Consider the following 72,089-nt stretch of genomic DNA (forward strand, 5'->3'; position numbering starts at 1 on the left):
CCCAACAGTGGGCTCACAGTCTAGAAGCGGGAGACAGAGAACAAAACCAAACATATTAACAAAATAAAATAAATAGAATAGATAAGTACAAGTAAAATAAATAAATAAATAGAGTAATAAATACCTTCAAACATATATACATACATACAGGTGCTGTGGGTAAGGGAAGGAGGTAAGATGGGGGGATGGAGACGGGGAGGAAGGAGGGGGCTCAGTCTGGGAAGGCCTCCTGGAGGAGGTGAGCTCTCATTAGGGCCTTGAAGGGAGGAAGAGAGCCCCACATGGGGCAACCTGATCATCTTGTATCCCCCAGCACTTAAAACAGTGCTTCACTGTAGTAAGCACTTAACAAATACCACCTTTATTATTATTATTATTATGTCCCTGGAGGTCCCATGACAATTCAATACTTCAGGTAGTAAGCCCTTAACAAATACCACCTTTATTACTGTTATTATTATGTCCCTGGAGGTCCCACGACAATGTTAGCTCTGGGACCTGCTTTTGTTTGCAGCAGCCTCTTAACACTAAGCATTTCAGCCACAATTCCTCACAGGAGGAACCAGGGGCCAGAATAAAGCAGCTTTTCAAGCTATCAGAACACAGGGAGGCCACAGCACTTTGGAAGCAAAGTCTGTGGCTGAGGGATATCTATTTTTCCCTTTGTTTCCAATTCTCCTGCTTTTAAAAGCTCCTTTTGTCTGCATAGGATTCATTTTTTTCATCTCTCTCCTCCTTCATCTAGATTGTAAACCCAGTGTAGGACAGGGGCTGTGGGTAAACTGTTGGTCTTCTATTCACCCCAGTGCCCTGCTTGGCACATAGGAGGAGCTTCAATAAACATTGTAACTAAATAATTGTTTTTGGAGATTGTCAAAAGAACACAGTGACAATAAGGTTTCAAGCCTCAGATCAGAATAATTTTCAACGCCCCACCTCCTTCCCCTCCCCACAGCACCTGTATTTGTTTGTACAGATTTATTACTCTATTTATTTTACTTGTACATATTTACTATTCCATTTATTTTGTTAATTATGTGCATATAGATTTACTTCTATTTATTCTGATGACCTGACACCTGTCCACGTGTTTTGTTTTGTTGTCTGTCTCCCCCTTCTAGACTGTGTGCCCATAGTTGGGTAGGGACCTTCTCTATATGTTGCCAACTTGTATTTTCCAAGCGCTTAGTACAGTGTTCTGCACATAGTAAGCACTCAATAAATATGATTGAATAAATGAATGAATTTGTACCCAATCTTCTATATGACAAGAGCTATGGGGTTCTGCCATAAAAATCACATCAAACTTCTTGCACAGTTTTATCAAAGTTCTCTATTTGTCAAACCAAATATCAAATGACAACACAGGATCTGTAAAATGTGATCCTGCAGCATAATAATACCCGTTGTTTGGTAGGGACCGTCTCTATATGTTGCCAACTTGTACTTCCCAAGTGCTTAGTACAGTGCTCTGCACACAGTAAGCACTCAATAAATATGATTGAATGAATGAATAATAATAATAATCAGGATGATGGTATTTGTTAAGCAATTTCTATGTGCCAAGCACTGTTTTAAATAATACTAAGAAAGTACTGCTTTGCTGGATGCGTGTGACAGGGCATGGCAGGGGCTGGTTGGGCCAACCTTTGACCTCAGCTGAATCTCATTCTTCATTCTAATTGCATTCAGCGGGGCTGGGCTGAAGAAAGCTGTTTCAAATAGAGAGATCATGTCCCTAATGTCTGTTGAAACAGAGCATATAAATGTGAACAGAAAGGAGGACGTTAGAAACATGGAGCCCTTAACTGAAGCTAAAGCAAGGCAGAAGAATCAGCACACAGAAAAAACAGGAATGGGAAGAAGTATCTATTGAAAGGAGCCTGTTTTGAAACTTTAACTTTCACTTTGGAAGCTTGGAAGATGATCTCTAATGAGAAGTGAGTTTGAGGGTGTGAGGTCTGTAAGCTTTAGAGATATGAGGGGGATGAGAAAATGGGCTCTCATAAGTAGAGGAAGAGGTTCAAAAAAAATAAGCCTCTTTCTCTCTCTCTTTTTTTTTTTTAACTTCAAAGCAATACTTTCACCTGTCCTCAGAGGCTCATGAGAGGAATGGGTGGAAGAGAGAATTCTTAATTCTGTTAGAAAACATCTCAGATATTCAATTCTCTTTTCAATCTAAATTGTTGAATATCTACTCTAAACCTGGCTGGGATGTATACTAATTCATGGATATCTAATAAATGATAGAAGAATACTCAGTTCCAAGAGAGGGGGTGGGCCAACTTTGGACTTGGGACATAAGGCTTCTATTGCTTTGGGCCCAGACTCTGCTTGTTTGACCCTGGATTTCCAGAAAGGTAGGGTTAGTAATGCTGCATGAAGTGTAAGTAAGTGGTCTTTAGAAATGAGTTTGCTCCATTTTTGGAACACAACACTGTAGCACCTCCATGGTACTTTGATGAGTGTGTGTATAAGAGAATGAGATGAACACTTGATAGTCTGGAATGCTTGACTGATTTCCTCTCACTACTGGCTTAAGAGGACAAAGATTTAGTGCCCAGATCATTTAATTGAATAGTTGGTGCTGCATAGTTGTTTGTATTTAGTTACCTTGCATTCATGCCCAAAAGACATTTGTATAACCAGGAACTGTTTCCAAACTGGAAAATGGGGAAAAAAAAAAATTAGGATCCACTGTATTAAAAAAAATACAAGCTTTACTTTACAAAGTGTTCATTCAGTTGAGGTTTTAGTGTTTGGATATCATTTCTAACTGTTGACTAACACGTTCAATGAAGTATATAAAATCAGAAATTACATGCCTTTAATCAACAACTTTCTATTTTGCTTTATTGTGATTGGGCAAAGCTGTGTTCCTTTATTTTATATTATCAGAAGTGACTTAAGCCTTTCTAATGAGTAAGCTATTTCCAATCTATTTTCCTGTCCAGGCCTTAGTCTCTACTTCTATTTTTTAGAGTGTAACTACGGTTGTGTTTCAATTTCAATGATTTAGCCAGAGATAGTTTACAATCAGGAACTGCAAGGAGAAATGCTAAGTTTGTCTTATTGTTAGTTTACCATTGTTTTTTACTCCGATATTACTGTTGGATTAATTTTACCTGATCTTCTGTATTTGAAATCACACCGTTCATTGGCATAAATAGATACAATGCATATCAGCATTTAATTCTTGTGCTCGCTCATCTTCTTCTCATTAATGTTCAACACATTCAGAGTGTTCTAATTAACATAATTCAACATAATTGCAGTTACAGATCTGACACAAGTTACATTCCAGGTTATTTTATTCATAACATATCAAAGGAATCATAAAATAATGTCATGTCTCAATATTACTGCTTATCCTAGTCATTAGCAAAAACACTGCTTTGCACTTTCATTTCTGAGGAGGGTTACCCACATTAATGAATCCTCACATCTCCTTGGCAATCAGTGAAGGGTTGTTCTCCCATTTTCCAGAGAAGCAAACTATGATCAATTGGCATGAAGAAAGAGAGCTTCTGATTCCTACTAAGTGCTCACTGTCTCAGATAAATCAAGGAACATGTACTTCCTATTGTTGATTTGCATTGTGTCTTGAGAATCATAGCCGAACCACATAGGATGGCATTCCATCATTTCATTCATTCATTTATTCAATCGTATTGAGTGCTTACTGTGTGCAGACCACTGAACTAAGCGCTTGCGAAGTATAAGTTGAACTTACCAACTTCTTAAATTATCATCATAATTTGGCATTGGATAAGGTGAGACCACTGTTTCTTGGGCCAGATTGCTTATGTTGTTCAGAATATCAGATTCAGTCAGGGCAGAAGACACTGAAATGGAAGGGTGAGGACTATCTTTTTACATATTAGCATGTTGTGCACTGAGTTGGTGCCCAGTAACTATTATTGACAATTATTATTAATCATACTTACTGTGTGCAAAGCACTGTACTAAGCACTTGGGAGAATACAATAAATCAGACACATTGTCTGCTCACAACAAGCTCACATTCTAGAGGGACAGTGATAGTAATCTAGATTTAGACTACACTTGAACACTAACAGTTTGGGAGAAATGTCTGGAGTTCTTAGAATTAAAAAAAAAACTTTCACCTCTTAAAACATTTGATTTCTATATATGCTTATGTCACATATGTTATAAAGCACCAATAGAACATAAAATCTGTAAAATCTGTTAAGGTTCACCTGCCAAATTGCAATTAAATCTGCCTACATGCCTCCTCCTCTACTACTGCAGCTGATAATGTTTTATTTATTTGACTTGCTGCCAGGTTTTCTCAATGATTTTTTTGTTTGTTTAGTGGCCTTTTCCTCAAAAGGACCAGCATTGAATGTTAATCATACTTATTGAGCACTTGTGTGTAGAGCAGTGTACTAAGCACTTGAGAGAATACAATATAGCAGACATTCCCTGTCCACGAGAGAAATCAGGGAAATGTCAATGGATTAACTGTAAAGATTGTCTTTCTTTAGCATATAAGGGAATGAGAATAGTTCTTTCAAATGACAGGTCTTAAATTCTTATTTTTGTCTTTTAAAAATACTGTCTGCTAATTCAGCCCATATTCATGAGGTCAGACTTGAATGAAAGCATTTTGGAGGGGTTTTTTGCATAATGGTGTAGCTGACTTTCCCATTGGAATTTTCAGTTCGATTATACTTTGATAATTGTTTTCATATAATATTCCTGATCTTTATTTTTTAGTATTATAAGTATTTTGCATCTTATTGCCTCAATTTATCCTACTGCCAAAAAAAATAGTTATACAAGTGTTTATGGTAACACTGCTTTGCTCAATACTACTTGCACGCTATCATCTCTGGTCATGTGCCCACAGGGATATTTATTTATGATGAATATTTACTTACAATATCAATCATATTTAAAGCATTAAATTATTTATATAAATTTCTCCTTCTCTAAACTGCAAGCTCCATATGGGCAGGAACATGTCTACCAGCATGAGAAGTAGTGTAGCTCAGTGGAAAAAGCTTGGGCTTTAGAGTCAGAGGGCATGGGTTCAAATCCCGGCTCTGCCTACTGTCAGCTTTGTGACTTTGGGCAAGTTGCGTCACTTCTCTGGCCTCAGTTACCTCATCGGCAAAATGGGGATTGACTGTGAACCCCACCATGGGGCAACCTGATCACCTTGTAACCTTCCCAGTACTTAGAACAGTGCTTTGCACATAGTAAGCACTTAGTAAATACCATCATCATTATTATTATTATTATTATTACAAACACTGTTATACTCAACAACTTAGTAAATTGCTCTGAACCAAATAAATGCTCAATATTGATCTAATGAAGGCCTTTTCTCTGAGTAAATATATTGTGTACTTTTTGAAAAATAATTTTAAGTATAGCTTTTGTATTATCACTATAACAACACAGTTCAAATGCTTAATGCTTAGCTATTGTATAAAACTACCTTTTGTCATTTTTCATATTTGCCTTAAAGAAGTTCTGACCTACAATCCACGGAAATGGAATATCTGTTGAACATGCACCTCCTCTTTATCTCAGTGGTTTGGCCTGAAAGTTCTTCCTCACTGGGGTTTAACTCTGACAAAATGGCACTACTGGATGGCTAGCTTTGTAACTTGGCACCCTAGGGAAACTGCAAATTTAATAACTTGGGTTTATCATGACTGGAATTCCCAAATCATGTGGCACTTAACAAATACCAGAATTACTATTTTTATTGTTACTAGCTCAATTCCAAGGCTAAAGCCGTGCCACTGAGGTGGAACTGGAAAAGTCTAGATCACAGAAATATCACTGAGCTTCAATTCCCCATCAACATCTGGCCCCGTTCTTACCTCTCCATTGTTGGAAGGTGAAGGTAAAGTGGCAACTCACTTTCCAAACATTTAGGCTGTTGTTCCTGTTTTGACTGAACTATAAACAGCTATGCCAGGGTACTGAGGGACATGAGTTGGCAGCTTTAGCTACAATTTTCTGTAACTCCTGTAGTATTCTGTTTCATGTTTTGTTATGTTGGTCTCCCACGCTTGCTCTATTATTCTTAGATTCTTTTAGAACGAGTTCTCATCTGGACTATAAGCTCATTGTGGGTAGAGAACATATCTATCAACTCTGTTATTTCTGTACTCTCTCAAGTTCTTAGAACAGTGCTCTGCACATAGTAAGCACTCAACAAATATGATTAAGCATAGTACACTGCTTAGCACACAGTAGTCATCACTAGCTGGTCATATAGGTGTTTTTCTGCCAGACCTATTCAGGGATAGTATATGCTTCCATAAGACACTCTCAGCTAGGCCAGGGAGCAACAGGATAGGCCAGGTGGAGGGAGACCACATGAAGATTGCTTTAGGCTCCTTCTTCTCAGGTTCAGCAGCCCAAGTCCGACAATCTCAGGTCTGCCAGGTACAGGATTTGTATTGCTGCTGCTGAGCACAGAAATCAAACCTGACTGGCACAAAACTGTGCCCCCTGCAGAGACTAGAGCTCATTATGCTCATCACTGAATAATAATCTGAGATCACGTCTCGATTTTTGAAGAGCATTTGCATTTGGCTTTGTGAGGTTATAGAGGGAGATGTGTTAAATTGAATATTCCAGTTTGCCTTTGCTCCCACCATCCCCCGACTTAGAAATTATTTGCTTGTTGCACTCACTGTTCCAGTGGGTGAATGACCAACAGAGATGATAGAGTGCAAGGGGTGTTGTGCAAACCAATAACACCATAATTTCAGTATAACTGTTTCTTGAGGCAGTAGGGTAAATTGAGACAATGGGATATGGAAGCACTTAGTACAGTGCTCTGTATACAGTAAGCACTCAATAATTACAATTGAGGGAATGAAAGATCCTAAATATCACTGGATAATAATAATAATAATGGTATTAAGAGTTTATGATGTGCAAAGCACTGTTCTAAGCACTGGGTGATCAGGTTGTCCCACGTGGGGCTCACAATCTTAATCCCCATTTTACAGATGAGGTAACTAAGGCACAGAGAAGTTAAGTGGCTTGCCCAAAGTCACACAGCCAATTAGTGGTGGAACTAGGATTAGAACCCATGACCTCTGACTCCCAAGCGCCCATGCTCTTTCCCCTGAGCCACGCTGCTTCTTTAATGCAATGTTAATCTCTGGATGATTAACAGAAGTTCCAAGTGGAGTTTAAGGTGTCATAGGAGGAGCAGTGTGGCCTAGTGGAAAGTACACGGTACTCTGGAGTCAGAGGATTTGAGTTCTACTCCAACTTGGCCATTTCCCTGCTGTGTTACCTGGGGAAGTCACTTAACTTTGCTGTGCCTCAGTTCTCCCAACTGTCAAATAGGGATTCAATGTATTTTCTTTCTCCTGCTTAGACTGTGAGCCCTATGTGGGAGCTGTTTATCTTGTATGATAGTAATTGCTGTATTTGTTAAGCACTTATAATGTTCCAGGCACTGTACTAAGTGATGGGGTGGATCTGAGCTCACATCCTCCAAGAGGCCTTCCCAGACTGAGCCCCATTTTTCCTCTCCTCCCATATGTTTGTACAGATTTATTACTCTATTTTACTTGTACATATTTACTATTCATTTTGTTAATGATGTGCATTTAGCTTTAATTCTTTGTCTGATGACCTGACACCTGTCTACATGTTTTGTTGTCTGTCTCCCCCTTCTAGACTGTGAGCCTGTTGTTAGGTAGGGACCATCTCTATATGTTGCCGACTTGCACTTCCCGAGCACTTAGTAGAAGCAGAGAAGCAGTGTGGCTCAGTGGAAAGAGCCCGGGCTTTGGAGTCAGAGGTCATGGGTTCAAATCCTAGCTCTGTCAATTGTCAGCTGTGTGACTTTGGGCAAGTCACTTAACTTCTCTGGGCCTCAGTTACCTCATCTGTAAAATGGGGGTTAAGAATGTGAGCCCCCTGTGGGACAACCTGATTGCCTTGTACCCTCCCCAGCGCTTAGAACAGTGCTCTGCACATAGTAAGCGCTTAATAAATGCCATTATTATTAGTAGTAGTAGTAGTACAGTGCTCTGCACACAGTAAGTGCTCAGTAAATACGATTGAATGAATGAATCTAACTAAATCAGGTGGGACAGAGTCCCTGTCCCATATGGGGCTCACAGTCTTAATCCCCATTTTCCAGGGAAGTGAAGTGACTTGCCCAATGTCACACTGCAGATATGTGGCAGAGCTGGGATTAAAACCCAGGTTCTTCTGACTTACAGGCCTGAGCTCTATTCACTTATTCTCACCACCTCTCACTACTTCTCTTGTATCTATCCCAGTTCTTAGTGTAGCATTTGACACATTATGAGTGCTCAACAAATACTATTATTATAATTGTTATTACTACAAGCCTTAAAAGTTTGAGATTCCAAAAATATCAGCGTAGCATACTGACACAAACATCACTGAAAGGCCACTGGAAAGTCCTTGTGGTGAGTTCAGCAGGAGAGAAGTTAAACTATGACTTATGAGAAATAGATCAAATGTCTAAATAGTTAAAGGTTATAGAGAAGATGAAAGGTGGTTGGGTTACTGTCAAAAGCTTTCAAAAACTAAGACCAGTTACCTCTTTTGAGGCAGAGTGGGAAATAAACGGAGTATGAATAACTGAAAGATGAAGTCAAATATCAGTGAAATAGGTTTCAGGGTGTCATTTTTCCCCCTCAGAAAGGATTGAATACATTAAAAAAAACCTATTTAAGATGGCAGCAAACTACAGGGCTACCTTTAAAGAAGATCAGTATCACTGAACTAATATCCTGACCACTCAAGCATTACATTGGACATTAATAGCCATTGGTGGAATACTATCTCTCATAGAATACCAACACCATAGGCATGCTGTCTGTTCTGCACACAGTAAGTGCTCAATAAATACAATTGAACCTGTAGAAAAATCAATGATCTCTCTTCGTTTGGGCTGAAACAGGATTTGTTATTCAATGACACACTGAAAAACTTTGCAGTCTCAAAGTTATAGCTCACGGAATATTTGTGGGAAAGCTTTTGATTTGTTTTTTTCTGATTGGTCTCTTTTTGATTCATATCATTTCCTGAGTTTTTATTTTTTCTAAGTGGAACTTGATACCCAGAAAGAATTTCTGGGTATTAGCCTGAGCCCTTGCTGCCTATCACAGTAGAGGAGCAGAGGTTTCTGTCTAGCTGCCCTCTTTGATCTAGACATAAGCATTGTAGATATGAATACAGCTGGTTCTTTTGAAATACTGTGACCAGCCCTGTCTCCCATAGGGAAAAAAAGTCACTTTTGTGATGGGCAAAAAGTTCTGTCACTCTTTGTTTCCTTTTAGGGGAAGAGATTCTTAGGTGAACCTTCTGAACTAGACCTTGCAGTATTACAGCTCAATCCACTGCTATTATGTTGCTTAGCTGGCTGAAGCCAAAGCTCTAAGCAGCATTAGAGTTTACCCCACTGTCACACTGGAATACATTTTAAAGTTAGACCATTTTTATAGTGGCTTTAATTGTGTTAATACTCAAGGAACACTTCCCCCTTGTTACTCTGATTTTTGTAATTAGGCAAGTATACAACAGATGCAGCCCCTTATCCCTCTGTAATAATAATTTGGTATTTGTTAAGCATTTACTATGTGCACAGCACTGTTCTAAGTACTGAGGAGGATACAAGGTGATCAGGTTGTCCCATGTGGGGCTCACAATCTTAATGCCCATTTTACAGATGAGGTAACTGAGGCCCAGAGAAGTGAAGTGACTTGCCCAAAGTCACACAGCTGACAAGCAGAGGAGTGGGGATTTGAACCCATGACCTCTGACTCCCAAGCCCGGGCTCTTTCCACTGAGCCACGCTGCTTCTTCTGTATACTGAATGAGGAAAAAACTGGAGTGGAGCATTTTGTAAGTCTCCTTACCTTTAGCTTCTTCTGGTTAAAGGAATTCTCTGTTGAACAGATTGTAAATCTGCCTTCAGATAAGATTTAATCACTACATGGCCCTCCCCTTCTCCCTCACCAATTTACTTCACACCCATAATATCACAATAATAATAATTGTGGTATAAAGTGTGTTAAAGAGCAGGAGTTGATTCAAGATATATTGGACACCATCCCTGTCCCACAGTCTAAATAGGAGGGAGAATGGCATTTAATCTGCAGATGAGGAAGCTGAAACACAGGGAAGTGACTTGTCCAAGGTCACACAGCAGGCAAATGGCAGAGCCACAATTAGAACCCAGATCCCCTCTCTCCCTAAGCCATATCCCTTCCCTAACTATTAGATCACAGAATATCAACTTCAATCAGGTCCTCTTAATTTCAACTCTAAGCCAATATCAAAAAAGCTTAAATACCAATTTTAGGTCAATTGTCCCTTAAGAGATACAGTCTTAGAGAAAAGAGCAGAATACTTAAACGTAACTAAAAATCACCACCTCTTCAAAGACCAGCTAAACTATTTGTTCCCAGAATGCCTGCTAGATGCTTCATGAATTCTCATGCTTCAAATACAATATTGGATAAATTATTAAATGTATATTTGCCTGTTTTCCTTGTTAGAAACAAAAATGGCATTTATAGCTTCTCCTTACCCTGTTCCTAAATGAAATGATAAAATTCAATTTCAAGGCAAGAGCTTGTTCTGTTCTCACAAGACTGACCTATCAATAGTGGAAGTCATTAAAAATACACAGCATCTATATGGTGATTCACTTGAACATTTGTGGTTTAAAATTTTAAAGGTTAATACTGATGATAAAGGTAATGGCTATATTGGATGGAAGTCTTAGAAAGCATCCAGCTCTCAAGGGGAATGCCAAAGAGAAAGTTGTCATTATTCCTTTCTCATTAGAAATCTTAAAGGGGTGTATAACACACAAGCTGTGCTGTTCACTTGCAAGAATATTGATGCTGTTTTTCGTCAGATAACCTATCATTTTTTTCTGTTTAATGAAAGAAGCAGAAAGGTAATGGTAGACTCTTATTTGTGTTTATGCTTCTAAAAACAGCTACAGGGAATAATGAGTTTAGCACAGTGCTCTGCACATTGCAAGTGCTTGAAGTGATTGCTAATAGTTTATGAAAAAAAATGAAGAATTGGGATTTACAGTAACAAACACTTCATGCTGAAGTGTTTGGCAAAGTCCACATGATTATTTGAGTGAATTGGCATTTCTATAGAAAAATTCTGTTACAGAATGAATAATTACCCTTATTTCCATATTTTTCCAATATCAATTTCCCTTGGCCTACGTATGCATTTTTTTCCCTAAAGTTTAAGCTCCTCAGTAGAAGCCATAGATATGTTTCTGGAAGTTGTGACATAGCTAGGTGTCGTGTGACCTTGAAAACATAGTATGGTTTCTTGCTGTATGATATAGGATGGTTAAGGGCAGAAAATCGGATTCACTCTGACCAGATGTGACTTGACTTGTATTTTGAAATGTCTATTAGAAGAAAACCTGGACATGAACACAGAACCTGCCTATTGTTGTAAAGCACGTTTACAACATGGCCGAGTTTATGTAGTTAGAATCAACTGTGAAATGAGCCAAAAACTAGGCAGTAGAAAAAAGCATATTGACGTTTGCCTCGAATAGTTTCATATGCTATCTGAATGCCATATTGAGATGCCATATGTGTGACATTCAACTTTGTGTCCTCTTATACCATTCACAATACTAATCAAAATATCAGAATTATGTAAAGGGCTGTCAGCTGTGGGAAACCACGTTTCTGCTGTATTCATATTCCCTTAGGGAAAAAATAATCCTGAGGCACATTCTACATAGTTGTAGCCAAAGTTGATGTTGAGGATCAGTAAAGATTATTTAATAAATTAGTTGGATAATAGTGAGGAATGAAGGATGACAGGGACACAAAGCTGAGTAGGAAGCCAAATGACATCACTTATTTGATAGGATTTTTTTTTATATGAAGATATATTTTACTTTTATCAGGAACCAAAACCTGAAAAATTTGGACATATCCTACAATTTCCAGAATCTGGTTGAGTGTTGGTTGTTTCTCTTTTTTTTTTTTTTGAAGTTTCCCATATAAGCTTCCTTTGTTCTTTGAAAGCTATACATTACTTTGCTTCTTGAACACTAAGGTTGTAACTTCTCTTTAACCCTGCTCCTTCAAACCCTGTCAAGATTTTGCTGACGGTTTTTTCTAAAGTTTGACTTGAGAGTTGAGGAGCCTAAAACTTGGTTGCACTAACTACAGTGCTCTATTCTCATGTATTTTCTCCTGTATTGTTTTTGTGTCTTCATTGTTCCATATGTACCTGTTGTCAACTCCATCCCCCACACTATTTTATATTCTGAGCTCTATGGAGACCAGAAACTGTGTCTAATTCTTATCTGCAATTTTTTTTTCAAGAGTTAATTGCTTTGCACACAGTAGGTTCTTAATCAAAATGATTAAAAATATTACTTTTCCTCCATAGTGGACATTTAATAAACAGTGAGGAAGTAGTAAGTCCTCACTCTATGTAAGTAGTAGGTCCTCTTCACCCTGCTCAGTTGTAAATTGTAGTAAAGCAATTCCTACATTCTATGGATCAAGTGGAAAGGGAAACACTGCAACTTGACAGAAAATGTTGTCCTACTGTTTTAAATCAGCAGTGAAATAAATAACAGGTGCTGTTAATTTGGTTTCATTTTTCATTACTAAGAATAAAAGTAATCTAAAATTTTTGAAAGTAAATTAGATGAAATCAAAATAAATCATTTTTTTTCCTTAAGTACAAAAACAAATTGCACTCAGATAACACTTCAGAAGTAGTGGTGATGGTAATTGAGTCTCCAACAGACAATTCCTCTCCCTCTGTCAAAGCCTTATTAAAGGCACATCCCCTCCAAAATGCCTTCCCTGACTAAGCCCTCCTTTCTCTTCTCCCATTCCCTTCTGTGTTGCCATTACTTGCTCCCTTTATTCATTCTCCCACCCCCCTCCCACCAGCCCCACAGCACTTATCTACATATCTGTTATTTATTTATATTAATGTCTGCCTCCCCCTCTAGACTGTAAGATCATTGTGGGCAGGGACTGTGCCTGTTAGAAATTTGTGCTGTACTCTCCCGAGCATTTAATACAGCACCCTGCACACAGTAAGCACTAAATGAATTTGTTTGAATATAACTAGACAATGGGAAATTAGGCCCTTTCATTCTTTTGTCACCCTTATGAAGGACACAATTCGTCCAGGTTAATGAGTTTTATCAAGAGGCAACCTGGCACGTTCCTGCCTATTCTGCTTATTTATATTTAAATCAGACCTCTGGGCCCTCCAACTAATGGACCCCTGGCTCCTCATTTAAGAAGACATTTGGTGAATTAGGACCACAAGATCAGCTTCTACCAGTGGGGTTCTATCAGGAGCAATTAGAAACAATTAGATTGTAGGCATTAGTGATAATCTGGCTAATAATCTCCACACCCTCTCTGTTGTTCCAGTCTTCTGGCTCCAGTACTGCCTTCTTACAGAATTTGGCCTTAAGCAAGTGATGCAGGAATTTGATTTTTTCAGTTCAGGCTTTCTCTCTAATCTCTATGCCTTTTTGACCAGCAAGCTTAGAGAATCTCACAAGAAGTATTCCAAGTTAGAGTTGATGATGGTCATTTGTTGGTAAGCAAGATCTGGCCATAGAAGAATGGGAGAGGGAGTCAAACACTTGGGGGGGAAAAGTGATGCAGGGATCGAGGGAGATGAGGGAGTGGTTTTCAAAGCTTTTAGAAGTGTCTTACATTGAGATTCCATACATAGAGACATTCCTTGACGTGGTTGTGACTTCCCCAAGATCATCTGCCCAGCCCACACTGCATGCCAGGAATAATTATCCTTTGCCATATTGATATTTGTCACTGGTGACACTTACATTGACACCTATCTGATGTCACAGATGTTGACTAGGTACCTTCCATTGAGAGGAATGATATAAATATGATGGATTTATTTCAGAGAATTTAGGCTGATACTCCTTTACTACCACCTTCTTGCTACACATCTATTGTTCCTTCAAGGATTTAGCCATCACCTCCTTGAAATATTGTCATGTAAGCCAGCTGAACTTTTCCTTGTTTAGTTTAAGAAATAGGTGTCTCTTCATTGTTCATGTGAATTCAGCAAGAGATTTTCCTTTTCAAAATAAGCAGGGTAATTTGAATCTGAATGACACACGTAGAAAAGACTGTTTATTAGATGGAAATAGGAAAAGTAGTTTGGTATCCTACAGAGGTTGATCTATTTGGAGGAAATTTCAAACATATTCTGTTAGACTTGCTAAGAGTTATAATTGTCTCATTATTCAGATAAACAATAGGACAGCTCTTTGAAAACCCAGATGAAGTTTCGGAAACATCCCTCAATAAAGACATGCTGTACTAATAGCTGTAAAAAGCCCACCATGCTACATCTTTTGAAATGATGCTGGTTTGCACCCCCTCAGGAGTCACATTGATATTACCCAGACTGCCAATGTGCACAATGTTGTTCAATATATTGATTTTTTTATTTTTTGCTTAGGAAAAAAAGTATCAATTTTCCAGCTGAGGATCAAGATGAAAATCACTCCAAGAGAGATTGGATGATAGAGAAGGTAAGACCTTCCCCTGTTGACAGTCTTCTGTCTGCCTGATTTTATTTCAGCATTTAATAGCAGGAAAATCCAGTAAAGTGTGACAGCCATAAACTAAGCTAATTAAATGGTTTAATCTAAGGTCCGGGAAAGTCAATATTGAGGAAATGTTAGATTATATTTGAAAAATGCATTCATAAGGTCAAGCTATAGGTTTCTCAAATTCTATTAATTGGTTTTTCGTGTTTTCAGAAGGGAACGCAACATGCATTCTAATAAAATCAAAGTGTCTTTAAATATCACCAATGGTAAACAAACAATGAAATCATTTGGGGAAAAAACCCTTGATCACAAAGGATGAAATCTATTTCTTTTTTTTTGATATGGTGGCAATGAAGCAGTTTAAAAATGGCACTGGTTCAATTAATGTAAAAACTATTCTCAAATGTTTTAAGGGCCCTCAACACATATGTTGAAATATGAAACATGGCTGAATTCTTGTTTATATGTCACCTAGCAATACCCTTTCAGCCTGCTATTTAATTTTTCAGGCTCAGTTTTTTAAGGGCATTATCCTTCCTTCATTCATGAAAACTTTGAACATATTTTTTCCCTTGTTCAGTTTCCCACACAGATATACCTGTTACCCAAGGGAAAAAATCATTAGGTTTGTCATTCAAAACGATACCATATTTTTGTTTCACTCGAGAGACTAGTACCTCTGATGGGGCATGTGTCAAAATTCTAATTTAACAGCATAAGAGAACGAATGCTTTTTGTTTGTCAGTTCCAGCACTAAAGACAATCCTACTTTGATGCTCCAAATTGATTATATTCACCCTAAGGCAATTTACCAATAACCTGTTGCAGGTTGAATTCATTTAATCTATGTGTTTCTACTTTGTATTAATATAATTGACCTGATTACTGAATTAATCTACAATCTGGTTGTTTAAATGTTCATTACTAAATAACCCTTGTGTTATGAAAATAACATTTTTGTTGAAAGAAATGTTTGTTACTCTTTTACTCAAAGACATCTGGATTAGTTCAAACATGTTTAAATTTATTCTGCCACCAAAATTCAGAAGTCTTCAAATTTGCCACTTGGTTGCTTTTCCTAGCTCTAATGTGTTGTAGTCAGTGTAGTTGTCTCAATTAAATTTGCAATTATATAGTAGGTGAAAAGCTAAGCTTTTAAAGTGCTCAATTTCTAAAATTTGACATACTAAGGGTAAATTGCTTGGATACCATGTTGAACAATAAGCTTTTTGAACAACAACTATTCTTCTCCAACAATTTTCCAGTTGTGAAATGGGTTTGTGAAAACTTTGATTACAATATTTCAGAATATAAATTTATTTTTTATTACATTTTAATTACATTTATTTCAGTCACAGTATTTTGTGCCATGGCAATTATGAATAATTGCTGACATTCATCCATCAGCCCTTTGTACAGTTTGACAACACACTCTTAACTTTCGATTGCTTCTTCAAGAAAGCATCTTTCAATGTCATGTTCTATCTTCCTTTGTTCCTTTTTTTATGGTGTTTGTTAAACACTTACTTTGTGCCAGGCACTGAACTAAGCCCTGGGTTAGATACAAGAGTCTCAAGTTGGATGTAATCCACAGCCCACGCAGGGCTCACATTCTTAATTCCCATTTTACAGATGAGGTAATTGAGGCACAGAGAAGTTGCAAGAGCGTGGGCTTGGAAGTCAGAAGGTCATGGGTTCTAATCCCAGCTCTGCCACTTGTGTGCCGTGTGACCTTGGGCAAGACACTTCACTTCTCTGTGCCTCAGTTCCCTTATCTGTAAAATGGGGACTGAGACTGTGAGCCCCATGTGGGACAGACTGAGCCCCCTTTTTCCTCTCCTCCTCCCCATCCCCCCCGCCCTACCTCCTTCCCCTCCCCACGGCACCTGTATATATGTTTGTACATATTTATTACTCTATTTATTTTATTTTATTACTCTATTATTTTACTTGTACATATCTATTCTATTTTATTTTGTTAATATGTTTGGTTTTGTTGTCTGTCTCCCCCTTCTAGACTGTGAGCCCACTGTTGGGTAGGGACTGTCTCTATATGTTGCCAACTTGTACTTCCCAAGCGCTTAGTACAGTGCTCTGCACACAGTAAGTGCTCAATAAATACGATTGATTGATTGATAATATTATTATTATGTGACGTTAGTTGCCCAAAGTAACACAAGACAAGTGGCAGAGGCAGGATTAGAATCTGGGTTATTCTGGCTCACAGGCCCATTCTCTATCCTCTAGGCCCTGCTACTTCTGCTTCTTTTTTCAGTGTCACTGAACATATCTGTAATACATCTGTGATTTATTTATATTAATGTCTGTCTCCCCCCAACACACACACACCCCCCAGACTCAGCTCATTGTGGACAGGGAATGTGTTCATTTATTGTTGTACTCTCCCAAGTACTTACTACGGTGCCCTATACACAGTAAGAGCTCAATAAATGATTGAATGATGTGGCGCAGGCATTGGAGTCAGAAAGACCTGGGTTCTAATCCCACCTCTGCCACTTGTCTGCTGTGTGATGTTTGGCAACTCACTTCACTTGTCTGTGCCTCAGTTACCTCATCTGTAAAATGGGAATTAAGGCTGTAAGCCTCAGGTTGTACAAGGACTGTGTCCAACCTGATTAGCTTGGGGTTGTTAAACCCCAGCATTTAGTACAGTGCTTAGCATATAGTAAGCGCTTAGAAAATGCCATGAAAAGAAAAAGATAAGACAATGATTGTAAATTGTTCCATTGAGTAATCCTGGCATTAAGGGTGACAAACAGTGTGGGGTAGTGGAAAGAGCACAGGCCTGGGACTCAGTGGACTTTGGATCTAATCCTAGCTCTATGACTTAACCCCTCTGCGACCTTGGAAAAATCACTTAACGTCTTGTGCTTCAGTGTCTTCAAATGCAAAATGAGGATTCAATACCTGTTCTTACTTAGAATATGAGCTCCAGGAGGTAACGGGTCTATATCTAACCTGATTAAGTTGTATTTACCCCCTCACTTACAACAATGCCAGACATGAAGTAAGTTTAACATACCGTATTTACTATTAATAAGCCTGAAAAAATGCTAATTTATCAGCCCTCATAATAATAACCATAATAATAGTAATAATGGCATTTATTAAGTGCTTACTGTGTGCAAAGCACTGTTTTAAGTGCTGGGGAGGTTACAAGGTGATCAGGTTGTCCCAGTGATCAGGTTGTCACATGGGAGGCTCACAGTCTTAATCCCCGTTTTACAGATGAGGTAATTGAGGCACAGAGAAGTGAAGTGACTTGCCCAAACTCACACAGCTGACAATTGTCAGAGCTGGGATTTGAACGCATGACCTCTGACTCCAAAGCCTGGGCTCTTTCCACTGAGCCACACTGCTTCTCATAATAATGATGGCATTTGTTAAGCACTATGTGCCGAGCACCGTTCTAAGAACTGGGGAAGATACAAGGTAATCAGGTTGTCCCACGTGGGGCGCTCAGCCTTAATCCCTGTTTTACAGATGAGGTAACTGAGGCACAGAGAAGTCAAGTGACTTTCCCAAAGTCACACAGCTGATCAGTAGCAGAACTGAGATTAGAACCCACGACCTCTGACTCCCAAGTCCGTGCTCTTTCCACTAAGCCACACTGCACTTGACCGAATAATTCTGTAGGTAACACAGAGCTAAATGCTCACAGAATTCTGGCACCTAAGCAGTACAATGACCTGAAACTGAAGCAATAATCAAGGAAGCAAAAAACCCAATGAAGAAAGTCAATAGATCTTTTGGGAGATGGTCAAGACAGAGAGCTGGTAGCAAGGTATAATGGCCTGATTACCTTGTGCTTAGTACCAGTGCTTAGTACAGAGCTTGACACATAGTAAGAACTTCAATCAATCATATTTATTTAGTGCTTAATGCATGCAGAGCACTGTACTAAGCACTTGGGAGAGAAGAATAATAGAGTTGGTAGACATATCCCCTGCCCACAGTGAGCTTTGTCTAAACAGGAAGACTGACTTTAATATAAATATTGTTATAATTAATGTCGAGCTGTCCAACCTTCTCCATGGTTGAGACCTGGGCCCCACACAAATGCAACATTTGATTCCTTGATCGGTTCCATCAGCATTACTTAAGGGTTCAACATTGAAGTCCTACTATGAAGTGTTCTTAAGGATATTGTCCCTCTGATGCCATGGGCATTCTCTTTCACCACCATTGTCTCCCCGAGTGACTTGGGACCTGAACTTGATTTAGGACTCCCCCTCTCATAGCAGCGGCTGAAACCATCGGGAGAATGACTGATTAAATGTAATTCTTCTCTCTGTGGATCTTGAAAGGGAAATACTAAGAGTTGTACGGAAATTGACTCGTGCTGCAGTCAGCAGAATAAAGGATAAATGAAGGTAGAGTTGCAAATACAAGTATATGTTGCCCCTTGTTACCTTGATAGACCTAAGAAACTGGCCACATTGTTGTCTTAAAAACATTTGACAATTATACGTTTCATAACTGTACCCTGAGGATCAGGGAAGCCGGGCTTTGGTGGCAAAGAGTTTTGTGTTATTAAAGGACATTGACTTTGAAAACTAGGGTAAAGGTTGAGATTTCAAGCTTTGAACAACTTTGTACCCTTATGGGTATTTAAAAACACTATGCAAATGAGATATTTGGAATTTTTTCCCTCATATTCAGTTTGCTTTTTAGATTCCTAGGAGATAAAAAATTAGAGCAAAAGAATGTGCTGGTGCTTGGGTGAATGCTGTGCACTGTTTCAGGCTGTGCCTAATCTGTATCTGATTTTTCTATTTTCCAATTGCATTGGTCTGACAGCAGCATTGCCACTTATCTCAGTAAATTCAGAAGAAAACTATGTTAGGATTTAGTGTGGCAAGCGAGTCACGTTGGGTAGCCGGATATATTGGTCACTGTCTGGTACGGATTTCATTTCACTACATCACAACAAGCAGTATGCCTTAACTGCCCTACCTCCACAAACCACGCTAAAGCTACTTTTACAATCTTGTCATTTCAATTTTTCACACTTTTTTGTTGGTTTAGTATTTTGACAGTCCTGTCCCAGAACACATACAAATATGTAACACTGTATAAAACTAAAATCTTAACATCACAATTGTCAAAGCTCCTGTCACCTCTAGAATCATTTGAAATATGACCTTGAACACATTCCAAATATTACAGATGTTAGATTTCTCAAAAACTGTATAAAGACTAATTCACAATACCTTGTCCTGCTAGTTTCACTTAGGTATATATTACAAAAGGTAAGAATTAGAATTGTCTTAAAAATTCAAGGATGTTAAAAAAAGATGGTGGCCAACAGCTTTGAAACCAAAGACTGACTTTAAATGATTTTGGTGGCATATGATCTCATTTTAGTCTTCTTTCATATCTCTTGTTAAATCTTCCATTTGGTTGCAGGAGTCTAGCTTTTCTGTAGACTATTTGGCCAGTGTGTCTCCAGCCAAAGTGATCCAGACAGGGGAAATGGCTCAAACCATGGATTGAATGTGATAGATGGGTCGAAGGCATCAGGGTGGGTGGGTTGACTGCTGTGGAGAGGGATGGTTGGTTGATTTCTGTGAGGAGTAATGATGACAGTGATGTTTATTTCTCATTTAAGTTTGATTCATTTCAAAGAACCATAAGTGGAAAAACTGGTCCTATCTTGACATGTTTCGTAAGTGAAGAATTAGTCTGATAGCTTTAATTTTAATTTATCTTCCTATATCCTTTTTCCTTGGGATGTGATAAATAATGTTGCTTCATCCCTATTTTGTTTTTATCTCATTTTATCTTTGTTTTATGGGGAAAGTTTCTGCTTTAATTTATTGTTCTGGAATTTGGAGTACCTTTCCATGTAATAATAAATTGTTAGCTCCCTAAAGGCAGGTGAAATTTGTTACATTTTTCTCTGCAACCATATATTCTCCCCCAGACTTTCAAAGCCACTACTGTAACAGCATTGACTGTTGTTTTAAAATCTGTTCAGGTTGTCATTTTGGTTTTTATTAGATCTATTGCACAAGGCATCCATCTGCAATTTTCATTAACTATAGATTTCCTCTCTGGAGAATTACCTTGACAATGTCAATACTTACACAATTTTTTACTTATTGCCCTTAGGACTTCAATTAAAATTCAGAAGTATCCAGAGTAAATTCTTCACAGTATCTGCCAACTTTCTCCTCATAATGATAAGCACTGCTGTTATTAGTATTTATTGTAATTTCACAGTATTTGCTTAGTTCTAAAAATAACTTGGGAATAAGAATAAAGGTAGAGGGAAAGGCTTTGAGATGTTATTGAAACACGTTGGGTTGTGGAATTTTAGGAACAATGGCATGAAAAAACCAAGGTTGTTTTGATTTGTTTTTTCTAAGAAATAGGTGTTATCTAACCCAATTATATTTTACTTGAAGTAGCATAGGTCTGTACTAGGAGAGGTCAAAGTTGGGTGGAAAAATTCCATCTTTTATAACAATATCAAGACTTCTGTCAGTTAATAGCAAATAGTAGAATGAGGCTAGTTTTTCCACTTTTTAAAATAACTAGTTTCACAGTTGTGATTAAAGTTTGGAATCACGTTACCTCCAGGTGTGGGACTTCTCAAAAAGATGAATAAAACAATTGAGCTACTACGTCATGTAGCAGAAAATTTACTCTGAATTTATCATATTTTATCTCTGATAGATATTCTAACCAGAAGCTGGTATTTTGAAAAGGGTGAAACCAAATCTGCATATCACCGCTTTTCCCTTCCCCCTCAAAGCTATAGGGGGAGAAGTCGACTTGTCAACAAGGAGACAATTACTTCTGTTTCTCAGATGACTGTTTTTCTTTGTGATAAGATGAAGTGAGCTGTGTTCTCCCACATATAGAATTTATTGTATACTGAGTGGTATTGGAAGATGTTCTAAATGCCTACTAATGATTCCAGTACATTTAAAAGACATTTACCTTGCATGATAATTTGAGATACATTCAAGACCTTCAAAATGTCAATGGATAATTGAGCTTAATTGAATTTGTGAGGTTAAACCCACAATCATTTAGGATTTTGCAGAATATTAAATCACCCAATAATTAAGCAGTACCCACCTCAGATTTGGAAGTCCAGGCTTTGAGAGTGATGAAGAGCAACAGGACATATTCTGACCAATTTAGTCATGATGGTGTCAATTGCAGGACACTCGTATAGGTTTTTCCAGAAGTATTATCACTCGTATTATTTATGCCATTCCTGGCGAATGTGACCAGCATGAAAAGAAAACTGACCAGAAGTTGTCATGTGCAGAAGGTCATAGGAGGAAAGGTGGGACTTGATTTATAACCTTGCTTTGTACCTCCACTCTAACAAGAACATTTCTGAGTAGCAGAGAGGTGAGTGTGGAGGGGTGAAATTAGGGTTGGGTATTACCTTATTTCCAGACGGAGATAGTAGGAAGAATAGTCATGTCCATTTTACCTTTAAATTGTAAATCCTCTATCTTATCATGGAACCTCTCTGACTATATCCATTCATTATGCAGCTCTATGGTTCCACTTAAGTTGATTGAGAACCCACTGAGCAGCGTGGCTCAGTGGCAAGAGCCCGGGCTTTAGAGTCAGAGATCATGGGTTCAAATCCCAGTTCTGCCAATTGTCAGCTGTGTGACTTTGGGCAAGTCACTTAACTTCTCTGAGCCTCAGATACCTCATCTGTAAAATGGGGATTAAGACTGTGAGCCCCACGTGGGACAACCTGTTCACCTTGTAACCTCCCCAGTGCTTAGAACAGTGTTTTGCACATAGTGAGTGCATAATAAATGCTATTATTATTGACCTTGGTTCAGGAACTAATCCCCCATTTGTTGCATTGCTCCTGTGAGAAATTTAGTTCTGATACAAGATTTTGACACAAAACACAGTTTTGAAACAATTATTTTCTCAAGCTTGAGTACTTCCTATATACTCTTTTTTAAGAAAGATAATGCTTAAAGAAAAAGAATGTCAGAACAAGTAATTGGGAGTAGAATTTGTAAATACCCATATTTTTCTTCCTAGAGACAGTTAATTTGAGTTCAGAGCACTTTTCTAACTTTCAACCTTAGTTATCAAAGGTGTTTGTGACACTTGCACATTCTTATGTTCTATTGAGCCTGAAGATAGGTATCCTGATAATCTGTTTAGGCCTGTATCTCTATGAAAAAAGAGGTAATTTTAAAAAGGTGGGTTTTTTTTAAACAAAGCCTTCATTTGAAAATAGAAGTTAAGTACACTGAATTTTTTTATGCCTGCTTTCTCTTAACTGTAAAGACCTCTTCATCAATGTAGATAATCCAGACATATAAAATTGGATGGATTGAAAAAAGATCAGCATCTGGATTTTCTCCAAGCACTGTGAGGGGCTGAGATAGTCCCCAGGAAAAACTGTTTGAGTGGGCTAGGACTTTGAGGATGTATGTGTAATGAACTCATCTCTTCTTCAATGAGGTGGTCTCCTACAAGCCACTGCCTGTCTTCTCCAAGAAGCCAGGAGAAGCAGGGCTCCACAAAAATAACTATTGTTAGTGAGGGAGATAACAAGAAGGAAGTGGGGGAAGAAGGAGGAATATTGACCATTCATTCAATCGTACTTGTTGAGCGCTTACTGTGTGCAGAACACTGTACTAAGCGCTTGGGAAGTACAAGTTGGCAACATATAGAGATGGTCCCTACCCAACAGCATGCTCACAGTCTAGAAGCGGGAGACAGTCAACAAAACAAAACCTATTAACAAAATAAAATAAATAGAATAAATATGTACAAATAAAATAGAGTAATAAATATGTACAAACGTATATACAGGTGCTGTGGGGAGGGGAAGGAGGTAAGACGGGGGATGGGGAGGGGAAGAAGGGGGAGAGGAAGGAGGGGGCTCAGTCTGGGAAGGCCTCCTGGAGGAGGTGAGCTCTTAGTAGGGCTTTGAAGGGAGGAAGAGAGCTAACTTGGCGGATGTGCAGAGGGAGGGCATTCCAGGCCAGGGGGAGGACAGGGGCCGGGGGTCAACAGAGAGACAGGCGAGAACAAGGCATGGTGAGGAAATTAGCGGCAGAGGAGCGGAGGGTGTGGGGTGGGCTGTAGAAGGAGAGAAGGGAGGTGAGGTAGGAGGGGGCGAGGTGATGGAGAGCCTTGAAGCCGAGGGTGAGGAGTTTTTGCCTGATGAGCCGAGGGTGAGGACTTTTTTGCCTGACTACCCTTTGCTTCTACCAAATGAACATTGCTTCATCACCAACCTGGAACTTGAAGGCTAAATCTCAGCCGCAGGAGTGGCAGGGTCTCTGTGTGTCTATCTTCCTGTGTCTGTCTCTCCTTGACACATATCCTCAGCACACAGTCAAACAGCTGTGGCACCAGAAAGTAGAATAATTATTATGGTATTTAGAAAGAACAGTGGTTGCAGTCAGAGCTGCCATTATGTCATTTTTGGTAAAGTATGAAATTTATTTGGCAAAAACTACAGAAACCAGTAGAGGTTAGAGTTGCAGTCACAGTGGCTTTTTTGTCTTATGCTGTCAAGTCATTTCCAACCCATAGTGACTTCATGGATACATCTGTCTCAGAAAGCCCCACCTCTATCTGTAATTGTTCTGGTAGTGTATCTATAGAGTTTTCTTGGTAAAAATACATAAGTGGTTTACCAATGCCTTCTCCAAGCAGTAAACTTGAGTCTCCGTCCTCGACTCTCTCCCAACCTGCTCTTGGCCAGCACAGGTGAATTTTGACTTGTAACACTTGGTAGCCACTGCCCAAGCTAGGAATGGAATGGGTAGGCCTCTGCTGGACTCTCCCTTCCATAGCTGAGACTGATAGAGTACTGTGAAACTCTCCAGGTACAATCCTGAGAGGAGACAGTGGTTTTTACTTAATGATATTTCACCTACCTTCCCCTCCTCAGCAATGGGTTCTCCACAGCTGAGGTTTCTAAAGGTCACAGCAATCCTTGACCAGATTTTCTTTCTCTGAGAGTTAGGATTTAGGTCTGTGAAGTTGGGTGGATCTCTGCAGATGTGTGTTTCTAACTCTAGCAACACATTCCTTCCTTTCAGACTCAGGAAGCTCAAGTCTTTCTGTGACTAGAGTAGGACATAAAATGCAACAGCAACTGTTTTCTAGTGTAAAAATATGGAACATCATAGATCATCCTTCTTTCTCCATCTCAGCTATTATTAGGTTATTAAATCTATCCCCTCTCCAGGGCAAGATAGTTTAAATAGATAATTTGATTTCATTTTTTTCCTCGGTCTTTTTATAATCTAATGCCCCTAGCAGGAAGGATACATTCATGCAGTGGGCACATTATAAATGATTATATGCACTATAACCATTAAAAGCACTTAAATTATTTTTACATCCTAGTTCAAGTTCTGCTAGCCACTTGCTGAGTGACCTTAGGCAAATGGCTCAACCTTCCTGAGATTTAAAAAAAAAATTAAAATATTGGCAATATGAGTTTGGTAGAATGTTTTGACATGTAGAGATAGAAAAAAATAAATTCTATTGGTACTAAACTTAAACATCTACTATAGCTAGATTGTAGCCCAAAAGGAAACTATTAGAAGAGAGAAAATAATACATTTTTGTTTCAGTTTTTAAATTGAATCAATTTTAAAGTGATTGTAACAGTGGTAGAATCCTGCACTTGGAATTGAAACCTGCTATATTGTCCTGATTCACACTCCCTCATTTCCCCCTTCTCTCCCCACTACACACACATGCACATTTCTAGCATGTTCGCCAAACTACCCAACCTATGCAAGCTAAAGTTTCCTATTTAAAATATAACTAATGATTCATATCAGCTGAAGTCACGGCATCTCAAATTCAGAATTGCTTTTTGGTGGCAGGAGAAGAAAGATGTGTGGAGGAGGGCTAAGCAATTATTTTCAAAGTTATAAGAAACCTGATAATACCTACCGCTTACTTACCTACTGGGTATGCTATCAGGATTAATTAAATACAATCAGTTTAAGCACTTGAGTTATTTAAAGAAAAGAACTATAAAATACAAAGTAATCATTATTCACTTAATACTATCTGCCTTTAATCCCCCTGTTCTTACCATGGGAATGTGATAGTTTGGAGCCATAGGTAAGCTATTTTTTTAGTCCTGGAAATGCAGTAACTATTTTTAGAAGTTGAAAAAGATGTCACTCAGCCCTGTGTGTCATTTGTTCTCAGGTACAGATTGTTTGGCATTGCAAGTCCTGCCATTTGCAGTTTCTGCTTCACATGTTGCCTGTTTCATGTAACTTTTAACTCCAGTGCAGGGTGATGCTTTTCTCAGTATTGGGGTAGGTAATGATTGGCAATGGCCATAACTCATCCTTTATCAAGAAGGTATGGCATTTGATGGGAGCCAATTAGAATCAGTGTCAATGCATGGTTTTCCACATGATATGGTAAATCAATGACAGACTAGCAAGCAATGTTTCATGTCTGTCACTGGAAAGAATTAATTTCTGGGTGGCCATTTTGTATACTCACTTAAAATCATGCAAATTCATTCATTACCATTATTCATCAGAAAAATGAAGAGAAGTAGACCTATGGGTTTTGCCATTTCATTTTGAATTACAGACATTTTGAACACATTTTCATAGAAGGACATAGAATGCACCCTACCTCATCATTATTGTCATTACAGTGCTCTGCACACAGTAAGCTCTCAATAAATATGATTGAGTGAATTAGAAATGATCATTCGTAACTATTCTTGTGATTTATTCTTTTTTTCCATTCATCCTACTGCTTATAAAGTTTATTTAAGCATTGAAAGAGATTTTGAGTTGAACTATTGTGGTGAAGACAATAAATGATCCTTATTCTGTCTTTGCTGTCTCCCAGGTGCAGGAATGAACAACCAAAAGCCAGAAGGTAGAAAGTTTTCTTTAACCCTCTCTGTGCTCTTTGCCATAAAACTGGTAATCCACCAGGTCTGATACATGGTCGTTGGGATCAAAATAACAACCTTTGATCCCCACTGTACCTAGTTAGCTACTAGAACTAAGACTTTGCTCTATGCATTGAACACAGTACAGGTTCAATGAGTATCATGGATTGATTACTTGCTTTCTTTGGGGATCTGAGGGATCCCAATCTGCAGAGAGGACGTTTGGAAAGGGCTGGGCTATTTCTACGTCCCCTCGCTTCCCTGGAGAGATGAGAATGGTTTTGATCTATCCAAAGACAATGTGTACTCTAAAGGCTTTATCACAAGGGGCACTTAATGGAGCCACCCACCACTACTGCATTTGTGCACAGAAGGTAAAAGTCAAACTGCTCCCATCCATACCATTCCTCGACTCCCACTGCATCACCCTTGTCAGCCATGCCTCTAACTGCCCTTACGTGCAATTAACTAGTCACATTCAAAAATACCAAGATGAATTACGTTTTGGAATATAAAATAATTATAGCAAAGTCTTCCGGTTGGCTATTGTGCAGACCCTCATGAAGGCTCAATTGGAATGGTGTGCTGTATTTTATATGTGGCTCTCACTCTAATTAGCACATTCTAATTTCAAGCTTAAAAGAAAACCACCAGAAGCATATGGCTTATGACATTTTATTGTTAACAATCTAGCTGTATGTCATACTGAAAGACAAAAATCCAATTGTCTCTTCTTTGATTCAGACTGGCTTTCTACATTTTTATTTCTACTGGATAATTAAATAACCCAAACAAGATAAAAATGAGTTACTTAATTTCTTTAGGAATCGGAAGTAGTTCAAGTGGGAAACTACTTTGCTAAGGATGTGTGTGCGTATCTTGGGCTGGTTGAATTAAGAAGCCTGCTAATTTCTTTTCACCTTTAAAAATTTAAATCAAATAGAGTGCCTGTTTTTCACATTTAATGTCCAAATTGCCTACTTTCCCCTAAGTAACTACTGGAGTCCTTGAAATTTTTTTTTTAAACAGGGAAAATTTCCAAATAGGCAAACTCCATCTTAAGGATCTAACTGAGCATATAATGGAAACAATACATTGTTTTTTGTTTCTTCTTTTAAAGGAAGGCATCATGTCAGTGGTTCACTCTTATGAAGCAAAGGCATGCTTTACTGGTTTCTCTAAAGGAAAAACAGAGAGGTTTCACCTAGTGAATTGAACACATAAACATAGCTTGAAGGAAAAAGTTGAGTGGTTTCCCCCTTCTTTTCTTGAAACTTTTTTTTCTTGCTCTAACAACACTAAAATTCTGAAATTTTAGCTATTCATCACGGATGTGTACTTTCTTTTATTCCTTTCTCAGTGTCTGTCATTTGAGTGATAGTTTATAAAGCACTTCATCCTTTCTTCTGGATAAAGAAGTATCACATATATCATTAATGTTGGCATTGAAATGAATTAATTTTCAATAGTACAATAGCTATTGTGAATTTTTTTGTGAAACTAGAAAATGTATGCTCCATGAAAGACTTTATTGGGTAGGAGACAGAGTGTGCCACTTATATGTTTGTGGTTGCTCTTTTAATATAGCATGAGAGATTGAGGAGAAAAATAAAAGATGCTTATCTTGTGAAATATTCTATTTGATGTAAAATATTAGAATGTGCTATCTAGATCTAGGAAATAGTTATTTTCACTTAACCATATGGGGTTACTGTGTCAGTTAAAGGTGTGAAGTTCTGTGAATCTAGTTTCTGTAAAATATGAATCACAAAAGGGAATGGCACAGGATTCCAGCCTGTAACTACCTTTGTGAAATCTCTATGGATAATAGCTTCCATTATTTTTTTAATGTGTAAAGAATTGTTTGAAAGATACAGTGCAGCTTTTGATCCTTTGTGTGGAAATGTAACTCAGTTTAATATAGATGAGGAAACTGACTCCGTGGCAGCTGCAAGATTATCTAGAACTACACAATATCCTCATGTCATATTGATGCTTAATGTACTGTAGCCAGGGAATGTAGAAATTAATGCAATTCATTATGTTTGAGATGAAAGTGATGGGCTATCACCAAGTTCAGACATCCTGCCAGGTTGCCTTCAACAGAAACCCTGGCAGAAGGTCACAGTAACTATGGAGGTGACTCTCCCGTCAACTGCCTCCTTGGCTTTAGTGCTACGTCTCAGCCACTGGCACTGTGTTATGGTCACCTTTGACTGTAAATGGGTTTTCTGTAGAAAAATTCTTTCATACATTTCAGGGTGATTGTTGAACATACCATTCCAGTGGGAGCAGGACTGGTAGAGGCAAGGGACAGTCTAAGTGGCACAGAGCAGAACTGAAATCAATTCCGTTTTACAGATTCTTGTGCCCCAGATCATCACCATGGAGTCAGGCTTCTCTTTTCTTTGTAATGAAAAACTTCCCCATCCCTGTTGCTCCCTAAGAGTGGGCGGGGGGTAGGGGGAGGAAGAAATACAAACAGACCACTTTCTGGTGTTCACTCAAGACTTTTATTGACAAGCTAACTACACCTTTAGGAAACTCACTCATGTTCATAGCCAAGTTGGTGGTGGTTCTCTGGACATCTGGGAGGAGGTGGACATTTATAGCATTTTTTTAAAGTTGTGAAATAGGAAATAGTCCTTGTCCTATGGTGGAGTCACAGTTTATTTTATCTTGAATTTACAGATGAGGAAACTGAGCTCAGAGAGGTGAAATGCTTTGCCCAATATCTCACAGAAGGCCAGTGGCAAAGCTGGGAAATAGAACCCAGATCTATCACCCAGTTCCGTGTTCTTACCTCTGGGAGCTCCCAGTGAATTCTGGTTGCCTCAGTTCCTAAGGCGACCTATCAGTTGCTACTTTTCCCAACTGCCCCCACCTCCAGGATCCTGAAACTCATCAAAACTTCATGGGAAGGTATGGTAATATCACACATAACCAGAGGTTCTTTGGATCAAAAGTCAGATCAGCCCAAGACTTCCCCAGACTTCTTAAAACAAAGGACAAAATACAGTTCTCCTGGGCAGAGACTTGTCTTTACTGTGTTTGGTTGGTCTCACTACAGTTCCTACCCCACAACCATTCAAATGATGGGATGGATTATGGGGTTGATGAAGAGCTTGATTTTTAGCATGTTTTAGGATGCAGTGAGAGGTTACAGTTGGAATATTCTGTGGACAGTGAGAACCTGGTAAAATTCAAGGTAACCCCTAGATTGTGCTCTGGCAGCCAAATGTTTACAGTGCATAGGGGAAGCTCTCTGACAGGAAGATTTCCTCCCCCCGCCCCAAGGACTAAACTTTCAGGGTATAATAATAATGAGTAATGGTATTTGCTGAGCGCATTCCACGCTCCAGGCACTATTCTAAGCACTGGAGTAGAATACAAGATAATCAAGTTGGACACAGTCCCTTTCTCACATAGGGCTCACAGTCTTAATCCCCATTTTACAGATGAGGTAACTGAGGCACAGAGAAGTTAAGTGGCTTGCCCAAGGTCACACAGCAGACAAATGGCAGAGCAGGGATTAGAACCCATGTCCTCTGACTCCCGGGCCCATGCTTTATCCACTAGGCCATGGCAGTTAATGGATAAATGAAGGACCAGTTTAAAAAAAAAAAAAAGGTTAGAAAAATCTGAAGAGATCTGTGAGAGTATGGCGTAACTGATGGGTTCCAGAAAAAGGTGGTGAATGCTGTTAAAAGTTCAACAGATTGAAGGATGATTACAAGGAAGTGGAGAGCAGGAGGCCATGCCAGCACTTAGAACAGTGCTCGGCACATAGTAAGCACTAAGCAAATACCAACACTATTATTATTGGAAAGAACTTTCAGTGGTGTGAAAGGGAGCTGAAGTCAGATGGCAGAGGACCAAGGATGGAATTGGTAGTAGTGAAATCGAAGCAAAAGATATAAATGCCACTATTTGAAGAGACTGGGCATTAATAGAAGAAATTTTGGGTGAAAGCCAGAAGAGGCCATGTAATGGCTTGTCTAGAAGTGGGAGTACTGAGACATGATTTAAAAATAATTGGGGAGATGATAGAGATGGCTGGATAAAAATAATTGTGGTATTTAACAAGTACTTACTAGGTTTTAAGCATTGACATGAGACAAATTTATCAGTGAAGGGTATTTACTAAGCACTTACTGTGTGCAGAGTACTGCACAAGAAATTGGGAGAGTACAGTATTTCAGAGTTGGTAAACACATTGCTCACCCACAAGGCATTTACAGTGATAAAGCTCTTCAGATGGATAAACACGGAGTGGGGTAGGAGGACAGAACTGGAAATGTGCTATATTTACCCCAGCTACCCAGACATTCTGTCAAAGAAATGTGCTGTAACAAACTTTATTAGGGTTACTGAATAAAGAAACCAAAAGAAACCATTTTAGTGGCTAGACTAATTTAACAATAATAATTATTATTATGGTATTTATTGAGTGCTTACTATGTGCCAAGCACTGTTCTAAGCACTGGGGTAGATGCAAAATAATCAGGTAGTCCCACGTGGGGCTCACAGTCATAATCCCCATTTTTACAGATGAGGTAACCAAGGCACAGAGAAGTCAGGTGGTTTGCCCAAGGTCACAAAGCAGACAAGTGGAGAACCTGGAATTCTTCTAGACTGTGAGCCTGCTGTTGGGTAGGGACCGTCCCTATATGTTGCCAACTTGTACTTCCCAAGCACTTAGTACAGTGCTCTGCACACAGTAAGGACTCAATAAATACGATTGAATGAATGGAATTAGAACCCTTGTCCTATGACTCCCAAGCCTGTGCTTTTTCCACTAAGCCACGTTTTCCTGGATTCAAACAATATATTAAAGCCTAGCTTAATTTAACTAGTAGAAAAATAACAATCAAAAGTTACAATGCAATATATATATATATATATATATGTATATATATTATAATAGCACATAGCACTAATGGAAATTATTAAACTTTCAGAGTATAACATAATGTGTTTTATAAGAAGCACTTGAACATTTTAGGGAATAAAATGCACAAGCATTGAGAGCCCAGACTTGTAGTTATCATCATCGTTATTACTGTGAAAGTGCACAATACCCTGGATAAGAAGTATTGTAAAATGCAGAGTTGCTACCTAATGGATTTACCCACCAGATGCTTAATCTCCCATTTAAAGAGACAGCAGAAAATTAAATGGGATCAGGCACTGAACCTTTACAATTTACTGGCCTCCATCAATGAAACAAGAACAAAGCATAGCTCTGTGTAGAAATTTACACTTGTATCTGGATAATTTAATTGCCTTATTTCTCCCAGGAACTGAATGTTGGACACTTCTGTGTATTTTCAGTGGTAGCAGCTTGATCTTCTGTTTCCTTCTATCCTCTCTCTAGACACACTGCATGGGCTTCCCTTTTTACACAGCTTTAGCTTTGATGGCACAAAATGGTGTCTATGCCATTTTAGCTTTGCTTTTAAAGGAATCACCATGTGAAGTGCTGATTCCTGGATACAGGGATTTTTATTACTGTCTTGAACCAAATGATAAAAAATTGTCTCCTGCACTGATGGAGAACCTGGATTATTTTCCAGGTATGGATGCAGATAGTCGTAGCAATGTAAGGGGAAGAAAATCTGGGACATTACAAAGTGATCTTGGAGATTTGAAGTCTGATGCCTGATATGTCTGAGCATCAGGTCCTGTCTTTGTTCTTTAGATCTTATTTCACCATTCTGTGCAATGTTTTTTGATTCTTTTAAAGAGATTAACAATTGTACTGCCAGTGAGTCAAGATCAACCGATTAAAATGTGGGAGGGAAGGAAAAAAGAATCTTTTGAGCCATTTAGCATTCTGTAGGGGTTGGTAGTTACGGAGGATGCCAAGGCCTTTCTATTCTGGCTGTATTAAACTTGATAGAAAATTTCCCAAGACATTTTCAGTTATTATCTTAGTCCTTGTCTAGTAAACGAAATGTCTGCTGGAAGGAAGAAAACCTTTCTCAATTCCCCCCTTCGGTTTCCACATTCTACTTTTGTTAGTGTTTTGCCTTTCTGCCTGGTTACTAATTCTTCAAACCCGAATTGTTTGCTTTCACTCATTGCCCAGCTCAGATATTGCTGCTGTCCTTTTCTCGATATTTCTGTGAGCTGTTATGATTTTAGGATGATCAAACTGAGGGAAAAACAAATGTGTTTTAGAAGAGTTCCTATGGGGGGGGGGGGAACCCCAGACTCCTATCTTTTTTTTTTTTTTTCCCCCATCTGGAACCTTTTTATTCCTGTCCTCGACCTTTACCCGCCTTTCTGGGTGTGCAGCATTTCCTTCCTTGGCTTTAAGTTTTATCTGTTTCACGATGACTTGTGCTGTGATGTGACTGACATCTGTAGTTTTCCATCACTGCAAGGCTGAGCCTACTGACCACTTATTTTCTGATGATATTTCTCTTTTCATGGCTTGCAGCTAATATAGGTTTGTTTGACCTGGCAGTGGCATTTCTGCTTTTCAAACCGTTGGTTAGTTCCAGGGCTAAACACTTTGTAATCATTGCCTACAATTTAACTCGCTCCAAATTCTACCTGGGCTAATAGTAGTGATAATGGTTTGGATATTATTTCCTGCTTTTAAATGAAGTGAGCTTGCCTGTATCGACCTAACTGATTTTTTGGTCTTTGATTTTTATTGTCAGCTCGACACATGGCTGTTTAACATGCATTAAAAAGCAATAAAATCCAAAGACTTCCTATCCTAATATATTTTCCCTCAACTTTAGCCCTAACCCAAACTGCCTGAAACTTTGTTTGTCCATTCCCTGTAAGTCAGGTCTAATAAAATGGAATGGCAAATGTGAAATACCTAAAAATTTCAGGTCTCCCAATAAGATTTTGACATTTCATGTCTGTGAGTGTTTGATATTTGTACCAAAGTCCTAGCCATGGGCCAAACAAGTGGAAACGTCCTGCGCGGCAATATCTGTCTCAGCCAGGAAGCTGGCTGTGAAAGTTATAAGGAAAATTAAAGAGCTGTTCAATGTGGGTTTGACATTGAACTGACAAAAGTGTAAACGTCAAATCAATTGGAGGATTCGTGTGGGAAGAGGATTTGATAGCCTCCTACTCTCTTTGGGAAACAGATAGGTAATACGTTCACTCTAAAGCTACTAAAGCAGTAGAAGTTTTTCTTTATACAGTGTCTTTTCCAGAACCCGTGTCCCTATCTGGCCTAGATGTAATTGTCAGAAACATTATGCTTGGACCATGGGACAAGATCTGACAGCAAATTAACAACCCAGTTTTTACGCCAGGCAAGAAGGCAAGCAGAGAATGAGATGTGGTAGCTTTGTTTTGAGTTCCTTTTGTAACTTTCTGCCTCAAGTTATCCCACTTTATGTTCCTTTTGACTTCTTTGTAACTGCTCCAATCCTTTGATAGTTGTGTTCATTCAATTGTATTTAATCGTATTAAGTGCTTACTGTGTGCAGAGCACAGAATGCTGTCAACTCATGGTCCCCAGCCAACAACTGGGAGTAAGAGGGAGAAGTAGAGGGAAAATGCCCTTTGTAATTTTGCTTCCGAAGGTGAAATTTTATCCCTGTGTACTAGGGATGTTTAAAAGATCAACAAGTACTTCCATCTCTGCATGTAAGGATTGTCTCTTGCTCTGCTGTTGGATTTACACATAGTAGTGATATTTGAGTGCTTAAATACAGGACACTGTGTGAAATGTTTGTTTGCAGGACACTGTTTTTAATTTTGCCTTAGTGGCAGAATCTTCTCAAATCCTCAGTTCTGAAAGAGCCACTTGATTCCTCATTCCCAGATGACTCAGTCATTTACTGTTGACCAGCAGTACAATCTGCACTACATCATTTGTGGGAAGAGGAGATATAGGATTGGTGACTAGCTGAGAAAATCATCATCATCATCAATTGTATTTATTGAGCGCTTACTATGTGCAGAGCACTGTACTAAGCGCTTGGGAAGTACAAATTGGCAACATATAGAGACAGTCCCTACCCAACAGTGGGCTCACAGTCTAAAAGGAAATGAAAAATGAAATGAAATGAGAAAATGAGAAAATGAAAAAGACATACTTGTCATCTGCATAGAATTGGTAGACAATAGGTATAACCTTGTTATTTCTCTTATGCAAATTTCCTGAAAAAATCTATTATGGGTGATGAATTTTGCAAGGACAGAGATCCAGGGTAAATGGTGAGAACTGTCATCTGCTTAGTGCATCTCTTCTGGGAACTGTAATGTAAGGTTACTTTGGTCCCAGTACATTCCTGACTTTATTTTTAAAACGCACTTATTTTTCAATCCTGAGTTAGGAATCATTGTCTCAGAATACCTGCCAAAAGAAAAAACATAAAACTTGAGATATGAGAGTTCTGAATTTCTCACCAAATTTTGAATCTCAATGATGGGAGGTATGAAATGACATAGAAAACAATTGAAAATGACTTTTCAATATAAAAAAGAAAAGATGGCTCACATTTTAATCATTTGTCTTTCTTGATTGTCAGCAGTTAAGCACAGTTGTTGACTTCAGTAGCTTCACTAGCAATCTCATCATTTATTCCCTCTGCTGTGAATAACAACATGAGGTTCAAATAAGTGCACTTGTGGATATAAGAACATGCTATGTCTAGTGGCATCCTTATCAAGGGTGTGGACTAAAGCACTGCATCAGCTTTTTGGTGATGTTCATTTCTGCTATGGTGTCTTGGGTCATTTGATGTCAATTTGGCTCTCTAGTTCTAGTTTGGCCCACTACAAACTGAGTTTTTCTAAAACCAACCCATTCCTGGTTTTTGCTTTGTTTTTAATGACAACCTTCACTTTGATGCTTTAAAATGGAAATATCATTCATCTCTCACATTTTCCCCCATTTTTGTGCTGTCTACCTTTTCACCATCCTATTGGTCTCATTTCAATTTACTTTCATGGCCTATATTTTATAAACCTATAGTTCTGTCTATTGTTATATTTCTTACAAGTATTCGGTGACTGCTTAAAGAAGCAGCATGGCCTAGTGGAAAGAGCACGACCTGGGTTCTAGTCTCCTCTCCACCACTTGTCTGTTATGTGACAGACAAAATTAATTAATCAATTGTATTTCAGTGCTCTTAGTGCAGGGCACTGTACTGAACACCTTCGGAACATATACATTTTCTTTAATTCATGCCCCAAAGTGAATTTTCACTCGAATTTCCAGTGTATTTCAGATAACTAAAGTTTGGTTTTTTAACTGTAAATAAGTAATTCAGGCCAAAGGCCTCGATTTTATAAATTTTGTGGAGCCTTATTGTGGCTATTTGTCATTCCCAATAGGTGGAACAAGGCAGAACAGGATTGAGGCCCCAGGATGATGTGAAAAGCATGGGTTACTGATGAGCCAGCAAAGCTTATTGAAATAAAACTGTATTTTGTATAACAAAAAGAAATAGAGCTCTTGTCAATATGTGGTTGCTGTAGATTTGCAGTGAGAAGTATGCAAATTCTACTTCTACGTATTCCCAAATTTCTTGGTCACTCTCTAGCTATGTTTCTGGGATAAGACCAGTTTGATTTTTAAATCATTCCCTATTGATTCTGTGGTTAATTCCAAATGAGGTATTTCACTTGGTGTTTGGATAGTCACGATGAATTCACGGCTTGTTTCAGGGAAGTACGACTACGTTGGTGCAACATTTATTGATAGTCCAAATGTTTGTAAACATCCAGATGTTCAAATGTTATAATGCATGAGTTTCCTTGAAGGCAATATCCCTTAGTGTGCCATAATAAAACTTTCCTAATTTTCTTTATCTCCTTTCCTATAATGATGATGACAGAGTCTTTTATGATAAATGATTGACAAACCTTGATCCTCTCACAAAGACTTTGGGGCCATAGAACTGCACCAAGAAATTTTTAGTGTTTGCCCAGTGCCCCTTGCACTCCTTAATTGCTGCCAATCACATACCCGCTGGAGCAATAGGTGCAGTAAGTGAATAGTCAGGACTGGGCATAGCACACTGCCAAATGCACATGAGACTTTATGTGCAAAATCGTTTACAGCCAAATTGACCTCACTATAATGCTGACATAATGCCAGGGACCAGCTGATAATTGATAGCATAACTGCATCAGTAGCTGCTGTAATTAGCCAGCTATTTCATAATTCCCACTGAATCTCTCCACCATGCAAGATACCTTAGGTAGGTCTTTAATCAGAACTCTTTACCACTTGGGACTTAACCAAAAATGACATTCCTACTTCTGGCTGTTCCACACCCCACAACTGAGGTGTGGTGTGGGTTGTATTTAGGGGGCAAATATGTGAAGAGTTTTGGCAGAAACTGGTATTAGCTGACCTATTTTGTCATCAGAAGTCCTAGATGTCCCCTGAGGGAGGGAAAGGGACCATGTCTAATTCCTACATGGGTAGTCTTTCCCAGCACTTAGTACAGTGATCTACAAACTAAGTATGAATAAGTATTACTAAATGTTCAGTTAAATGAATATTCTGATTTGGCAAGGGAAGAAAATCAGTATGACAGTACTACCAGGCTATAAACTGTAGACTGACAGTGAGAAAGTTCAAGAGGGGTTTGGGTAAATTCATGAACTGTCTATTAGCGGAAAAATTTGTGATGTAGAGGATAAAAAGGGAATGTGTCTACTAACTCTGTTGGATTGTAAACTTCAAAGCTCTTAGTATAGTGTTCCGCAACACGGTGAGCATTCAAGCCATTGATTGATTAAAAAGTAAGTTATGTTAGTTGGTACTTTCCAATCAACATGGTGATTTTTGAGGAGGACAGCTGGTACACTTCTCCTTCAAACATGATCACCATTTCCGGGAAGAGAACAGTAGGATCGACAGACTATTGGTCTGGTCCAGTAATGGCTGTGCTTGTGCTCTTAAGGCAGGAGAAAATAAAATATATTTCCTTCTGTTTCCTCTTACCTGGGTACATGGAACATATATCAAATTCCCTGTTGATTTAAAGTAAACGAGTGACAGATGGAAGACAGTAGAAAATCCATTATTTCATGGAAAATTTAATTTTTGCCAATTATGGAACCAGCATGCTCTTATAAATTAGGTAGCACTTTCCTATGCTTGTTGACCTTGACAAAGGTCTGATATTGCTTCTCCATGAATTTCAAGAAGAAATATTTAACTATTTCAACATCCATTTTTCCATAATTCCATTTCCCATTAGTTCATTGGATATACAAAATCAATTGATTAATCTATTGTATTTGAGTGGTTACTGTTTGCAGAGCACTATCCTAAGTGCTTGGGAGGGAACAATATAACAGAGTTGTTGGACCCATTCTTCGCCCACAGTAAGCGTATAGTCTAGTTTAACATTCAAAAATCAGAGAGACCTATAATAAATTCCATCCTCTACATAAGAGTAGAGGAAATGTTTTATGCAGCTTGATGATTCTCAAGAATCTGGAAGGTAAAGTGGCCTCATTTTGTGTTAGACACATAATAACAATCATGATAATTATGAAATTTATTAAGCTCTTACTATGTGTCAAATACCATACTATGTGCTGTGGTTGATACAAGCAATTTGGATTGGACACGGTCCCGGTCCCTGTCCAATGTCAGGCTCACAGTCTCAATCCTCATTTTACGGATCAATCGTATTTATTAATCATACGGATGAAGTAACTGAGGCACAAGAAGTGACTTACCCAAGGTTGTGCAGTAGACAAGTGGATTAGAACCCATATCTTTTTGACTCCCATCCCCATACTCTATCCACTTCACCCAGCTGCCTCTCTGATACATACCTGAGCATCCTTTATTATGGTGAAGTGGTAAGTCAATAAATGAAACCATTTCAATTTTTTAAAATACTGTGCTGTTTATAAGGCCTACTCCCTTTAGACTGTAAGCTTGTTGTTGGCAGTGAATAACATGCCACCTCTTTTTTAGTGTTCTCTCCCAAGTGCTTAGTGCAGTGCACATAGTAAGCATTCAATAAATACCATTGATGATGATGCTGCTTACATTTGAAGTAATAACTTCCCCAAATGACATTAACATGACTCGTTTGAAAGTTGCTATTAATGCTTCTGTAAATTAAGAGCATCTGTATAAATTCATCCCCAAAACCATTAGAAAATGAGAATCTAACCAGTCCATAGTTGACTTATATTGTGTGAATATTAATCATCCCTTCAGTCCATTATTCTCTCTTGAGGACAGCGATAATGAGGAATTTTTGGAAGAAATGTATGATGGTTTCCTTCCTTGACATCTATTCTCATAGTTAGGAATGTGTGCCAGATTCCAGGCCATTTACTTACATCTCCATTTAAGAGAGGGCAGTTTTTTTTTCTCTTTTCCTATTTACACTCATTTCTTAGTTTTCCTCAGACTTCCCTTTTCTTTCTCACAATTTCTTTCTCTGACATGCAGTCTCTTACCTTCTTCATGTGTATTTCTGAAGTGCTGTTAGGTCACTGACCCACTGTAGGATAATGTGAGCATGAGTGATTTTAATTTGCGATTTAAAATTGTAGTTATATTCAAGCCCTTAGGGATTCTCACACTTGGAACCAAACCCCTTTCCTGAAGCAGAAAGAGGTACCATCTTCCCATTTGTGCATGTATCTACTAAATTCAATGTGTGACTACTCATTTTCAAGTGTTTTAGTCAAAAAGATCCCCTTGTTTGTTCTTCCAGCAGGAAGTCGAATATTGTTGCAGATCAAAAAATATACTTCCTTCAAAAAGAAAAAGGACTCAATAACACCTATATTTTCCACTGGGATGTTCCACTTAGCAGGAGTTAGGTACAGTATACATTCAGGCCAATAACACATTCAACCCTGCTCATCTCTTCCCCATTACTATCAAACAGATTAAATTTTCTGCACAAAGATATGCTTATATTGCTCAATTATTTCCCAAATCATTTGATTTTTCAGTTGATGTATCATTTCCACTTTTTTTGTCACCTTCATTAACAGCTTTGTCCTGGTTTATTTCATCCCATTTTCATTCATTCTTACTAGTTGAAGCTCCACTGTGAATTTGTCATTCCTCGTCTGGGAGCACCCTCTCACCCTCTCTAGGTTGGACACTAGGTTGGACCTCCCTCCTTCCCTCCTTAAATCTGACTTGGAGCAAGCCTCTCACTCTCAATATTATCTTGATATTAACTTAGCTTCTGTTACACTTCACCCCTAAAGTCAAAAAGGAAAAAATATATATATTTTAGAAAGCAGTGCAGAAAACTGTAAAAATGCACACTTCCCAATGAGGTGATATTCAACCACACTGTGAGTGCTACCCAAGAAGGTAAAGGAACTAATTGCTGGCTCTTGCTAATATCAGGGAAAATCCAAGCCTCAAAAGCTTGGCTCACAAATGGAGCTGTTTTTGATGACTTGCCCTCCCCTCTGACATCAAAATTCATAGCATCTCCTCTTTGTTTATCATTGAATTACCTGAGTTCCCTGGAAAGGAAAAATACAGAATCAATTCCAATCCTTACAAGTCTGTAAGCAACTCCTTAAATCCACTAATGGGGACGGGGTTGGAAAATTCTAAAGAATAACTATGCAAAATGCAATTCTGTTAGACCCAACCACCAGCTCAACTTACTGCACCAAAAGCAGTAGTTTTACAGCTCCCGTAAAGTTACTGTGGGTTTACGGGTCTGGTCATGGTGATATACAATATTGCTGCTATTCTGAAATCTTCATGAAGTAATAAGGCAGTGAAATGAATAGCCAGAACACCTGCTAACCCCCTAATCTGTTCCCAAAATTGTTTTCTGACAAACCATAGAAATCAAGCAGTGTTTCTTCACAATCAGATTCAAAGTTTTCTACAAAATCATCTCACCTCCTCTTTCTGTCTCTTCATCTGCTATTCACCAACTCCCTCTTTTTCTTCAAAGGTATTTTCTGGTTGCTCCTTTCCCCTCTCTTAGGCTATTAAACTAGGTTGGACCTCCCTCCTTCCCTCCTTAAATCTGTCTTGGAGCAAGCCCCAATTAATTCCTGGCACCCTAAAATCTATAAACTCATCATAACCCTAGTTTTTATATACTTATACCCATCCTCAGGCCTTCTTCATATATTTTATTCCAGTGTGCATTTCAATTACATATCAATATTCCTTACTTTAAGGTTCATTCATATTTGAGTGCTTCCCATTGTTGGGTAGGGACCATCTCTATGCTGCCGATTTATACTTCCCAAGCGCTTAGTACAGTGCTCTTCGTATAGTAAGCGCTCAATAAATATGATCGAATGAATGCAAATGACCATATATTATATCTATCTCCTTTGAGTATAAATGCTCTATGGACAGGAAATGAGTAACTTCCTTGTTGTGTACTTCCTAAGCATTTAGTACAGTGCATGTACTCAATGAGTACTCAAAAAATACTACTATAGTTACTGGTGTCATACCCTTCCCTCATTGCCTCACGGGTGATTAATTCAGTAGAAAAGAAAGCTAAAACCTTCATGAATTAAGACACTATTTCTTCCAAACCTCCTGTCCGAGTTCGGCCTCAGTTATATTCAAGCTCATAATTATTGACAAGTCATTGTTTTGATATTAAACTGGGAAATAGTTTATCCTGACCACTACTTGTGTCTTTGTCCATTTCTTAACCACAAAATTCAGGGTTCAGGATAATAATAATAATAATAATAATAATGGTATTTGTTAAGCACTTACTATGTGCAAAGCACTGTTCTAAGTGCTGGGGGGATACAAGGTGATCAGGCTGCCCCCAAGTGAGGCTCACAGTCAATCCCCATTTTACAGATGAGGGAACTGAGGCTCAGAGAAGTTGTGACTTGCCCAAAGTCACACAACTGACAATTGGTGGAGCTGGGATTTGAACCCATCACCACTAACTCCAAAGCCCATGCTCTTCCCACTGAGCCACTCTGCTTCTCGATGCTCTCTTCAAATAAATTTCCTATTTTTTCAGTTTTCACAATTCCTTTTCCATTTTCATGATACGCAATTATTCTACACACAAAGCATAATCTTTAAAATTCATTACAGATGAAAAAAGATGTGTAGTCCTGGGCAATATGGTCTTATCCCTGATCACGGCAAAGTCTAAACAGGAAAGTTGAGAGCAGACTTGTGAATGATAAAGTATTTGTTACCTATGTACCAAATAGACCACATGACTTAGGAGGATTTGGAAAATGTTGAGGAAAGATTTTTGAGACAGATTAAGGAAATGAGGATAATTCTAACCTAAAAATATAAGGTAATGGGTCATTGCTATTTTGGAGAGTTTTTCTCTTCACTGAAAGCATAGAAAAAGGAAATAGGCCTACAAAACTGCATAATCATTTGGCTTAGATATAAGGAAAACTGTCCTGAAATTAAAGAATGTTAGAGATTGGAATTGACATTCATTGTAGATTGTAAAATTCTATTCCCTAGAGGCCTAACTCCTTTAAGACATCATTTTATATAGTTCTAACTTAGGAAAATGGGGAGAGATGGAAAAGTTAACCCTGATGCCTTTCAAGCCTTCATGAAACTCTTTATGTTTACAAGTCTATGGGTAAAAGTTAGCCAAGTTGGCTGTCGACTAAATCCTTAAAAATAGGAAATCCAGGCACACAAATTTGAATAGACTCTTTGTCCTGGTCCTAAACTAAATAAGGCCATAGGAAATATTGTGCTTCTGCATGGTTTAGGATGCATCCAGTAAATGATATTTTATTTTAAATGGACATTCAATTAACTGAACTAATGACCACTGTAGAACCAAAAAGATTGTTGCTTCTTAAAATACATGCAGAACTGGCATTGGACTTGGTATATTTCCAGTAGGAAAGGCAAGCACTCACCAGACCTTATTTGGTTTGATTTTTCATTTAATAAATCTTTGAGACCTTTTATTATAGAAATAATTGTTCCTAGACCCTTTCCACTTGAATTGCTACTGGTACGTTTTTAATGACTGCTATTTATATTGATGCATTTTATGTCTAGGTAATTTAAGTTTGACAATGATGGCATTTATTTAGCACTTACTATGTGCAAAACACTGTTCTAATCACTGGGGAGGATATGAGGTGATCAGGTTTTCCCACGGCGGGCTCACAGTCTTAATCCCCATTTTACAAATGAGGTAACTGAGGCACAGAGAAGTTAAGTGACTTGCCCAAAGTCACACAGCTGACAATTGGCAGAGCTGGGATTTGAACCCATGACCTCTGACTCCAAAGCCCGGGCTCTTTCCACTGAACCACGTGAATGAGACTGTGACATCACAATGAGAAATAGTTATTGCAGTAATAATCAGATGATCAACTGGTGAAAACTCCCAAAATGGCTGTCATGATCATGAAATCCAGATACACTTTTTTGACAAAACTGATTCAACACTTCTGCTTTGGGTAACTCTTCAGAGCCCAATGTACCCCCATGAACAGTGGGCTCAATAAGAACTTGTCATTGATAGTGAAATATTGTTGGATTGGTTATTGTGGAAATATAGGCAGACACCTTGGCATCTCAATCATGTCTTCCAATACCTTGATAAATTATGCATTGAGTTTGCCTTTGCAGGATAACAGTCTTGCTGGAAAATTGATAGGACAGTACTTTCTGAGATGGAATTTCAAAATAATCATAAATCTTGTGTTTCCCAGTGATTTATTATAACATGGCTATCATCTTAATGCCTATACACTTGGTGAGAAATGTCCTACAGTCCAAGGATTTTGCCTTTAAATTAAAAAAACCCCACATGGTTACTTAATATGGGCATTTTTAAGGAGAGTAAAGAGGAATTGGTTGATATGGTTAATTTCTCCTAAAGATACTAGTTGCAGTTTTCCTCCACCACTTTGCCACCTACAGAGCATATAACCTCCCCTCCAAATGATGAATAAAGGAGTAAACACTTTTAATCATCTCAATAAACAGTATGTCTCCTAGAATTACCCTAGCCATTTAGTTTTAGGATCTTTTTAATATTTTACTATCCCACATATTTTTGCCTCTCTCACTCTGCAAGAAAAGAAATTGGACCATCTGTGTCAAAAAAATGGATCTAAGCAAGCCTGGTATAATCTCCTGAAGGGCAAGGATTCTATCTACCACTCTACTGTACTCGCCCATTTCTTAGTACAGTGCTCTGGGTAAAATAAATGGTCAACACATGATTAATCCAGATGGTTGTCCTATCATTATATGTTTATTTCCAGAGAACAGTAACTACTCAGTAACTCCATTCCTGTCATGGCCTGACCTTTTTTTCAATAGTATTTGTAAAGCACTTTGCATTCTGTCAAGCATTGTTTTAAGTGCTGGATTAGATAAAAGTTCATCAGGTTGGACACAGTCCTTGTTTCACATGACGTTCAGTATCTAAAAAGGAGAGCGAGCGGGTATTGAATCTTTATTCGCAGTTGAGGAAACAGAGGGCCAGAGAAGTTATGTGACTTGTCCTAGGCCACACATCAGGCAATTCTGAGTCCAAATAGTATGAATTGCATTTGAGTGCTTATTGTGTACAGAATACTGTACTGAGCACTTGGAAGAGTATAATATGAGTTGGTAGACGTATTCCCTACCCACAGTGAACTTAAAATCTAGACAGATATGCAATGATTCCATTTTTCAGCCAAGGAAAGCACCATCTCCTCATTCCTAAATAATCACAGAACACTACCTTTTTAAAAAATAATGAGGCCAATCTTTTCTGTTCCTAACACTTTGTGTGGAGAATTAATTCTCTAGGGCCACAACAGTGATGCAATCTGCCATTAAGAGTGACAGATAAACCTCTATCCTGAGACTACTAGGGTCCATATAATACATTGCACCATTTACAAGCCCAATATATACCGGGATACCACAAACTGAAATATCATAAAGAACTTTGAAATGAAGCAGAATGATCAGGTCCAACTTATTAAGCTTCAGGTAATGGAATGAGGCAAGCCATGTCTTGGCAACAGCCAGAGAGTTAAGAGGAGAACTGTGCCTGAAAACCAAGGGTAAATAGTGTTCCAAGATGAAAAGCCTATTCCGTAGTGTCAAAGATGATTATGACGTCAGGAATTAGGGCAGATCATCTGGCTGGATCTTCACATACCTGTGAAGTAGAGAACTGTACAATTAAACGGTTGCGCTAATCTTCAGTTCAGCTGCTGCTGCAACAATTTATGGTGGCATTTGGTTTTTATACCTTGAATAAAAACTACTCTGTCCAAAATGGTGGTGAAGAGATGTCTGCAATCAGAGCAGCAAGCAAGGGCTACATTAGTAGTGGAGCTAAGGATTAACTGAGGGCAGAAATGTGAGACAACAATTCTAATGAAGAAGAAATTGTGATGGTGATGTAGCTTTTAGTCATTTTGTCCCATCTGGTAAGTGAGTGTCACGTGCACAGCTGCAAGCTAAACACAACATTTCACTGGAAGAGCACTCAAACTTTTTATTTATTCATAAAACTGGTGAAGCTGAAACTGCCAAACAAATGGCTGTTAGTTCTGCCACGCAAAGTTGGTCTTGAGCTCTATCTGGGGCAGATGAATGTTGTTGGCTAATGACTTGAATGTTAAAGCTTAGCAATTTTTAAAATGATGCCCTGATATAAATGAATTGTTTGTTCAATAACTTTTTTTATCCCCAGTTTAGAATTGTGTGAATAGATGCCACAGGGACATTTTCTAATATTCATATTCTAATTTAATTATTTTTTCATATTTTTATCTGGGAAGTACTGGAAATTCATTCATTCAGTCGTATTTATTGAGCGCTTACTGTGTGCAGAGCACTGTACTAAGCACTTGGGAACTGAAAGTTGGCAACATACAGAGATGGTCCCTACCCAACAGCAGACTCACAGTCTAGAAGTTATATTTACTACCACATCATAAATTAAATAGAGAGAAAAGCAAGGATCTTCCCAATTATGGAACTTTCAGATTTCTATATGATGTGTTAAATAGAAGGAAATATGTAAGCATTTTTTAAATCTTTTGGAAGAATGCAAATATTGAATCCACCCACAGGATGCACCTGCTACTTGCTTAACATGTATATTATCACAAAGTTACTGTAAGATGAAGCCCTGTCAACATTTATCAGGTTCCATTCACAAATAATTCTTCTGTAGCCTTCAAAAGCTAGAGGGTTTTTAAAAAATTATTATTATTTCTTCCATTTTTGATAGGGAAAGGTACCGAATTGCCCTATTGGCTTTGTACATGAATAAAAGAAATGCATTTCTACTCCTTATATTCCCATGACCTGCAGTTTGTCAGAGATCCTTTGAGTGTAAATCATCATATTTGAAATGCCTGATTTTAAAATTGATATTTCTAAGAAAACATAAGCCCCCTTAGTAACTTAAATCAGGTCAATTTATAGAGTTATAAACTAAAAATAACAGTAACTCACAAGGGATGAAAACCACTATCTAGTCCAGAGAAAGAGCTAAAGGAAATCTACTAGCAGATAGAGAGGAACTTAGTCGCAAAAGATGGTTCAGAAAAGGAAACAATGAGTAGCTGAGAAGCATTGTGGCTCACTGGCAAGAGCACGGGCTTTGGAGTCGGAGGTCGTGGGTTTGAATCCCGACTCCGCCACGTCTGCTGTGTGGCCTTGGGCAAGTCACTTAACTTCTCAGAGTCTCAGTTCTCTTATCTGTAAAATGGGGATGAAGACTGTGAGCCCCACGTGGGACAATTTGATCACCTTGTGAACAGTGCTTTGCACATAGTAAGTGCTTAACAAGTACCATCATCATTATTATTATTATTGAATAAGCATTTTTACAGCTAATAAGGCAGAAAAGCTTACAACTAAAACAGGAAAACCAACAGCACTTTTAACCTAGAAGCCTACTCCAGTTTAAACAGACAATAGATCTTCCAGTAAACTTCTCTTAGGTAAATAAACTCATTAGTTTATGCTAATTAACCACTGGCTTACCCACTAACTGAAGAGTTACCTGTCTAAAAACCCAAAGGCTATAATAGTTAATAGGTATTTACCTTACAATGGGAGTATTTACCTCATTCACCTCATTTCCTTTCCTTGGAAAAGTCCTGTTCAGCTTATTTAAATTGAAAGGATTTTCACCTCATTTGTTTTCAATGGCGCACTCCAACTTTAAAGGAGCTGATTACTGGCAGGTTCCCCTTCCCACCCCCCAGGATATTTATCTATAAAGCTGTCCTTCTGCGTAATGCTGTAGGGCATTACAACAGCAGCATTTTCCTTCAGTTGGAAGTCAACACTGCCAGACCTCAGATTACATCCGTGTGTGAGAGTCCAAGAGAGACTGTCTTTTTACACCTGTGAAAATACAGCCAGGCGCTTCTTCCAACCCCTCCTAGTTCCAGTGAGCACTTTCAGAAACAAGCGATTGAGGAGAAAGGTCCACAAGGTATGCACTTGGGTTCTTCTTTGCGTTAGTGTTGATAATTTGCGCTGAACCATCCCTACTCTGTGTCTAGCAGCATTCATATTGTGATTGGGGTCTGTGGGCACAGAACAAACTATTAAACGCAGAACTGCAGCAGACGGTCTTCTTCCTTCACCCACTTGCTAAACCATTGTTGAGCATGGTTCTCAGTGGCTTAGCAGTAGAGGGGAAAAATGGCTTTTGCATTTATTTGCAAAGAACACACACAAAAAGGAACCAAAAGAACAGGTGTTTGTCACAGAAATTGACAGGATCTGGGTAACAGCAGAGCAATCAAATCAGAGAAAATGCAAGCCAAGGGGGTTGCTTTAAGGACAGTTTGGGGCTGCTTTAGGGAGCAGTGCAACAAAACCAGACTTCTTTCTTTGGGCCTATTTGGAAGGCCTGTTGCTAGTGATGGTCTAAATACAAAGCTGTTCTCCTTTCAGCTACCAGTCTGAGGAAGGACCTTGCCAATTATTATAATAATAATTATCTATTATATTACCTCAGTGAATAGTGCTTTCTAGATTGTGAGCCCGTTGTTGGGTAGGGACCGTCTCTATATGTTGCCGACTGTCCTTCCCAAGCGCTTAGTATAGTGCTCTGGACACAGTAAGTGCTCAATAAATACGATTGAATGAATGAATACTTAGTACAGTGCTGTATACATAAGAGCACAATAAATATGATTGACCAACTATGGGAAATTCAAGACATAGCAATCCCTCTAGATTGTAAGCCTGTTGGGACAGGGATTGTGTCTATTGCTGTTTTGTACTTTCCAAGTGCTTAGTATGGTGCTCAATAAGCGTTTAATAAATACGATTTAATGCAAACATAGGTTCAGATACTGGTAGTTCTCAATGACCTGCCTAAAATATTTCATTGACATTTCAAGGTTCTCAGACAGTTGTGGGCTACCTAAGGTATCTACATTCCCAGCAGAATGAAGTACGGTTGTGAAAGAGGCCCTTTACCTTAGTAACATAGTGGTTTTCTTCACTTGAATATTTCTTTTTATTATGATGATTGGTCCTGCAAAATTCACAAGCACTGGGAACCTGTTGACTCTTTGAGGGCTTTTGAGGAGAAGCAGTGTTCTGTGGTAATGTGATAATTATTCATCATGCCCCTTTTGCATGTTATAGGCCAAAGTCGAGGTGGGCCTCTTTGAACCCAAGAAAGGTCCAGGTGCTCAGAGTCAAGGCCCTTTAAATAGAAACCTCAGCCATCGGTTCAGGTGGCAAATCTCTGGGAGAGTTCAGGAGCTCTTTTAGGATTCACAGTGGCTATGAAGAGTGTGACTAAGAGCTCTTGTGCCCAAGAAACCTGAGACTCCAAACACCTCCTGTGACTATCCAAATCTGCCCACATGGAGCAGAAACTCCTAACAAATGATTTCAAGGTTCTTCACCTACGGTGTCCATCTGCTCAGGTCGTATCCTTTCCTCCTAGAACTGTTTGGTGCATTTTTTCCATAATGTGGAGTTCTCAACCTCTATTATTTGGAAAAAGGGCTTTTTAAATGGGGATGAGATTTTCTTGTTGAGTTGTCATTGTTTCCATGTAGTTTTTTTAAAAACACGTTCCCATTCATATTGGCTAACGACAAGGAGTTGAAATAAAGAAAATGTATTTGAATTTCTTGGTTGGAAAAAGGACAGTAGAGAAAGTATTTGGTTGGAAATACTGGATTTATTGGTTGGAATATGGTAATACCAGACTTCTTATCCAGACATGCTGGGTCAATTAGCTCTGCTAGCTCAATGGAAAGAGCCTGGGCTTGGGAGTCAGAGGTCATGGGTTCTAATCCGACCTCTGCCACATGTCTGCTATATGACCTTGGGCAAGTCACTTCATTTATCTGCGCCTCAATAACCTCATCTGTAAAGTGGGGATTTAGACTATGAGCCCCAGGTGGGACAATCTGATCACCTTTTATCCCCCACCACCCCCCCGTGCTTAGAACAGGGCTTTGCACATAGTAAGCGCTTAACAAATGCCATCATTATTATTGGTTTCCTAGGGTATTATTTCAAATCTGATGTTGAATGGGCAAGAATCAAGACATTCAAACGTCAAAAGGGGAATCATTAGCACACCATGGGCTGCCTAAGCTAATTACCAACCTGTGATCTATCAGTTCAATAAATGAGAAATAGTGAATTTTCACTATTACATCTCATAACATTCCAAAAGTGCTTATGTTGAATAGTAGCTACACCAAGAGACCACTTGCAATAATTCACATTAAAAAGAATTTACCACATCTAAAAATGTGTAAAGCGTAGGCAGTTGTACATGTGAATGAAAACTCCATTTTCTCCAGAGGTCTGTAATAATGTTGCCAGCTGTGTCACTTGTGAGTACAGCTGCTCAGAACATCGTGAATGGACGTTGACTTGTATCCGAAAGCCTTTAAATATTGGTGGAGGGGAATGTTTGCTTTAACTGTGCCCTTTCGATGATTAGTAAACTAAACTTATTTGAGTTTTGAAAGTGCGGAACTACCATAAATATTTTCCAGGTTCCTCGCGCTGTCACCCTGGCAGACCAGTTTTGCCAAATGCCCCAAGGCTAATAACTGCATAGTTGAGACTTCGAACCCTGTTTCTAGTACCATCTGGACTGTAAGCCCGTTGTGGGAAGGGAATGTGTCTGCCAACTCCGTTATATTGTACTCTCTCAGGCGCTTAGTAGCATTGTGGCTTAGTGACAAGAGGACGGGCTTGGGAGTCAGAGGACGTGGGTTCTAATCCTGCCTCCGCCACTTTGCTGTGTGACTTTGGGGAAGCTACTTAACTTTTCTGTACCTCAGTTCCTTCATCTGTAAAATGGGTATTAAGTGTGATTCCCCACGTGGGACAACCTGATTACCTTGTATCTGCCCCAGTACTTAGAACAGTGCTTGGCACATAGTAAGCGCTTAACAAATACTATTATTATTATAGTAAGAGTATAATGGTGTAGTGGATAGAGCCAAGGCCTGGGAATCAGAAAGTTATGGGTTCTAATTCTGCCACTGCCACGTGTCTGCTGTGTGACCTTGGGCAAGTCACTTTACTTCTCTGGCCCTCCATCCCTCATCTGTAAAATGGGGATTGAGACAGTGAGCCCCAGATGGGACTCACCTGTGTCCATCCCAGTTTGCTTATTTCTACCCCAGCGCTTAGTACAGTGCTTGGCATGTAAGTGCTACAGTTATTCATAATTATTCATTATTAACACCAGTGACTACCATTGCATTTAGCTTAAGAACAAGGAGGGTTTGTTTTTTTGATTGCATTTATTAAGCGCTTACTATGTGCAAAGCACTGTTCTAAGCGCTGGGGAGGTTACAAGGTGATCAGGTTGTCCCACGGGGGCTCACAGTCTTCATCCCCATTTTACAGATGGGGTAACTGAGACACAGAGAAGTTAAGTGACTTGCCCACAGTCACACAGCTGACAATTGGTGGAGCTGGAATTTGAACCCATGACCTCTGACCCCAAAGCCCGTGCTCCTTTCCACCGAGCCACGCTGCTTCCCTAAGGACTCCCAAGGAGTTCTCCTTGCTTATTCCATTCTTGTTGGAAAAAAAACAATACATCCTCTCTCTCGGGTTTATTATTAATGTATGTCTATTGTGTGTTATGATAAAAATTGCAATACCTTTGAATCACAGGTTAGGGAGGGTAGTAATCAAGCAGCGACAGGTGTTTTCCCCACCAGCCTTTATACTACTCTTGTTGACCATTACATCTGGCATTCTTCAGAGTAATGGCCCTAATCTACTAATTATCCTTCTATTGTCTTCTGCTCTCAGAAGACATCTCGCCCAGAACCCTGAGGTGTGTCAACATTTAAGTCTTCTCTGGGAGCCTTTCGGTGTCTGACTCACCTGCTATCACAGGAAAGCCATATGCCGAAGGGCATTACATTTCACACGGTGTTTACCACACTTGAAGTTTTGTGAAAGCAAAACTTGTTTTATTATAATAATGATGGCATTTGTTAGAGAAGCAGCGTGGCTCAGTGGAAAGAGTACGGGCTTGGGAGTCTGAGGTCATGGGTTCGAATCCCGCCTCCACCACTTGTCTGCTGTGTGACTTTAAGCAAGTCACTTAACTTCTCTGTGCCTGTCACCTCATCTGGAAAATGGGGATTAAGACTGTGAGCCCCACGTGGGACAACCTAATCACCTTGTATCCCCCTTAGAACAGTGCTTTGCACATAGTAAGTGCTTAACAAATACCATCATTATTATTATCATTACTAAGCACTTACCATGTGCTAAGTACTGTTCTAAGCGCTGGGGAGGATCAGGTTGTCCCACGTGGGGCTCACAGTCTTAATCCCCATTTTACAGATGAGGAAACTGAGGCACAGAGAAGTCAAGTGACTTGCCCAAAGTCACACAGCTAAGTGGCAGAGGTGGGATTTGAACCCATGACCTCTGGCTTTTTTAATGCAAACACTGCTTACTAATCTTTTTTATTTTTGTATTTCCACTTGGCATCATTTCATTTCCACATTGTCTTGTTTCAGTACCGCCTCCCGTACTTTAGCTTGTGACAGCAATTTGACTCTGTGAAATTTGGTGATTCAATCATGTTAAGTCATGTGGCTTAACCAGTTTTACTGCAAACTATTAACAAGGATTGTGTTTCACCTCCTTATTAGCTGGCTTTTCTCACGGTATTCAGGTAGTCACTTGGAAAAACAGCATAGATATTTTACTAACTTTTGGGTTTTAATTTTATGATGCTAGGGCAGAGGGACCCTCTAAGTGTTGCAAGAGCATGGGCTTTGGAGTCAGAGGTCATGCGTTCAAATCCCTGCTCTGCCAATTGTCAGCTGTGTGACTTTGGGCAAGCCACTTGACTTCTCTATGCGTCAGTTACCTCGTCTGTAAAATGGGGATTAAGACTGTGAGCCCCCCGTGGGACCACCTGATCACCTTGTAACCTCCCCAGCACTTTGCGCATAATAAGTGCTTAATAAATACCATTATTATTATTATTATTATTATTATTATTATTACCTGGAGAGTTTCCAGTACTCTACCAGTCTTGACTACAGGAGGAAGAGTGAAGCAGAGGTCTACCCATTCCATTCCTTAGTTTGGCAGTGGCTAGTGAGTGGAAAGGAATATGCTACAAGTCAAAACTCACCTGTGCTGGGCAGCAGCAACAAGGGAGAGAGTATAGGGCGAAGACTCAAGTTTACTGCGTGGAAGGAGGTAATGGTAAATCTCTTCCATATTTTTACCAAGGAAACTCTTTGGATACACTACTGGAATGATTGCAGATGGAGGTGGGGTGTTCTGGGAGAGATGTGTCCATGGTTTATTAGGTCTGACATCTTATATTGATTACAATGGCAGTGGGATCTTAGAACTTGTGATTGGTGTCTAATGATGTGGTGTTTGTGAAACAACTCTGATGGAACTCAGGATAATTGCATTTGTTATTGTGTTCTTGGGGTGGATGCTTAGGAAGATTACATTTAATCAGGCAACATGGAAGTCTGACATTTCCCCTAAATCAGTCACATTGCCTCTTAAACATTCAGTACTATTACTGATAATAATGTAATTAATCAGGCCATAGGTGTTCAGTGATGTTAGAATTCATTTTTTTTTTTTGCCTTGGAAAATATGTATTACAGGCTCTTTCACTAACCTATGGGTGGCAGCAGAATCCTGGGGTGGTTGAAAAGCCAGGCAAAGTGGAGAAGGATGACATGATCACCAGATTTCCCAAATGGCAACAACTGCCTTGCAGGCTAATACAGAGTCACTTATAAAGGGATGCTCTTGAGTCAACCTCAGTTAACCCCTTTTTACCTTTAGTAAGGTGAAAACCAACAAAAACATCTGGTTTTGCCCACATCAGGGAAATGAACAGTTGAGTTGTCTATGTTCATTGAAGACATCCCAATTCTCAAAATGAATTTTCTTTTGCCTGAATTATCTAGTGGGCCCATCTACACCTAAATCAGCTAATTGTATAATCCTCCAATGCCTTGTATTGTGTGGTTGCATCCATTAACTGTCTAACAAGAGTACGGGCTTTGGAGTCAGAGGTCATGGGTTCAAATCCCAGCTCTTCCAATTGTCAGCTGTGTGGCTTTGGGCAAGTCACTTAACTTCTCTATGCCTGTTACCTTATCTGTAAAATGAGGATTGACTGTGATCCCCCCCCATGGGACAACCTGATCAACTTGTAACCTCCCCAGCGCTTAGAACGGTACTTGGCATGTAGTAAGCACTTAATAAATGCCATTATTATTATTATTAACAAGTACAGTGACATTGGAGTACAGATTGATATCATGAAATTCTAGATTTTTTTTTCCATGACGATTGCATTTGCTGGGATGTGGAGATTATAGATAATATGAATAATGGAAATCAATTGCTAATACCACCATTGTACCCACCTCAACACCAAACCTGTCACTGAATTAGAATACCAGGAGCAAAGTTGATTAGCTTGTTTCTTTCTCTGGTTTTTCCCTTTCCATCCCCTTGTGCAGTGCTGATTAGTAGAGAATTGATCAAAACGCCAAGTGCTCTGAGGAGAAGAAAGGGGCTGGGTAACCTAGAAAAAAGTCCTGAGTAAATGAGTTTGATGGAATCGAAACAGTGATGGTAGTGTTGTGGGCAATGAGATTGCTGAATAATATCCTAAATCATTGGCAGTTTCACTTTAATCACAAGTCTGGCCAATCAACTAGGGGTTACATTACAGATGACAATCCTTCACTGTCAGGGATGTGAACTAAAAAGTTCTTTTCTTTATTTTTTTTAGATTTGCTACACAGGCATGAGAATGCTAAACCTGGTAGTTATAAGCAAATTAGCAAGGGTCAGTCTATGCCAAAAATGGAGTGGAAACACTGTTGTACTAAGTGGTTTTTCTAGGGAGGTTTTAACTTTCCACGTAGTAACCTGAAACGTCTTGAGAGACATGACATCTTCTGGGCACAAATGATCACTGAAGAAACAAACGATGGATGTAGTTAATGACTACTATTTGACCCAATATGTCAATGACACTATGGGGAACAGCTTACGTCTAGATGTTGCCTTGATTAATGACTAACAAAGAGAGGGGGAGAGGATATCTAGAATCCTTCACAGTGAAACTCTCTGGGGTTAATTCTTGAAATCAAAGCTTTGTTTATGAAAACAAAGAACTGTTTTCAAACAAAGCCAGATCTGGTATTTTGTTGAGGGCTGGCTGGGGGTTAGAGCTATTAGCTATTTTGCAAAATTGTTTTCAAAAATGGAGAAGCAGCGTGGCTCAGTGGAAAGAGCACGGACTTTGGAGTCAGAGGTCACGGGTTCAAATCCCGGCTCTGCCAATTGTCAGCTGTGTGACCTTGGGCAAATCACTTCACTTCTCTGGGCCTCAGTTACCTCATCTGTAAAATGGGGATTAAGACTGTGAGCCCCCCGTGGGACAACCTGATCACTTTGTAACCTACCTAGTGCTTAGAACAGTGCTTTGCACATAGTAAGCGCTTAATAAATGCCATTATTATTTACACCAGCTAATTTGCATCTCTTGCCTGAAAATTTGTGATAGGCCACATAATAACGTATGTGTGTGAGTAGCCCCCCACACACATTCCTCTCTCCTTCTCTCCCTCCCTCACCCCGCCGTACCCCACCAAATCTATCTCTACTACCTCTTTTCCATCTTAGATATGAATCCTGCAGCATAACAGAAGATTAGCAGGACCTATTATATAAAGTCTTTGAGGGAAATGTTGTGTCTCTTCTATTATTACAATGCTCTGCGCAGAGTAATTGTCGTTGATGATATGTGCTTCAGTGAATACTCTCAATTCTCCAAATGACACAGATTGCCATGAATCCCTAATAAAGAGTAAACATGAAGGCAGACTAGTTGACACTTTGGGATGATGCTCTTTGGGGCTACGTTAGTGTTTTGGCTAATAAATGGATGATGACTCGTTTTGAAGTCTGGCTTGCCATCAGCTTTTTTCAAATTCCAGAAATGTTAAGAATGTAAACTTTTAGAAAGTTAACTTGCTTATGTACTCTTCGTACATAGTTTTCTCTGACCATTTTCAAAATGGATGAATTTTCTCTTATAGAATGGCAGTGACTAATTTAAGAGTTTGGGGGCACTCTATGACTTTATACTATACAGAGAAATATTGCTGCAAATTGTATCTGAAAATACAGAAAAATACTTTGAACTGTTTTCAAAGCATTGAAATTATTTAAGATCCAATAACTGAAAATAAGGGCTGTCATAATACACAGACTAATTTGAACGGAAGGAATAATATTGCCAAATAGAGAATACACATGTATATGCAAATTAATATTAAAAAGTCCAGGAAACTACATGGAATGGGTGCAGTTGCACAACATTGAAAAATTAAGAAAAGTAACTCTGCTTTTAAGTTTGGCTCTTGTAATGAAAGGAGTAAATAAACAATGAAGGGCACATTTCTTTAGAGCGGTAGAAAAGTTGGGGTTATCAATTATTTAATATCCACGTTATTTGTAGAAAGAAAATTTAAACAGAAAAGTGAACCAAGGTAGACATCAAGCCATTGTTAATGATAGTAGATTAACACTGAAAATTAAAATATTTCTCGTTCCTTAAAGTAAGTCTTTGTAGTAAATAAAAACCTGGAAAAATCCATCTTATCATTCATTCATTCATTCAATCATATTGACTGAGTGCTTACTGTGTGCAGAGCACTGTACTAAGCGCTTTGGAAGTACAAGTCAGGAACATATAGAGATGGTCCCTACGCAATTACAGGCTCACAGTCTAGAAGGGGTAGACAGACAACAAAACAAAACATGTAGACAGACATCTGTGGGCAAAATTAAATATTTGGGGAATAAAACTCTTTAGAAGCAACTAGCACTTGGGTTCAGCTTTTGAAATGCAAGTTATTCCTTTAAAGAATTTCCCTAAATCATCTAAAGCCAAAGTAGTTAAGAAACCTTGAGCAATCTGGCTTTCCCCTATCTATTGTCACAATGATTTTTAAACTAACCCTTAATGGTATTTGTCCCAACAAATGGCCAGGGTTAGGGGACTGGGTTTGTCTCACCTTTCTTTGTATGTTCCACCCCTTCCTAAGCTCAGGGAAAAGATTTAGGAGTAAGTGGTAAGGTAATTCCATTGGTTACCTGATGCTACTGCAGAGCAACCAAAGTGTGAGTTGGCCACTTGGGTGCCAGAGTCCAGCGTCAGTCACATTAGTTGGTGCCATTGGACTTCAATTAGCTTAGGAACCATAGTCACTCTATCCTTCCCATTCTCTGCAGTAGCAAGCCCAGAAGCCATGTCTACTTTCTTTCCTCCTATAGTGTCCAAGGAAGGATTTGAGGTGCAGAGCACAAAGAGGAAGAACAATCCCCAGAGCTGAAGTCCAAAAGAGCACAGGGCCTTCGTCTGTTTCTCCACTGTAGCTGGGACAACTTTCCGATCACACACACCCAACATAGCCACGCAACACTATCTTCTCCCTATATTCCTTAGTAGTCATAAGTAAAAGTCATGAAACAGCGTGGAAAGAGCATGGGCTTTGGGGTCAGTGGTCATGGGTTCAAATCCCAGCTCCGCCAATTGTCAGCTGTGTGACTTTGGCACAAGTCACTTAACTTCTCTGTGCCTGTTACCTCATCCGTAAAATGGGGATTGACTGTGAGCCCCCCCATGGGACAACCTGATCACCTTGTATCCCCCCAGTGCTTAGAACTGTGCTTTGCATATAGTAAGCACTTAATAAATGTCATTATTATTATTATTATTGAAAACTCTTTCATTTAGCTGCTAGGATGGTGCAAAATTACAACCTGATCACCTTGTAACCTCCCCAGCACTTAGAACAGTGCTTTGCACATAGTAAGCACTTAATAAATGCCATTATTATTATTATTATTATGTATTACGTTGTGTTTTCATACATTACTCCTACTAAGATTGTGTTGGTGATGGTACTCTCAGAAACATTCTGGATCATTATAGATGACTATATATTTAATATAGTCTATATATGTAACATATATTTGCTATAGAAGTATAGGAATACATAAGTTCCCAAATGTTGTTTTACTGAAGGAAAAAACCCCAAACCGAGGATAAAATATTATATGTAGTGTAAGAACAGTTTAAGATTTTTGTATACAATACCCAAATTTGATATATTTTGTTTTCAGAATATTAAAAGTACTATGGGCATTTTCCCTATCAAAATTACAAATCACCTCTCAGAATATGCAGTTCTGTGTGTCACACAGGGAAATCAGCACAGAGAAGCAGCATGTCATAGTGGCTAGAGCCAGGGCCTGGAAGACAGAAGGTCATGGGTTCTAATCCCGGCTCCACCACTAATCTACTGTGTGACCTTGGGCAAGTCACTTAATTTCTCTGTGCCTCAGTTACCTCATCTGTAAAATGGGGAACGAGACTGTGAGCCCTATGTGGGATAGAGACCGTGTCCGACCCGATTTGCTTATGTCCAAACCTAGCACGTAGTACAATGCCTGGCCCGTAGTAAGTGCTTAACAAATAATAATATTATCATTATTATTATTATCATCCATAGAACATATTTTGTGATGTAAATACATGATCTAAATGAAATCAGAGCCTGAATCCAGAAAAGAGTGGAAGGAATGAGCAATTCTTTGAAGATTCTTTTCAATCTAGACACCCTGGTGATCATCCAGAAGGAATCAGGAAAATGAAGAATCCAAAAATCAAGTTATCTGAAGATAGGTCATACCTTGGAATGTAAATTTTGTGTCAAAGTAATAATAGAAGTGAATTATGCTCTCATGGACTCTGCCCACTGCTTAGGCAGTGTCTCCTCACTATTTTGACGTATAGGCTGCCTTTCCCATTATCTTTGACTTATCTGCACTACACCTGCCCAGATCCTCAAAAATCTCCAGTAGCTACCAATCAACCTACGCATCAGGCAAAAACTCCTCACCCTCGGCTTCAAGGCTGTCCATCACCTTGCCCTCTCCTACCTCACCTCCCTTCTCTCCTTCTACAGCCCAGCCCGCACCCTCCGCTCCTCTGCCGCTAATCTCCTCACCGTGCCTTGTTCTCGCCTGTCCCGCCGTCGACCCCCAGCCCACATCCTCCCCCTGGCCTGGAATACCCTCCCTCTACACATCCGCCAAGCTAGCTCTCTTCCTCCCTTCAAAGCCCTACTGAGAGCTCACCTCCTCCAGGAAGCCTTCCCAGACTGAGCTCCCTCCTTCCTCTCCTCCTCCTCCCCCTCCCCATCCCCCCCGCCTTACCTCCTTCCCCTCCCCACAGCACCTGTATATATGTTTGTACGCATTTATTACTCTATTTTATTTGTACATATTTATTCTATTTATTTTATTTTGTAAATATGTTTGGTTTTGTTCCCTGTCTCCCCCTTCTAGACTGTGAGCCCGCTGTTGGGTAGGGACCATCTCTATATGTTGCCAACTTGTACTTCCCAAGCGCTTAGTACAGTGTTCTGCACACAGTAAGTGCTCAATAAATATGATTGAATCTTCAGCTCACTTTCCTGTTTCCCCTCTTTCTACTATCTTTTCCCCTGTTGGCTCTATTACTCCTTGACTCCTCCCTGGAACTTTTTCTGTAGTTACTCTTCATGCCCCACTGTCTGCCTCTCTGCCCATTCAGTAATGCCATTTCTGTCTTGTTCCATTTCAGTTTTACCTGGTAGCGTTCCAAGGTTAAGCTTCCAGAGTTACAACCTGTTGTGATATTCAAGAATAACTGGAGGGCTTCTTTTCATAGTTCCAAGATTTGAACGAAAAGTATTCAAGAGGGAAATTTTTGGTATTTTTTTTTCAGTGAATTTTTTTATTTTAAATATCATAGGTCTTTCTAATTAGTAAAGGGAAATTACAAAGTCTCTGTTTATTCAAGTGACTTTAGTGAAAGGAATTGTACATGAAACAAAGCAGTTATAGCCTGTGGAGCATTTTTAAAAAGTTATCTGTTAACGTTTCATTCGCAGTTTAGACAGGTACACTAATTCTTGAAGTTCAAGAGATACGGCTGTTTAGGCCTGTCTCCCTTAATTGGTGATCTTGTGATTTTATTCGAATGCCTCTAATTTCATATTTTTCTTAAATTTATTCATTGAAGTGTTCTGAAACTCCCTGGAGGTCTTTTAGAAACCAAGATTGTTCTGTTATTGCATGAAAAATTCATTTTATTTATTTTTCTATTGAAATTATTGATGTTGAAGATAAAGGAAATGGGGTAACTTATTTTCATACCATTTGAAGACGGACTAAGGCAATAAAATTTAAGACGAGTGGTGTTTGTTCAGCAACAACTACACTTCTATCTGTTGGATGCCAACTATGCATTATATGCATCATTCATATGCAAAAGACCAACCATTTTTGCAGTTTAGTGCTTCTTTCTTGTTTTCCTACACTTTAGACATATTTAAAAGCACATTCATTCTTTTTCCTGCAGACAATTATGCCTAATTCAAGGGTCAAATGTAAGTAATTATAGTTTAAAATAAAAATTAGATGCACAATTCCCTAGTCACATTAACTTAATACATTTGATAATGTCAGTACTTTCATATTTAAACCCTGATGATATTCTGTGCGGGAAATAGCTAATTGAATTTATTTGACTTCACATATCTAATGGCTGTCAGTACTATCCCTATTATAGCATCAAAAAAACCTTTGAGTCACAGAGGTGCTTAATAAACATAGAAGTACCAGATGAACACTCAGCAAAGTTGGGCATTTTGACACTACATCATACCTTTTTCATAGCCTTTCTAGATGCTTTACCAGTATCTCTTTGTTTTTTTAAATTCCTCATGAGCTTCTTCATAACTACTGGAGTGTGTCTGATATATTGTTATATTGTACTCTCCAAAGCACATAGTACAGTGCTCAGTTTATGAAGACAAAAATTCTCTCTCTGCTCCCCACTTATCTCAAGCAAGCATCAAGGAGGAGCCCTAATAATTTTACATTTAGGATGAACAAATGGAGAAGTGATTAAAGGTTTAATGTGCTGATCAATTACCAAATCTTTAAAAGCTTATTCAATTTCATCAGAATAGGGATGGAAGCATCTGAATGCATTTTGAGTGCTTAAGAGTTGTGCTAGGTGATATGAAAAATGATATTCATTGAAATCTAATAACATATTTGTTCAGTTTGCCTAATAAGTGGAATCCTTCTGGTAAAATTCCGATTGTTTTTGAATATTAAACCCAATATTTAAATACGATTAATTTTGAAACTCAGAACAAATTATCCTCATTTTATAATCAAGTGTGTTACATGTAATAAGACTGCACATACTACACAAAGTGATTATTTAGATTTTTCTCCATAGGATTGGGTAGCAATTTTCCAGATCAGGTATAGTAAGGAAGTTCTTGGTTCAGCTGTGAATGGAAGGTTGTATGTTACATTTATCTTGTGGCTCTTAAATTTGGATTGAAACCCTAGGCATTGGTCACCCTCACAAAAGATATTTCCTCCTCTGGGTCATAGTTTGCTGCTTCTTAATCTGGCTTTGCCTAGAGGAATAGAGTGTTGCCTAGGAAGCAGAATTCAATGATGGTCTTAAGCACTGTGTTGGATAGAACTTTGCTTGACTGTTAGCTCTGCCAGATTTCAGCTATTTCAGCTTTACTTTCCTCCAGCTAAGTGTTGGTATATGTTATTTGCTTATTCTGAAAATATATTGAAAAGACCAAAAAAAGTCAAACAGGTTGAAATGGTGAAGAAACTGAACAGCCTATGCCCTCGGAAAATTCACTTCATGTGTTTCCATTGCCTTGTATGTAACTTAGTAGAATATTATCAATTATATCCACATCACCTTGATTAATTAGCTAATGTTTGTAAAATATTTTGAGCACAGTATAAATGCTAACGCCATTATGTTTAATATATTTGTATAGAAACTTTGATTGTGATCATTCAAGGTAAATTCTGTATGATTTGCTGGAGTGAATATGCCTTTCTGAAAAATCTCTGCAAGTGCTTTGCTTGGCTGACAACTGATCTGTCATTGATAATTAATGTCACAGCAGCAGTAAACCAAAATGACTGATTTTTCCACCTGATATAGGTTTCCTTCTGTCACATCTCGCTTAAATCTCTCTCATTGGGCTCTATCTCTATTGGCATATCTTATTCAAATCCCATTTAATTCTGTGCTTTTGATCTCTTTAGCCAGTTGATCCTATTTTCTTCTATTGTAATTTGGTTTAATTGAACAACATTCGCTTAATTAAGAAATAATTAAACTCAGATTTCACTTACAAATATCATCCTCTTACCTTCCCTCTTATTTCACTCATGAAGACAATCTGTTGGAACAGCTGTAGAAATGATCAAACACATTTTATATTTAGAGGGTAAATGGTTTTAACCGTAATAAAAGTTTTTATTATTGCAGATACCCAGAAGGAACTTTTCCTTCGGAGCCTTATCTGTTTTATATCTCTCTGAAACTTCAGAGATCTCATCTACCCTTCTGCTAGTCATCATTTGCATGCTGTCAGCATTCTTTATGAGCTCTAGAAAGCTGGAAAAAGAGAATTAAATACAAAATAACAAGGTGCGAAATTAAAGTGAGTGAAGAATAAGGGAGAGACGTTTTGAGTAAAAAGGCGTGCTTGACAGAGAGCTGTGGGATCACTAGATAAGGCAACAGAGAAAAAGGATATTTAAAAACTATCAAGGAAACTGTCATTTTCTTGATGCTCTTAGGCAGATTCCATTAATAAATGGAAAATCTAGGCTCCTCAATAGGAATAACAGATCTGCTAAGAAGAGACATGCAATTATTTGTCCAATAAATCTAACAGCAATCTCCCATGAAAAAGGAGATATAAGTTAAGAGAAAATCAGTAAACATCTACAGGAAGGGAGGATCACGAGCAAGAACAAATAATAACACCAAGTTCTCTTTTCCCAGGAGGGAACGTGGCTGCTTAATAGTCCTGTTGCCCCCAAAGGGGAGAGGAGATAGGGTTAACCTCTACACCACAAACACCTGGAGGGATCAGTCCCATGATTGTCAGTTTGCTTCCCTATTTTGGGAGACAGTTTTTGAGGTTCAACAGAGTATTCTTTATGGCATTAATGTGTTTTTTTTTTCCCAGAAGCAGATCTGTGTCCTGTAGAGATTAATTTCAAATTGTATTTAAAACATTCATAATAGTACCAAGTGCAGAATATTAATGTTGAAGGCAAATTGCAGTGTTTCACTCATTGGTTAGTCTGAGTGGGAAGCACAGCATCTACACTAACTCACTAAGGATATGATTACACGCACGCACACACACACACACACACATATCTCCACCCTCCCTCCTGCCAACACACACACACACACACACACACACACACACACCCCACACACCCCACACACCCCTCCCCCACCTTACCCCAGGTGAACATGCTCCACACGGACTTGCTTCCAAACCTCTACATTCCTGATGCAGAAATCTACAAGTTCCACTCTGTCCAGTCTGTGGAATTTAACCCCTTAACTCTTTTAGTCACTTGTATATCTCTCACCACCCATCCCCTGCCTTGGATAACTACTTCCTCTGCTCTTGCACTTGTGGAAATTCATTCCCTCAAGTTCAACCTTACTTGCCACAGTTTGACCATTCTTTAGGTCAGTATCATTACTTATCCCTTCTCATTGACTTTCATGCCCTTTGTCTTCAACTCTTCCTTCTCCCATCCCCATGGACCTTAGTAATGTGTTGACAAAATTGTAACAATCACATACAAGCTCCCTCATTGCATCCCCACCCCAACTCTGCTACCTTTACCTCTAGGCATTAATCCTTAGTCAACCAATTAGTGGTATTTGTTGAGTACTTGTTTTATGCAGAGCACAATACTAAGAACAACCCAGCCATCTCAAGAGTAAATATCCCAAGTACCTTCCCAGTCCCCTCCCCTGGTACCTCAGTGCCCATTCCTTCTAAAAACAATAAGCCACCTTATTTTCCTCCCTGATGGCCATCTTCAACTGCTCACTCATGATTTTTCCTCTTGGCCTTGAAGCATGCTCACGACTCCCTCAGGCTTAAAAAGCTTCTTCTGAATCTCACTGTCCTGGCCAGACAGCACTGCTTCTCTTTGTTCCCATTCTTATCCATACCCTTAAAAGGATGGTATGCATTTGTTTCCTCCATTTCTTTTTCCCAAATCCCTTCCTAATCATTGTACATAGTGGCTTCTGTTCTATCCCCCATGAACACTTTCTCCGGGGTCACCAGTGACCTCCTCCTTACATAATCAAATGAACCCCACTAATCTGAAAACATAAATTTTCTAATATTCCTCAATCTACTGAATGTTTTTGACAAGATGGACCACTGCCTTCTACTGGAAATTATATCTCTCCATGATTTAACTACCACAGTTCTCTCCCAGTTCTCCTACCTCTACGACCATGCCTTTTCCACCTATTTTATGGGTTCTTCTTTTGTCTCATCCCCATGGGTGTTAATCCACTGTTTCCAAGTGCCCTTCTCTTATCAATTGGCACTCCCTCCCTTGGGAAACTCATTCAGTCCCAGGGTTTAAGCTTTCACCAATCTGTGAATGACCACCCCTGAGCTTCCCACCCCAAAATAACTTTGGATAGCCCAGACCTTGCAGTTTCTCAACAGTATTCATTCAATTGTATTTATTGATCACTTAACTGTATGCGGAGCACTGTACTAAGTGCTTAGGAAGTATGTCAGCAACATGTAGAGATGGTCCGTACCCAAAAATGGGCTCACAATCAATCTGCATGCAGCTTTCCCCTTCTAGACTGCTGCGGGCAGCATGCCCCTTCTAGACTGTGAGCCCACTGTTGGGTAGGGACCATCTCTATATGTTGCCAACTTGTACTTCCCAAGCGCTTAGTACAGTGCTCTGCACACAGTAAGTGCTCAATAAATATGATTGATCTGCATTCTCCTATTTGTGTTTTTTTTTTTTTCAGCCCCTCTACTTCAGTGAGGGTGAATTGATTTTTTTGGTAGGGAGAGAAAAGCTGGATGAAGTAAGTATTCTAAGACAAATATTGTAGTATTTTAGGGTAATTTCAAAGAATGCGAGAAATTTCTTGGCTTTTCTATAGTACAAAGTCTTGGCTGACATAACACGTGTCCCAAATAAACTCTCTTTTAACACTGACATGTGCGTCCCTATTGATTTCATGACAGAAAGGGTGATTCCTTTTTATTAAAGCGTTGCTATTGAATGTCATACCTTCTACAATAGTTACCACCTTCCTTTTCTGAATTTTGCTTACCGTCAGAACATCTCTACGTGGATACCCCAGTGCACCTAAAGCTTAATATGTCCATAACTGAACTCTTCAACTTTCCTTCCAAATTCTTCCCCTTTGAGACTGTAAGCTCCTTGTTTACTGGCAATATGTCTACCAACTCAATTATGTGGTACTCTTGCTTAGTACAGTACTCTGCACACAGTAAGCACTCAATAAATACCACAATAAATTGATTGATTCCCTCCATTTGTTTTCCCCATCCCAGTTGACACCACATTATCCTTCCCTTCTTTAAAGTCTCCATCCTTGGCATCATATTTGATTTCCTTCTGTTTCAACTCGCATGTTCAGTCTGACAGCAAGTCCTTCTCTTCCAACCAAACACATACACTGATGTAAGTGTTTATTAAAGCTTGGATTTGCTACATCAGTTTCCTCAGACTTCCATGCCTCCTGTCTCCGCCCTCTCTAGTTCATACTTAACTCTACTGTCCAGTTTGTTTTCCTAGAGTATCATGCTACATATCTCCTATCTCCAAGAAAAACCCTCTACTCTCTATCAAGCAGAACCTCGTGACCTTAGCTCTCTAATATGACCATTCTCTTCTCCCACTATACAGCACACACATTCATTCATCTCAAACCTATTCACTGATTCATTCACATTTCCCTCCCTTTCAGCCTTTTATCCTCCCTTGACCCTGGCATTCTCTTCACCTTCATATCTTGCCGACCTTTGCTCTCCCCATTTCTAAAGTCCTTCTGAAATCACAACTCCTCCAGGAGGTATTTTTCCTGATTTAATTTCTAATACCTCTACCTAATAGAGACACTTGAACAATTTCATGTAACCTATGCACATAAGCAGCACCCAACTCCCTAGCAGGTAAATATTTATCTTTCTACACTACTTCTTTCTCCTATCTGTAATTTATTTTAGTACCTGCATCCCCCAGTGGATTGTAAACTCTTTGAGGTCAGGATATCCTATTGATTAATTCTGTTGTTTTTTTAAAGTGCTCAGTACAGTGCTGTGCATATAGGCTCTCAATAAATGCTACTGATTTGCAGTAAGAATAATTGAGTTGTCATCATGTGTGGGTTATTGGAGCAAATGAGTACCATAGTATGAGATTTACTTTAAAGCAGGCCTCTCCAAGAATGTAACGTGGGCTTTTGGGAACCATACATAGAAGAAAGCTGAATGATCTCTGAGAGTTTAAAATATCAATTAATTGAATTTCAGTTAATGTCTCCCCCTTCCCATGCCCCCAACCCTACCTCCTTCCCCTCCCCACAGCACCTGTATATATGTATGTACAGATTTATTACTGTATTTTTTTTAGTTGTACATATTTACTATTCTATTTATTTTGTCAATGATGTGCATCTAGATTCACTTCTATTTATTCTGATGACTTGACGCATGACCACATGTTTTGTTTTGTTGTCTGTCTCCCCCTTCTAGGCTGTGAGCCCGTTGTTGGGTAGGGACCATCTCTATATGTTGCCAACTTGTACTTCCCAAGAGCTTAGTACAGTGCTCTGCACACAGTAAGTGCTCAATAAATACGATTGAATGAATGAATAAAGTGATAATTCAGCCTGAATTTCCATAGTTATGCCATAGCTGTTTGTGTACCCTCTCTGAAGTGTGACAGTTTAACAAATATTGGTCTGGTTTCCATCCCACTTATTTGATTTCTTCAAGGGTTACTCACCATTTACTGCTGCTGTGAGCCCCATGAGTTATTTTTCTCAAGGCATAATTCTGCTGCCAGAGCTCCAGATGGAGGTACATTTAATCATGACATATCTTGTAATTATCACAACTGACAATTTGACATTCCATTTTGGACTGGCAGATTGACCCAGCTGTACAGGGTATTATCTTTGCTGCGTACCCTCTCTAATGTTTGTGGCAAGGAAAAATAGCATCTCTAACTTTATCTTATTGTGACCAGCTGGTTAATATTCCACATTGTGCAGGCTTCTGTAAGAACAGGTGCTTAGCCAACATCAGTTTTGATGATAAGAAGATAACCATTCCCACCCAACTTGGTACCCATCACAATGCTGAATTGACAGCTCTCTTCTCTCCCCACCTCTGGCATCCAAAATGCTATATTTTTCCACATAAGCATACCATCTCAGATACAAACAGGCAAACTTCTTTCATGGGCACTGCATTTTGAATCAGTCAAGACCTAGCTAGTCCATCAATCCTCAATTAGTTAGGGCTGTTAGTTGTTCCGAAACTTTGATTTACATACACTTTAAGGGATCTGATAGTCCTCCAAGCACTTCTGAAATCAAACCTTTCCTAGAAGATATTGGATTTGCCAAAAAAAAAAAAAGTTAATTGGTATGGGCTTGGATACAAAGAGAGGGCTCAACTTCATCACGTATGCTTCTGTGACTTAGTAAACTGTCTTTCACTAAAAAGATATACTAAAATCTGGAGCAGAGAAGAAAAAGGCCAGGAATCTTCCCATATGCCATACCACACATTTTTCTAAATGTTTGCATACAAATACATTTGTAGCACCGAATCTATCACTTCCTTATTCAGGGCACCATGCTAGTTGTAGAGTAAACAAAGTCCATGTTTATTCACTGTAGCTTCCCATTTAACTATATTCATTCAATCATATTTATTGAGCGCTTACTGTGTGCAGAGTACTGTACTAAGCGCTTGGGAAGTACAAGTTGGCAACATATAGAGACGGTCCCTACCCAACAACGGGCTCACAGTCTAGAAGGGGGAGACAGACAACAAAACAAAACATGTAGACAAGTGTCAAAATTGTCAGAACAAATAGAATTAAAGCTATATGCGCAGCATTAACAAAATAAATAGAATGGTAAATATGTACAAGTAAAATAGAATAATAAATCTGTACTAATATATACACAAGTGCTGCGGGGAGGGGAAGGAGGAGGCTCTCTAAAAGGAGCAATGTTGAAGTGAGAGGCTACCTCTACAAAGCTCAACTGACTTTTTTTGAAGGGTTTTTCTCATGGAAATCTATTTTTGAGGAAAATGTGATACCACTCGTGGGCATTAAGCTTTCTTCCTCATTAAATCAAGACTACTACTCTTGGAACAGGTAAGCTCTTTGCCCAGCAGGCCTGCTTGGATTGGCAGACTGTGTCCCACTTTCCCCAACCTTGTCCTTTCTCTCCTGATAATCTCTGAAGAAAATAAAAACTCCTGAAAGCTGGGTAATGGCACATAGGGACAAAGAAGAAATGCAGAACCTTGGTTCTCCCAGTGTTGAGTAAACTATAAGGTAGGAACTGATTGACTGACACCTGAAGAAGAATTGTCCTGCACAAAAGAAATAAAGTTTTTCTTCCTGGCTGTTCTCATCTTATCATCATATAAGGGAAAATTAACACTTGAGCACAAAATTTCTAGACCAGCAGTGGAATTAATGACCTAGTAGGAACACGCAGAAAAATGAAACTTTGAAAGGATAAATGAGTTAGCTTTGACGGAACAATTTGGACTCCTAAAAAAATACTTTATTTTGGAGATGATTTCTTTTTGCTATAAAACAATATATATTTTTTTCAAATATGGTTTTCCCCCTTCCTGTGCTAGTTATTTTTGGAGACTGAAGAGCCTGAAATGGTTGACATAGAGAGATTATGACAATTATACAGCTTTGGGTTTTTTAGCCAAGTTATTGACCTTTGACCATTCATATACTTGGAATTATTTTTAATGAAAGTCAATTTATCATCCTAAATTCAGAGTGATGAATAATTCCGTATTTCAACCTATGGAGAGTTTATGCATTTGAACCTGTCCATTTTCTCTTCTCTAGATCTGGCCTCCCATTTTTTTCCTACTCTTACACCTTTCTGAATCTTTACTAGACATGGCTCATGTTTGATCTATGGCACATTGCTGAAAGAAACAGGAAGCACTGGGAGAATGAGGAATTGAAAAAAGTCCATCTAAATCTGATTTACTTTGCATTTTCTTTTGTGAACTTCGATATATAAATTTTACAGTTCCCTGATTTTAGGGCTCCTGGAAAGTCTATAATTTTCTACCCCTTTGAGAGGCTATTTGGCTGTTTTTAATCAGTGAAGGCAATTGGATATCATTACCTCACAAGACCTATGATAGCAGATATTTATTGTAAGAATGTTATTTTGTATTTGTATACATTTAAAATGGAGAGATTCTCGTACCTATATTTGCAGTCACTGGACAAGATGTTGGAAGGGTAAAGAGGATAACCAGAAGTTAGAATAGGATGTGTTGAGGTGAAGGGAATGTAGTAAAAATGGCAAAGGAATCACCATATATGTGTTGTCCATTTTACATGTGGAAGTGGTAGATGGCAGCAGCAGTTTGGCATGTGACTGTCAGGAAAGGGATGGCTCTGTTGAGAGCAGAGGGTTTGGAAAGTTCACGATATCGATAGTCAATCCCAAAAGCAAGCCCAGCCTCCACAATTGCAAATGTGACATCAAAGAACTGTTTGAACACTTGCACAGTGTGGAAAGATGTATTGATCACATATTGTTCATTTCCCTGAGGATAAAATCTCTTTGCCATAATGTTATTTTATAACATAACAAATATCCATCCCCCACATAATTGTGCATGAGGTTGTATGCAAGTGAAAGCAGTTACTCTTCTTGGCTCTTCAGAACTTCTTGATCTTTTTTCCCTTTTCATAATAAAAAAAAAAAAACAGCCAGAATATAGGAGAGCACTGCCATCTTTATTAAAAGAAAAATACATCAACAAGCATACTTAATTAAGGGAGTGATTTTTGTCTCAGACCTTGTATTATAATAACCATTGATTTTATGAGTCTACTGAATAATTTTTTTCTAATATTTAACAGGATATAAAAAAATTCATTTTACATAAAGATATAAATGCCCAATAACTCATAGGTATTAATTCAGGAGCATCTGCCTTGTTGCAGATAAGAAGGAAAAAAGGGCTGTTGTAGCTATTCATTGAAAAATAGAAACCTTTTTCCATTTTAGGAATATGAAACAGTTGATTGATATAATGATATTAGGTCTGTGTCAATTTAAATGGAATAATTCAATTTTGAAACATCATTTCCCTCCCTCTCTGTTTTCCTCCGCACCCACTAAATTGGAAATACTTTGAACTACAGTCTTTCAAGTTGTTACACTTTGGCTGAAATAAATATTTAAATCTCTGGGCAATTATCTCAAAGTTATTTTAAAGTTTGATAATTCTGACTTTTTATGGGATGATTACTTTATTGAATGCTATCAAAAATGAATAACAAACTATAACTGAAAAGTTGAAATACAGAAATGGGTTGGAAATGAAATTATTTCTTTAGCTTGCCATTTTCACGTCTTTTATCATGAAAAATATGGTTATGGTAATTTTTAGTATTTGTAGAGACATTTTACAAGGTTCAGATTTCACTTTTATGAATATGAATGAATTTCATCAAAAGAAATGAAAGGCTAGCAATTAGAAGTTTATTAGCTTCATATATGTGTATATGTGACCCTATTAAGTATACATTATTCCTAGCAAGTCAAATATCTGGTACTCAAAGTATGTTTTAATTGTTTTATACTTATGAAATGTAATTATGTTCCTGAAAGAAGGGAGGGAAAAAGTAGATCAAAAGAAAGAAAGAATTCATTTTAGCCTTTTTTAGTTGCCCTTCAGTTGCTGGCTACAATGGGGGCTTGAATTTTTATTTCCAATTATTCATTCATTTTGGTTACATTTTCCTCCTAAATTTATCTTTAATGAAAATGTTCGTCACCCAGATAGACATACATATTTGCGGATTCGATTAGCCCATTAGCATCATGAACCTCAGAGAGTATTAATTTAATAGCTTTTTGCACACTTGCATTTGGGTAGAGCTACATTCGTGAAATATTAAAATAGTACTGCTTGAGAAGTGAAAACCCACCAGCATGTCTAAACCGTGAATTCTGGATATCAGCGTGCCAAATACCAAGATCTATTCTATCCAATCTGCAGGAAGTGCAGATGGCTCAGGCCAAGCAGAGAAGCTTGGAATTTAGGGATTTGGGGATGCGCCAAGTTGTGCCTTCTTAGCATACCTGCTCTCTTCTGTAAAATAGGAGTCAGAAAAAGGGTAAAGACATATGCATAAAGCTAAGGAAAACAGACAATGAAGGCTTCTTGTCCCCATATTCCAGTATGCTGAGCCTTCAAAAGAGCCAATAACATTTTTGGAATCAAAGTGCGGAATGTGGTGTTTTTATGCCATGTCAGCAGCAGCATGAGCATGCTCTGTGGAATGTTGCCCGCAGTTGCTTCAGCCGACACCCAGTAGCTTGTCAGCCAACAGCCAGATGCTTGTTTTTGTTCAGATAGGAAAGCACAGTGAACGTGCCAGAGGACTCTTTGACAGAAATTGAAATAGTGTAACGGTCCCATCGGCAGACTGTATTTGGCTTCATTTTCCCCTCGGTTTCACCTATTTTCTGAGGTTGGAACTGGGCCGTTCTCCAGATAATCTATCAAGAAATGAGGTAGTCAAACTATGTCAATAAGTAGGGAGCTTCTTCCTGAAAGACTGCCATGAGCAGCACTGAACTTGGCTTCTGGATATGGAGCCTCACACAGCTATGTGGAGATGGTGATGAGCATGCATTTGGGCCAGGGGAATGCTTCCTTTTCCAAAGCAATGAAGGGGGTTCATGTAGCGCCTGGACATTTCTACCCACAGGAAAATTTTCTCCTTGGAAGTAGATACCCGATTCACTCTATCTGGTGCTATTTTGCTTTTGACTAATGAGGAGTGCACTTAGTTTATTCACGTGCTCGACCACCCTGAGACATAGCGCAGGTGTACTTTTATGTCGCAGCTGCTGTCCCCTGTAGTTATGGTACAATTGTTTCTATTTGATTGGGCTCCTGTACAACCGCCTAATGGTTCCTTTTCTGGGCTGCACCTGGTTGGAAATCTAGAGAAAGAGCTAATTAATTGTAGATAGCAAAAAGAATCCTGTTTATGGCTATGTTTCCACTTTCCCTGGAAGTGTATATTGCTTGAATTTGAGACTGAGCACTCGTGCAGTAAATTAAGAAAATTAGGCTAGAGCAAAGGGTAGAGGTTATATGCTCACCACTCTGACTACAAATACTGTCTTTAGGCTCTGACCTTAAATGTCTGTCCCATGATACAGGGTTTTTTGTTTGATTCATCCTAAATTGCTGATGGGTGAGGTAACTTTTTGTTTGTTTGTTTTTATGGTATTTCCTATGTGATGAGTCTGGATCAAACCCTGTTTGATGCCCTGGGGTAGAGAAAAGTAAATCAGGCCAGATAAAAGTTCCTATTCCACCTGGTGCTCACAGTTTAAGAGGGAGAACAGATATTGAATCCCCATTTTGCAGTTGAGGAAATTGAGGGACGGAGAAGTTGTGACTTGCTCAAAGTCGCACAGCAGGCAAATGTCAGAGCTGGGATTAGAACACAGTGACAATTGAGTTGAATTGAGGCTGGTTTGACAAACCAGATTACAGCAGGTAAAATTATGCTTGAGTATTTTCAGAAATAGGGAACGGTATGGAATAATATTCAGGTAATATCTACCTTTAAGGGAGTCTAATATTTTACAGTGGAAATATGACTGGAAGCAATGTGGTCTTTATAGCAGAAGAAGTTTGGTCTGGAGAAGTGTTTTTGTGCAACACATGAGGAGAGTATCCAGAGCAGAGAAAAGGGTGCTGTTTTTTGCTTTTTTTCTTCCACTGATTTGTCTCAGTCCTCAGTTTTAGGGAAACACTTCTATTCAGTGGCAAATACCCAGAAAGCTGTTGAATGTTGAGCAG

At 38.8% G+C, this 72,089-nt stretch overlaps 1 long non-coding RNA gene across 1 annotated transcript; it reads left to right on the forward strand.

The window, feature by feature from the left end:
* The first annotated feature begins 14,512 nt into the window (after window positions 1-14,512).
* Window positions 14,513-39,357, forward strand: LOC119945269. The gene is made up of 3 exons (XR_005456160.1): window positions 14,513-14,587; window positions 26,486-26,515; window positions 39,215-39,357. It is a non-coding gene; the product is annotated as an uncharacterized LOC119945269 (long non-coding RNA).
* Window positions 39,358-72,089: the final 32,732 nt, after the last annotated feature.

The sequence above is a fragment of the Tachyglossus aculeatus genome, chromosome 24 (genome assembly GCF_015852505.1).
Source record: "Tachyglossus aculeatus isolate mTacAcu1 chromosome 24, mTacAcu1.pri, whole genome shotgun sequence".
Taxonomy (NCBI): Eukaryota; Metazoa; Chordata; class Mammalia; order Monotremata; family Tachyglossidae; genus Tachyglossus; species Tachyglossus aculeatus.